Source organism: Hevea brasiliensis, chromosome 2 (genome assembly GCF_030052815.1).
Source record: "Hevea brasiliensis isolate MT/VB/25A 57/8 chromosome 2, ASM3005281v1, whole genome shotgun sequence".
Taxonomy (NCBI): Eukaryota; Viridiplantae; Streptophyta; class Magnoliopsida; order Malpighiales; family Euphorbiaceae; genus Hevea; species Hevea brasiliensis.
In genome coordinates, this window is record NC_079494.1 from 105,322,488 (window position 1) to 105,394,576 (window position 72,089).

At 33.0% G+C, this 72,089-nt stretch overlaps 4 protein-coding genes across 8 annotated transcripts in view; 2 read left to right on the forward strand and 2 right to left on the reverse strand.

Moving 5' to 3' along the window:
* Positions 1–14,651: 14,651 nt before the first annotated feature.
* On the reverse strand, positions 14,652–15,943 carry LOC110643413 (ethylene-responsive transcription factor ERN1-like). Its single transcript, XM_021795784.2, has one exon. It carries the CDS (start codon positions 15,843–15,845, stop codon positions 14,652–14,654), a length of 1,194 nt encoding a protein of 397 aa, XP_021651476.2. The 5' UTR covers positions 15,846–15,943.
* Positions 15,944–21,960: 6,017 nt separating this feature from the next.
* On the reverse strand, positions 21,961–34,967 carry LOC110643404 (CSC1-like protein At1g69450). Of its 5 annotated transcripts, none has more exons than XM_058137357.1 (12): positions 34,589–34,958; positions 31,113–31,148; positions 30,810–30,957; positions 29,432–29,587; positions 28,576–28,639; positions 28,089–28,298; positions 27,291–27,470; positions 26,340–26,638; positions 25,406–25,682; positions 23,317–23,586; positions 22,494–22,727; positions 21,961–22,378 (listed from the first exon to the last, which is right to left on the reverse strand). In XM_058137357.1, exons 3-12 carry the CDS (start codon positions 30,827–30,829, stop codon positions 22,217–22,219), a joined length of 1,872 nt encoding a protein of 623 aa, XP_057993340.1. In that variant the 5' UTR covers positions 30,830–30,957; positions 31,113–31,148; positions 34,589–34,958; the 3' UTR covers positions 21,961–22,216. The 5 variants fall into 5 exon arrangements, with proteins under 5 accessions (XP_057993340.1, XP_057993341.1, XP_021651458.1 ...); XM_058137358.1 differs by having other exon boundaries at positions 30,810–30,984; XM_021795766.2 differs by having other exon boundaries at positions 30,810–31,148; positions 34,589–34,961.
* Positions 34,968–41,094: 6,127 nt separating this feature from the next.
* LOC110640902 (uncharacterized) lies at positions 41,095–42,431 on the forward strand. The gene is made up of 2 exons (XM_058137360.1): positions 41,095–41,780; positions 42,171–42,431. Exons 1-2 carry the CDS (start codon positions 41,289–41,291, stop codon positions 42,255–42,257), a joined length of 579 nt encoding a protein of 192 aa, XP_057993343.1. The 5' UTR covers positions 41,095–41,288; the 3' UTR covers positions 42,258–42,431.
* A 23,584-nt stretch (positions 42,432–66,015) lies between these two features.
* LOC110673892 (26S proteasome non-ATPase regulatory subunit 11 homolog) overlaps positions 66,016–72,089 on the forward strand; it is a 6,962-nt gene continuing 888 nt past the window's right edge. The window contains exons 1-2 of the mRNA XM_021837122.2: positions 66,016–66,176; positions 71,560–72,089. The exon at positions 71,560–72,089 is cut by the window's right edge and continues 888 nt beyond it. Of these exons, the coding sequence (XP_021692814.1) occupies positions 71,584–72,089 (506 nt within the window). The 5' untranslated portion in view covers positions 66,016–66,176; positions 71,560–71,583. The remainder of the gene's footprint in view (positions 66,177–71,559) is intronic.

Here is a 72,089-nt window from a genome sequence, read left to right on the forward strand (position 1 = left end):
TCGTGATTTTCTCTTTTCCACTGTGTTCATAAGGGTCCTAAGGACCGCAGCGTCACTTTTTACGATTCGAAATTTGAGTTTAAAATGACTTCGATGCTCTCGAGGAAGGTCACTCATCGTGACTCTCATTGCTTAACCTCTTATGTTATGTTTTTCTTATTTATAGTTAACTAATTAAACATTACTAATTATTTGTGTTTATGGCTTCTCAAATTGTCTTAAGTGTGGCCCTAATCCCATTAATTGTCCGGACCGACACCGGTCACCGGAACAGTGAAATATACCAGGCTATACCAATAGGGGTGTTACATTAGAGCTAGGTAAAAGTGAAGTTAAATTTCTTATTGGATTTATGCTAAGTTATGGTACTGAAACGCTGTGAAATTGTGTGTTTCAGTGGAAAAGAATACCGGGACAGAACCCGAGGAGTTGAGTCAAGGCCAACAGGCGACTCGTTTGAGGTTTGTGCACAACGTATACTTTTTATAATCATCTTTTGCATACTGTTTTGAATAATGTGAAATATTGAATTATGGCATTCTTATGATGTTTGATTTAAATTGTGAAAGTTATTGTGTATATTTGAAATGACAATGTTTAGCAAATTGTTAAGATAAGTTTTGAAACCACAGTGTCATGACCATATATTTGAACACCTCACTAGCACGACTAGTGAAGGTAATTAGTTTCGAATTTTGATTCCTTCTCTGGAGAAGTGTTGAGGTGTGCCAGTAGAAGAGGATGTGAATGGATATCCATATATTTGAGCTAGCTAGCCTTGTGATGTGATTTCTCTTTAGCCTCTGGCTATTGAGATTCTATTTGTTTCGAATGGCATGATCTAACTGTGGGTTTTATAAAACGGGTTTTGATACTTCGAAATGAACTTGGTTTGCATTAAAATTTCATAATTCATGTTTTGTGTTTAATGCTTATGTTTAATCAAATTTTTGAATAAATGTGATTATATTCTGCATAAAGATTATTTTAGTATATTGTGCACCACTGAGTCCTAGTACTCAGCGATAGCTTCTATTGCTGTCGCAGATACAGAGACTAGAGGAGCAAGCAGATCGAGTCACGAGGTGTGACGAGATATCAGCTTGAAGTCACCGGGTATAATTTATACCCTAATTGTAAATATTTCTTTTGATGTATATATTGCACATAAATGTATGGACATGTAAAAATGGGTCTTGAGCAGTTTGTATAAAATTTGTATAAAGTTGTAATATATATTGTAGTTTGAAATTCTTTTAATATAAATTTTGTAATGATGTATATAAATTATTTTGTCTCTAATGAAATATGAGTACAACTATTTTATTTAATTTAAATGGAATATGTTGCTAGTATGCTGAGGATTATTGAATTTTGAACTTGAGAAATTTATTGAAATGATTGTGAAATTGAAGTAGTTGTTGAGAAAAATTTTTAGAAGTGCTTTTTACAGGTATTTGAAGAACTGTTTTCTCAAAATACAGAGGGAACTCTGTCAAAATTTTTATAAAATTTACAGAAAAATAAAATGGGCCAAAAGTTTTAACTAGTTTTTAATTTTAATCATATGTTTTAAATACCTATTAGAAAATGCTCACCACTTAACAAAAGTAAGAAAATTGTTTTAAAATCCCTTGTAGGGTACTTAGTGAATTATCGGTAGGTGAAGTTCGGTAGTTCATTAGGTATTATACGGGATCATGTTATGCCTTACAGAAGGGTAAGGTGTGACATGATTTGCCAATGGTAGCTCAAAGACTTTAAAGCTCTTGAATGAAAGCAATAAATGAAAAATCAAAGTTGGAGTTCAAATGTAAGTTTTCATCAAAATGTAAATGAAGTAAAAAAGGTGTATTTATAGTCCCAAATCATTTTAGACCATTTGAAACCTTTTTGGAACGTTATACACACTGCCCAAGACAAAATGGCCGTTATTTTGTCCTTTTGTGCGAAGTTGAGCAGCTCTGATCATTTAGCAAACTAATAAAATTTTTGGCAACAGTAGTAAAATGGTTAGTAAACTAATGTTTTAGCAAACACATTAGCAAACTAAAAATTTTAACAAGCCAGTTAGCAAACTAAGTCAACAGCTGCATGTCTCAACTTGCAATATTAAAGAAAATAATTTAGACCTTAAAAAAAATGTTCCAATAGTAGTGTCCTAGGTCATGATGAGAAAAAGTAATCAGAAAATAAAATTTCATTGAGCTCCATTTGACTAAATTCTCATCTATTTTTTTCACATAAGACCTAAGACTCAATTTCTAACTCTATGACTTTCATACCTTTTCTTTGAGTCTTGGCTTTCATAGTCTTGTTCTTTTCTCATTTTGGATTTGTATTGAAATGCCTTTGAGTATCCTTTCTCCTTAGATGCAACTTCAAAAATTCTTTATGAATAAGAGAAGGAATCTACACATCACTTTAAAGTTGGGTTAGATAGATTCTGTTTGAGTTTTTTTATCATCAAAATCAATGCTCATTTTGAGCTACACGGGGTCAACAATCCCCCATTTTTTGATGATAACAAAACTCAATTGAATCAACAATAAAAAATAAAAGTGTGTGAAAGTTTATGTGAGTATGTGAATCCAAGCAATATAGTACGCTGAAAATGCTCCCCCTAAATATATGCACATAATTTCCAAGAAATTTATTCGCTGTACAAAAACTCCCTCTGAGTTTATGCTATAAAGCATGTTCATAATATTCTCAAAAAGAATTTCCATTTGTCACAAGTATAAACACAGGTATAAACACATATCCATCAACACAAGTATCAACACATTCATATCCATCCTATAAACACATATTCACATATCCATATCTATCAACACAAGTATAAACACATATCCATATCCATCAACATAAGTATAAACACATATTCACATATCCATATCCATCTTATCCATCCTATTCTCCCCCTTTTTGTCATCAATCAAAAAGGAAACAGGAGAAAATAACCCAAAAAGAATCATGTTAGCCCAAATTTAAATGCAGTAAGGTGAACAGTAGCAAACTAAAAACCAATAGTAGCAAACAGACTAGTAAACTAAAAATGCAGATAGGAAACTAAAAATCCAGATTAGATGGGAATCATTTAAGTCTTTTGCTCTTGCGAGTGGATTTGGAAGGCACCATCTTCTTCCTGGTGGGTTTAGCAGCAGGGGGCTGAGATTCTTGGTCAGCCAATTGGTCATCCTTCTGTGGCTCATCTTCATCAGATGGTGGTTGAAGAGCAGCAGCTAGGGACTGATAGGGATTTGACACAGTCGACTTAGACCTTTTTCGACCTTTCTTGGCTGTAGGGGCAGCAGCTGCAGATAGTTGAGATGGAGCACTAGCTTAGTGATCCTTTAGAGAGGCTTCCTGCTGCTGCGTAGGGGCAGCTGCAGGTTCCAGCAGTGGTGCACTTGGAGGTTCAACAGGTGGCTCACTTTCGGGTTCTACAATCTTTTCACTGCCATGCTCAATAGGGACATCAGTTGCAGAACCAACTTCAGGTTCAATAACCTGTTCACTAGCATGGTCGACACAGGCTTCAGCTGCAGGTTCAAGTTCAGGTTCAATAACTTGGTCACTTTCATGTGCCACAGCAGCTGGAGACTCACCAACCTTATTACTTTCACCCTTAGCAGTACTAGGAGCAGAGACTTGAGTAGCAGCCTCAACTTTAGTTGGGAAACCAGTTTCTTTGGCCTGCTGAAGATCCACAATTAGCTTTTTTAATTCCTCATTTTGAGTAAGCAAGTGACTCACTTTGTAGTCAACCACATCCATAAATTTTCTCAGAAGTTCAATGGACTGATGGGTTGAACTAAATTGCTCAGAAATAGCAGTTTTTAGCCCTTGAAGCTCACCCATAAACTCATTTGTAGAATCTGAACCTACCTTAGCTGAGGAAGAACCACTTTTTTCAAACCTTTTCTTTCTTCCATCAGTGTCAGAGTGAATTTCTCTAAGCATAATCAAATTAGTCCTAGAACTTTCCATAGAGACATTTATATTCAGCTCTTTAAACACAGCAGTCAGGAGATGTGCATAAGGCAATTTTCCAATCCCATAAGCTTTGCACATGTTCTTGAAAATCAAATAAGCCAAATTCATCCTTACTTTGTTAACAATGTGCCACATGAAACACATGTCCAGGTGACTCAAATAACCATAGCTCCCAGACTTAGGACAAAAAAATATAGTTCACCATACTGTGAATGATTTTAATATGTTGAAAAGCTTTTGTGCTAGTGGACTTTTCATTTGTGGCAGTGTTGGCAGGGAAGACTTCATTTTCAAACTCAACCAAATTAAAGCCTGGCACCCTAGCTACATCTCTATGTGTGGAGATCTTATTTCCATCATTAGGCAAGTTCAAAGCCGTAGTTATCATCTCAATAGAAACAGTAAATACATTATTATTCAAAACAACCTCAAATTTGTCCTCATCATCAACTGTTCTTAAAGTTCTATAGAAATCTTGAACAAGCCTAAGGTAATATGCATTTGTACATTCACAAACAGCCATCCATTCTTGAAACTCAAAAAGTTCTTTGAATTGAAAATTTACCTGATCAAAGTACTCCCATTTGATAAATTTACAATCTAGCAGTGCCTTATCCACTGAACCCGAAGATTTGACAGCGCCCTTTTTGCGTTGGGTATCAATCCCTCGCATTTTTCGCTTCTTTTTCTTTTCTGGTGTCGATACAGTGGGTTCAACAGCCTTGGATGGGTCGGAAGACGCACTAGTTGATTTCGATTCAGGTGAGTTTTTCTTTCCTTTCAATTTCTTTCGTAATGCGGCGACAAGGATATCGTCGGAGGCTGATGAGGATGACGAAGCAGCAGCAGCAATAGGGGACTTGCGTTTAGCGTGAGCCATCGACACAAAAAATGGTGAAATCTAGCAATGGCTTTTCGGTAAGTGAAGATTGAAGAGGAAAAGGGAGACGTGAGGTTTGATGAGTTTGGGTTTGTTTTTCCGGAAAGAGAATGGGTTTATTTTGGAGGTGTAATGTCGTGAACCAATGCAGAGGAGAGAGAGGGTGACGGGTTCGTGTGGCAGAGGATTTAAGTTCTCTTGAGTCCCGCGCTTTTCTATTCCAGTGTACTTTATCTGAAACTTTTTTTTTTATTTCACATATGTTTATCTATCTTTATATGCACATATATATATTTCTATGTGTCTGACACAGCACTGAGAATGTGATATCAAATGTGAATAGGTAAGTGCATTGCTGGACACGCAGAGAATTTCAAGCACAATCACCTTTTGGTTTGAAATTTGAACAGTACATGATATAGCAAACTAATTTTAGTTACGCAACATTAGCATACAAATTAGTAAACTAATTTCTCGAGTACACAAACAAGTTAGCTAATGTTCTTTAGAGATTTCTCAGCAAACTTATATCACAGTAAATCACTCACACATTGGATAAAATGAAATTACTATGAATTAAATTTCAAGCAAGTGGTTCACACATACCAATTTCCCTTCTAATTTTACAAAAGGTTTCTTCATTAAGTGGTTTTGTAAAAATGTCAGCAAGTTGATTTTCAGAGGCAACAAATTCTATTTTGATATTTCCATTTTGAACATGATCTCTAATAAAATGATGTCTGATCTCAATATGTTTTGTTCTTGAATGTTGGACTGGATTTTTGATCAAGTTTATGGCACTTGTGTTGTCACACCTAATTGGAACAAGATTATATTTTAAACCAAAATCTTCCAATTGTTGTTTCATCCATAAAATTTAAGCAACACAACTACCAGCAGCTATATATTCTGCCTCAGCTGTAGATAAAGCTACTGAAGTTTGTTTCTTACTGTGCCAAGAAACTAGTGCAAGACCAAGAAATTGACAAGTACCTGAAGTACTTTTTCTATCCAATCTACTTCCAGCAAAATCGGAGTCACTATAACCAACAAGATTAAATGATTCACATTTTGGATATCATAAACCAATTGAGTGTGTGCCAATGAGGTATCTAAAGATCCTTTTAACTGCACTTAGATGGGATTCTTTTGGACACGATTGAAATCTTGCACACAAGCAAACACTAAAGTGTATGTCTGGTTTAGATGCAGTAAGGTACAAGAGAGAGCCAATCATACCTTTATAAAGCTTGGTATCTACTTCTTTACCTTTTTCATCATTGTCCATTTTAATTGTTGAACTCATAGGAGTTCCCATGCTCTTCAAATCTTCCATTTTAAATTTCTTCAACATATCCTTGATATACTTTGATTGATTTATGAAGATGCCATCTTTCATTTGCTTAAATTGAAGTCCAAGGAAGAATGTGAGCTCACCCATCATGCTCATTCCAAATTCATTCTGCATAATCTTAGAAAATTCCTTGCAAAGAGATTCGTTAGTAGCACCAAAAATTATATCATCAACATAAATTTGCACAATGAGCATATCATTATGATGCTTCTTAACAAAAAGTGTTTTATCCACTTTGCCTCTTTGAAAATCATTTTGTAAAAGGAATTTACTAAGCCTTTCATACCATGCTCTAGGAGCTTGCTTTAAACCATATAAAGCTTTAGTAAGTTTATAAACATGATTTGGATGCTCATGATTTTCAAAGCCTGGAGGTTGTGCAACATATACTTCCTCATCAATATAACCATTTAAAAATGCACTCTTGACATCCATTTGATAAAGCATAAAATCCTTATAACATGAAAAGGCACAACATTCTAATAGCTTCAATTCTAGCAACCGGAGCAAAGTTTCATCAAAATCAATCCCTTCTTCTTGGTTGTAGCCTTGAGCCACTAGTCTAGCTTTGTTCCTAACAACATTGCCTTTTTTATCCATTTTGTTTCTAAAAACCCATTTAGTGCCAATAATTGAATGATCTTTTGGTTTAGGCACTAAATTCCAAACTTTATTTCTCTCAAATTGATTTAGTTCTTCTTGCATTGCAAGAATCCAACTTTCATCACTTTGAGCATTTTCAAAACATTTAGGTTCAATTTGTGAAACAAAAGCAACATTACCAAAATATCTTCTCAATTGTGCTCTAGTCATCATCCTCTGAGATGGATCATCAATAATGTCTTCTTGGGGATGATTTCTATAAAATCTCCATTCTTTAGGTAAATCTTCATGTTGGAGCTCATTTACTTGTAATTCTTCCAAATTTGGCATTTCTTCATTGATTTGATCTTCATTGGCATCATGGACATCTATTGTGGTTTCTCCTTGAGTTTCTTCATCTTTGTCATCAATTTGTTCCATTTCTTAACTTGATATTATATTTTCTTTTCTAAAAACCTGCTCATTATTATCATCACAAACATTTTTCTTTCTGATAGAAGGGTTAGTCTCATCAAACAAAACATGAATAGTTTCCTCAATAACTAAAGTTCTTCTATTGAACACTCTATAGGCTTTACTCTTTGTTGAATACCCAAGAAAGATTCCTTCATCGGATTTAGCATCAAATTTCTTCAAGTTATCCTTCTTGTTATTTAAAATATAGCACTTACAACCAAATGCTTTGAAATATGAGATATTTGATTTTCTTCCTTTCCATAGTTCATAGGGGGTCTTTTTTAAAATTGGTCTAATCAAAACTCTATTCAACACATAGCAAGATGTATTAACAGCTTCAGCCCAAAAGTACTTCGGCAAATTATTTTCACTCAACATAGTTCTAGTCATTTCTTGCAAAGTCCTATTTTTCCTTTCTACTACCCCATTTTGTTGTGGTGTTCTAGGAGCTGAAAAATTATGATTGATTCCATGTTTATTACAATATCTCTCAAATAAATGATTTTCAAATTCAGTTCCATGGTCACTTCTTATAGATGAGATGCAAAAACCTTTTTCATTTTGAACCATTTTACTAAAAGAGGTGAATTTTTCCAAAGTTTCATCTTTGTGAGCAAGGAAGAATGTCCTGAAGGAACGGAAGCGTGAAAAACACAAGTTTATACCATTGAATTCAAAAATTTTCACTTAGGGTCACATGCATCATGCAAGATTTATTTTTATCTATTTTATTTCAATGATAAACAACATATTAAAACTCTTTTAATATGTTTTTGGATCTGTATTTGCCATTTAAGATTTTAAAATTAATCAGATTAATTTTAGAACCCTAGATTAAATCAAGAACGATTACACTAACCTCTTGATGCACTGCAGCGTGTCTGCGCCTTTGAGATTCGTCTTCAGGACACCAGATGTTGTCCCTCTAGCTTGTCCACACCAAGAACACCTATGGCAGCCCTTGAAGAGCTTCTAAAGCTTTTTCTATTAATTAGAAAATCAAGTTCTGCCTTTTAAGAGATTAAAGATGTAAACAGGACACTAGAAACAATTTCTAGTGTTCTTAATTCAAGAGATTGATGGCTAATCTCTTTGAATTGATGAGAGATGAAGAGGAATAGCTGGAGAGGCTCAAAGTGGCGTGACAAATGAGAGGAGAGGCTGCTGGTTATTTTTCTTTTCATAACCACACTTAAATAGCTAGGTTAACACATTAAACCCTAGCCACATGTCACCTTTTGATTAGCTCTAGATTTAAGTGACCCAATCACATTGTGCCAAGTGTCAAACCTATATTTAATCTTGATTTTAATCATCTTACATGATTAAAAAAACATTTGGCAAGCTTATGTGTAATCCCATGTGTCACCATCTCATGGTACCACGTGTCACACTGCAAAATGACCAAAATGCCCCTGTGTCTTAATTTTGAGTTCTTAACCCAAAATAATTATTTTCTTCTTCTAATTAATTTATATCAAATATAAATTAATTAATTAATCTCTATTAATTAATTTCTCATTAATTAAATTCATATTTAAACACTTTAAATATAAATTTAACTTATATTATACATCCAATAATCTAGATTTGGTTTCAAGTCATGCTAGGGACTTTGCAATCTAATTGAAAACCAAACCTATTTAATTAATCAATTTAAACTCTTTAATTAATTAATTAAATTATATTTAATTAGGTGATAACTTGTGTATGTGTGTGACTTACTAGGCTCATCACTAATTGGCAAAGAGACATGATATCAACTCTTAATATCATCAGAACTCTTTCTTACCATAAATGATTTCTCTAAATCATTTTATGAACCTCATAGACCATGGTTAACACCTAGCATAGCATGCCATGGCCACCCAATTAGTAATAAGGTTTACCTTAAATGAACCTATAATCATATGTTACCATGCACTAGAATCTCTCTGTTACAAAATCCCAACTCAAGCTGGAGTCATGGTTTATGTCAAACTCCATTTGCTATGAATATTATGTTCTCTTTTAATTCCAGTTCTTGATTAAAAAGATTTTCTCATCAGAAACTCTTTTCTGAATAAATCTATCTGTCCTGGCCAGGAACTTGAAACATCAAGAACAATTAAATGAACATAGGATTTTATCTCTATTTACTTAGAGGAACAGATTCCATCTTGATCAACACCTACCTCCATATATAACTAGTAGGAGCCAACACATGCCCATATACCCATACACAGTACAAGTATGAAAGCAGATCAAACTCAAACTACCTATATACAAGATAGTCAGTGCTATCTCGTGTCTAAAGATTATTTGCACTGATATGATTTATGACAAAACATTGACAAGAGTAAACTCCATGTGCTTGTCATAAGTGTCACTTGTTCGACCTACTTATCATTTATAAGTGCCTATCATGTTTGTTATATGGCATGAGACTCACCATTCCATCTTATTTATATCTCATATAAATAACTTGGGAACAAACATGAATACAATCTTTCTGGATAAGTCATGTCCTCATTATGAAGTATCCTCGATTGTGAACCTATTTATGATACTTCGTGCTAAAAATATTGTCACTCATATTCTTAACAACTTAAGAATAATATTTCTAACAAAATATCAATGGACCTTTTCTATTACACATAAATATATTATGTAAACGGAAAAGTGGAAATGCCTTTTATTAATAAAAATATGTACAAGATACATACTAAATGATATGCTCTAGGGCATACTACTAACATGTCCATGTATATCTTGAATAGTCATCAACAATAACTAAAGCATATGACTTCCCACCAAAACTAGTAGGAGATACGGGTCCAAATAAATCAAGATGAAGCAATTCTAATGGCCTAGTGGTAGACATAATATTTTTAGATTTAAAAGATGCTCTAGTATGCTTTCCTAGTGCACATGCTCTACATTGAAATTCATTTTCATAATTAATCTTAGGAAGACCATTAACAAGTTCTTTCTTAGACAATTTTGAGAGTGTATACATGCTTGCATGACTCAGTCTTTTATGCCACAAATAACTAGAATTATCAAAAGAAACTAGACACGTACCATGATTAGTTTCAAAATTATTCATGTCAAGCAAGTAAACATTATTAAATCTATTGGCAATGAACAATGTGTCATTTTCTAAGTTATTGATTGTACATAGAGAAGAAGTAAACTTTACCTCAAAACCTTTATCACAAAGTTGGCTTACACTTAGCAAGTTGTATTTCAATCCTTTAACGAGTGACACATCTTCAATACAAGGTTTGGTTCCAATCGTGCCATTTCCAATTATTTTTCCTTTCCCTTTGTCTCCAAATTTTACATGTCCTCCATCTTCCATTGTGATTTTTGAAAACTTGTCCTTTTCACCGGTCATGTGCTTTGAACAACCACTATCTATATACCATTTATCACTTTCCTTCATCCCTTTGAAACAAACCTGAAATTTAATCACTGAGCTTTAGGTACCCAAGCAATTTTGGGTCCTTGGGGGTTAGTGACCTTAGGCAAGGTTCCTTTAGGCACCCATACCTTCTTTACCTTAAGAAGATCCTTCCTAAGTGCACAAGAACTAATCATATGACCCCTTTTATTACAATAATAGCATGTGATATTGGGCAAAGAGGATGTAGATGCTTTAATGAAATGATTCTTGTACTTGTCATAGTTCATGAAACCATCAAAACCAATTCCATATTTTTCATTTGAAATTCTTTGGTTTCCAAGAAGTACATCTAGAGTTTCTTTTCCTTTTGTAAATTTAGCCAAATCAATTGTCAAGGATTCTACTTTAGCTTCAAGAACTTTATTTTTCTCAATGAGCATTTCACAAGTTTCTTTTGAGGTTTTCAACTCTAAGTCTAGTTCTTTAAACAAAGCAATTTGTCCTTTGTAAAATTCATTTTCTTTATGCACATTGGACATGGCAATATTTTGTGATCTCAATGATTCAATTTCTAAATTCATTTTAGTGCACTTTCTCTTGTAATTTCTATACTCATCGTATACCATAGCAAATGCAAGCTCAAGCTCTTCTACATTAGGAGATTCATAAGAGTTTACCTCATTATCACTTTTTTCTTCCTTTTGTGAACTCTCGACTTTCTCTTCAAGTGCCATCATACAAAGAAGAGTAGTTTCTTTGTCACTTGATTCATTATTTGAAGATTCTTCACTGTTGCTCCATACTACTTTCATAGCTTTCTTGCTTCTATCTTCTTTTCCTTTCTTCTTTTTGAGTAATGGACATTTGGGCTTGATATGTCCAGGTTTGTAACACTCATAACATACAACTTCTTCTTTTAAATCTCTGAAATGTTTATCCTTGGGAGTATACTTTTTCAAGAATTTCTTGTATTTGCTTCCTCCCTTCTTGAAAGCTCTTTTAAATTTTCTTGCAAGCATAGCCATTTCATCATCATCATCACTTGAAGCACTTGAGTTGTCACTAGAGTCAGCTTTGAATGCAACTCCTTTCTTCTTATCTTCATCTTTGTTTGACTTGAGAGCGATGCTTTTCTTCTTCTTTTGCTCATTTTCAACTTCATCTTTCTTATATACCATCTCATGTGCAATGAGAGATCCAATGAGTTCATCATAAGTTAATGTTTTAAAGTCCTTGGTATCTTGGATAACTGTAGTCTTCACTTCCCAAGATTTTGGAAGTGATCTAAGAATTTTTTTCACAAGTTCAGCTTCCTCAAATCTTTTACCAAGTGCTTTGAGAAGATTTACAAGATCGGTAAACCTTATACTCATATCCGCAATTGATTCTCCTGGCCTCATTTCAAACAGCTCATAATATCGAATAAGAAGGTTTGCTTTGGACTCTTTGACAACATCAGTTCCTTCATAAGTGACTTCAAGCTTATCTCAAATTTCCTTAGCAGATTGACATCCTGAAATACGATTGTATTCATTAAGGTCAAGTGACCAATGCAAAATATTAATAGCTTTAGCATTTATAGAAATTTTCTTCCAATCATTGTCATCATATTCATCTTCATGTTTTGGAACTTTTGTAGTTCCTGGACCATTCTTTTGAGGAACATATGGACCATTTTTAATAATTCTCCATGCATCAATATCTACAGATTGTATGAAATTTATCATTCTTACTTTCCAAAATGAATAATTAGTGCCATTGAAGAGTGGTGGTCTAGTAATTGAATAGCCTTCAGCAAGTGGTGCGGGTATACCGGCAGTATTGCTAGATGAACCAGCCATTATAGATCACTCTAAGGTTGTAACACCCTAAGCAAGAGAGACAAGCTCTGATACCAATTTGTTGTCCCAAAAATAGTCCAAGAGGGGGGTGAATTGGACTTTACCAATTTTTCGGCCCTTGCTTGTAGCCTAATGAAAAATTGTGGCTTTGTTCAACTAGGTGCTTCTTAATATATAATGACAATGATATGTATTTCAAGAAAGTGTCCCTAAATTGCAATTCAAGCTTTAATCAATATTTATGGCTATCACAACATGCATCACACAAAATATTCAATTAATTTCTCATCATACTTATAAATCCTCAAATATATCAACTCAATAAATTCAATCAACATTCAAGGTCATGTATAAAAATTAAATTGCACAAAATTAAAGAGATTAAGGTTAGAGAGATCAAACACAATAATTTTTATAGTGGTTTGGCTTAACTAGCCTACATCCACTCTCTCAAAGAACCCTCTTTGAGTCTTCTCTCCACTATTTGCTCTTTTAAAGGCAAGAGACCAAAAGTCCTTTACAACTTTTCAACTCCAAGCTTTTACCAAGGTAGCTTGAAACCTTCACAAGTGCTACCTCAAGCACTTACTCTCTTAAGCTTCAATAGGTGCTTGTACAAGCTCTCTTAAATGCAATTTAATGTTTTAACACTCACTCTTACTCAATACAAATCAAACTATAAAGAAGAGATGAGTTGATTTGCCAATGGTAGCTCAAAGACTTTAAAGCTCTTGAATGAAAGCAATAAATGAAAAATCAAAGTTGGAGTTCAAATGTAAGCTTTCATCAAAATGTAAATGAAGTAAAGAAGGTGTATTTATAGTCTCAAATCATTTTAGACCGTTTGAAACCTTTTTGGAACGTTATACACACTGCCCAAGATAAAATGGCTGTTATTTTGTCCTTTTGTGCGAGGTTGAGCAGCTCTTATCATTTAGCAAACTAATAAAATTTTTGGCAACAGTAGTAAACTGGTTAGTAAACTAATGTTTTAGCAAACACATTAGCAAACTAAAAATTTTAGCAAACCAGTTAGCAAACTAAGTCAACAGCTGCATGTCTCAACTTGCAATATTAAAAAAAATAATTTAGACCTTAAAAAAAATATTCCAATAGTAGTGTCCAAGGTAATGATGAGAAAAAGTAATCAAAAAATAAAATTTCATTTTTGAACTCCATTTGACTAAATTCTCATCTATTCTTTTCACATAAGACCTAAGACTCAATCTCTAACTCTATGATTTTCATACCTTTTCTTTGAGTCTTGGCTTTCATAGTCTTGTTCTTTTCTCATTTTGGATTTGTCTTGAAATGCCTTTGAGTATCCTTTCTCCTTAGATGCAACTTCAAAAATTCTTTATGAATAAGAGAAGGAATCTACACATCACTTTAAAGTTGGGTTAGATAGATTCTGTTTGAGTTTTGTTATCATCAAAATCAATACTCATTTGGAGCTACACGGGGTCAACAAATATTATAAGTCTTGGGTAGATTAATGAATAAAGTGAGATAGTTTAGAGTTTAGAATTATATTTTTAAAATTGTGAAGATTTAAATTTAAATTTTAATTAAAATAAAATAAAATAATTAAGTTAAAACCACTTCTTTGAAATAGTTTATCAATTCCACATCCCTTTACAGTCATCTGTTAAAAGAAAAAGAAAATTAAGTGGTTTGATCACAGCACATAACCTTAGTTTGGTATAAGTAGTAAAATATAAATATGTTAAATTTATATATTTAATAAGTGAGTTTTATCATATATTTTATATATTAAATTTATGATAGATCGAATTTATATAAAAAAAATCTTAAAATTAATAATCTCTCCAGAAAAATTTAAATAATAAGAGCTACTCTTATACATGTATTCCACTCTTTGAACAAGATACGTGGTGGTGGTAGTGAAGCTTTATTATGAAAGAAAAAAGTAAAAAATAAAAATAAAAAGAAAATTTTCTATTTGGATTTATTTCATTATTGATCTCTCATTTTGTTACCATGATCCTTTTACTATATATTGATTAATGAATATAAAAAATCTTGATTAATTAGTTGCTGTTAAAAAAATCTTACCAGGCTAGCTGATATAGTTTTAGTTTATGACCAATAATTAATAGAGATTATCTATTAAACAATGAAGCAGATAGGAGGAAGATCAAGAGAGCTCCAAAGAGACAATTCACATCCTTCCGCGGTGGAAGTTTCAGACCCCATTACTTCTGTTGGCGTTTGTGCTGGAATAATCCCAACTTCTTCGACCTCCTCCTTACCATCCTTTTCTTTATTATTATTATTATTATTATTATTATTATCCTCCTCCTCCCAGTCGTTGTTATTCTTAATGTTAATAATTCCAAGATTTGATGGTAATTGATCACACCCATGTTTACTCTTTGCCATTCCTGCTGATCCGAGCGTTAGCCTTAAACACTCTGATACCCCATTATAAGCATAAAGGGAAGCTGAGAACTTGCGTTCATAGTTGAGTGTCTCCATGATACCTCTCAGCATTGATTGGCCATCCTCATAATAGTGCTCCTGCTTCTCCATTGGTCCCATAGCCATCATCTCCTGTGCTATGTCAAATGGAGAACAGTAAGTAGTAGATGATGATCCCCCTGCAACATCCTCCACTGGAAAATCTGTCAGCCATGGCTCCATGATATCTTCTGCTTCGTCTTCCTGTTTCTCCCTTCCTTCTTGATCAGCATTACTCCAATCAAACTCTTCTGTTTTAGAGAAATTTGATTCAAAACAACCACTCATGTAATCACCGCTAGTTGTAGCACTATTAGCACTCTTAGCAGTATCACTATTAGTGTTTTCACAGATACCGCAATCCCCTGCAGGCAGATCAAAGAAATTATCAAACTGGGTTTCTTCTAGTTTGCTTGTTTCTTGCTTCTGTAGGCTAACAGGCAGCGACGTCGAAAGATTGTTATTTCTGTCTTTGAGTCTCTGCAAAAGAAGATTAGTGATCTTCGAGGGAAGGGTTGGCTTGCAATGACAAGGAGGGCAAGGCCAGAAATTAGTTCGAGTGTTAGCTCCACGAAGCAAGCAAGCAGCTTCATCATAAGCTCTTGCAGCTTCCTCAGCAGTATCATATGTGCCCAACCATACTCTAATCTTTTGTATAGTGTCTTTTATCTCAGCCACCCATCGTCCTGAAGGCCGCTGGCGGACACCAACATATCGTTTTCGAGTTCTCCAGGCTCCACCAAGAGCTGCAGCCTCCGCCATCACCTGGTCCCAAGCCATGCCTTCCTTCTGTGCATGTTCTTCGCCCTCATGAAGATGACTTGCCTTTCTCTGCTTGGTCATTGTCTAGCAGTGTATAGGTATGCTTAATTTGCTTCTTCTCTTATTGTATATAAGAAAGGATAGAAATTGGCTAGCAAAAGGAATATTTTGCAAGAAAGTCTACTACTGCTTGTAGTTACCCGTTTGCTGGGTACTTGGTTCGGCTTTTTATATAAAATTAAGGGCAAATTGTCTTTAAATCAGTGAAGGGGGAGAATTCAAGAATTGAAGAATATAAATTAATTAGACCAAGTCAGCCAGCCCTATGATCCATTAGCTATCCGAAAATCTATGTGCTGATTTCTTTATCATCTTGAAGGAATGTGACATTTCCATATAATTTAGTAGTAAGCAATTTTCCTTCTAATTTCTATTGCATCCTTACGCAAAAGATAGTGATATTATTATTTAATTAATGAATCCTCAAGTACTCTCCGGCGTCGTAAAAACCAATCTAGTTATAGTGACTCATATAATATTGTATGTGCAATTTAAGGATGTGGTCAGATTTACTTGCGTTTGGATGGAGAATTAAAATATGAAATTTAAATTTAACAAAATTATTAGACTCATAAATGGGAAAAATATCTTATCTGAATATAAATTTAAAATAATTTATGAAATAATGTCATTTAAATTTCACTTTAAAAAATTCTCAATAAATAAAATGAGTTTATGTGAAATTTCACAATTTATTAATAATTTATATTAAAATTAAAGTCAAATTTTTATTAGAGAATTTTACTATTTAGTTTCTAGATTTTGATTGATATTACAATTTGATTTTGATATTTTAGAAATTAAACGAGTTAGTTTTTTACTTATACTTTTGTTAAAATCAGAAATCATTTTGTTAAATATTATCGTTAGTTTAAATACAAAGATAAATATATCCTTATTCAATTAAAAAAAATCTGCTATTTGGCCTCTGATGTTTGACTGATAATACGATTTAATTTCTATATTTTAAAAATTAAATGATTTAGTCTCTCATTATATTTCCTTTTCATTAATATTAATTATTATTAAATAAATTAATTCTTTTCATTTTATAAAACAAATTCAAGAAAAAAATTAATAAGAATTAAGTTAATAAAAAAAATAAATTCTAATAATTTCAGTAATTATTAAATATAGAGACCAAATCGTTTAATTTTCAAAATATAATTAAATTTTAACATCGATCAAAATTTTGGAACTAAATAGTAAATTTTCGTTATGTAACACCTTAGGCAAATCCCACATCGGCAAAACACGGGAGAGATGCTGGGTTTATAAGTTAGTGGTTCGTAACACCTAGTGACACATTTTAAAACCGTGAGGATTTCGGTTCAGAGAGGACAATATCACTACTGAGCTGTGCCATTACATTTTTTGTATCAGAGCTGCTCCGCGTGAAACCTTGGGCGATGGTGGGGGTGGATTGTAACACCCTAGGCAAATCCCACATCGGCAAAATACGGGAGAGATGCTGGGTTTATAAGTTGACGGTTCGTAACCTTTAGTGACGCGTTTTAAAACTGTGAGGGCTTCGTAACCCTTAGGGCCGGGCCATTACAAACCGCCAACTTATAAACCTAGCATCTCTCCTGTGTTTTGCTTATGTGGAATTTGCTTAGGGTGTTACAATTCACCCTCCTTATGGGACTCAGCGTCTTCGTTAAGGTTTGCCCCACCATCGCCCAAGGTTGCACGCAAAGCGGCTCTGATACCACAAATGTAATAGCCCGACCCACTAGTGATATTGTCCGCTCTGAGCCGAAGCCCTCACGATTTTAAAACGCGTCACTAGGGTTACGAACCACCAACTTATAAACTCAGCATCTCTCCCGTGTTTTGCCGAGTGAGATTTGCCTATGGTGTTACAATTATATTTATAGAATTAAAGGGTACATATTTTTTGAAACTACATAATTTATTTGTGAAATTTCTCATTCATTAGCTCAAAATCTGTGAATTAATCTTTAAAAATATATTTTCGAAAACCAGAAATAGCCTTAAGTTTTTTAACTTTCATGTAATTGATGACGTTATTTTCAACATCTTGCCGACAAAACCATCAACTTCAGAATAGGAGAGCAATCATTGTTGATATTAAGATAATTGAACCCAGTACGTTCCATTTTTGTTTATTTTTTTTCCCTTCTTCTTCAGCAATGAAATTGTCTTAGTTTTACTTTTACAAATTCATAAATAATAAAATGCATCTTTAAAATAAATTATTATTTTTATGTTATTTAAATTTTATGTAATTTAAATTTTAAATATATTTTTATAGACATAAATTATAATTCAATCTGAAAATTTTATGTTATAATTTAATTAAAATAAAAAATATAAAATATTTAAAAAATACACTAAATTAGAATTTGAGAGTTCTGAATGATTATATTTTACTTTTTTATCGCACTAAAACTTTTTTTTTATCTTATTCGTAGATATAAATCCTGCGATCGAATCATATTAAATTTTATGTTATTATTATTTTTTTATATTGTGTAATTATGTGATTTGTATATGTCTTAAATTTACGTATTTACCATTACATATATAAAAATTAACGTAAAATAATGAAACACCTAATAAAACTTATATGATCTAATACCAATGGATTTGGTCAAGCCATTTCTCTGGTTTTGATTGGAGTCAACAAATGGATGTGAATCTGATTAAACTATTGGCTGGATTAAGTACATTTTAATTAAATATCTTCTACTTTAATTGGTGGTAAATGCACTCATTTAATTTGGAAAAAATTTCAAAATCTAGTCTTTTTTATATTAAAAAAAATCTAAATAAAATTATTAAAATCTCACAACCCCTTTATTTTTCTTTCTCGAAAATTAAAACTTCATTCAAGAACATTAAAGAATTTTATTAAATATAATAATTCACTACGATGGAGTAAATTACAAAATTTTTGCATATTTTATGTATTGATCGTTTTTATCGTGACATTGTTTATCGTACGCATTTTGAAAATTTGAATGGCAAAATTAAAGCAGGGAAACTGTTGGCCATGCAAAAGCCAAAGCCATAGACGAAGCATCCAATGCTCCGATTGATGTTCCTCCAACGCGTTTTTCGTATATATTTATTTAATTTCACTCCCCAGACATTACCACCCATGAACCATGGTTAAAGTAACCACATTCAAGGCTCAACCCTCTTGGTCTTGGCCATGGTTAAGATTAAGGTTACCACCCATAAACCATGGTTAAGGTAAACAATAAACAGCCCTAGAGCATTTCTGATGCTTGTATCATTGTCAGAATCAAATATATGAAGCTTCCCAAATGCAGGCAAAAACGTTCACAATCCCTAACAAACGAAATAGTGAAAAGTGAATTTTGTCGTATAAAATATATTATAAATTTATGATAATCAGATCTTGCATCATGAATTTTGCATATGCTCATTTGTTGGGTTAGGCACAAAATAAGAAGAGAGCTCCAGTGCTCCACTTGTATGAACAGCTCCAACTTAATGCATATAAATTGACATATCAAATGTTGACCACTTATCTTGCCCCCTTGTGCCTGCTGAAATACAAAGGCCAAGAAATATTAATTACATTCATCATTCTCATTATTACATCACCATGTTTTATCATTGCGATTATATTAGGTAGCACTACACCTTCACAACATTCCACAATCACCATTATCACTAATGGACAGCAGCATTTGGAAATTCAAATTGCCACTCTCCATTAGTACCGTCATCATCATTATGCCATTATTACTCTCGCCTAAATTATTATTATTTAATTGACTTTATTGAAATTTAAACTTGAGATTTTAGAGTTCCGGATATGACTCTAGTGCCACCTGAACTTTAACAATGTTGGTACCACACAAATCAATCACCCTTTGAAGCGCATCTAGGAAACAAAGCTTCGACTAGCAACCCTCCCATTACCCATCCATTGTTCAATCCATCCAAAGTCTAGCAAACCTTCGAAATAAACTGTATAGTGAATTTGATCATCATTCATGTTCATTATATTGGTATTATGCAGCTGGACTCCTTTGCCAGATAACTATTTTTCTGAGACTATAGCCACCAAGAAAATCAGAGCGTCAGCATTTTAAGGGGATTCGAGATGACATGGGCCAGTCTTTGTTTTCTTATGCGGGCAGTAGCTATGCAAAAGGAGAAAGAAGGAAATAAGAAAAAAAAATGACGCAGCCTTTGGGCTTCCTTGATTTTCTTTTAGACTTTTTATGGGCTATGGCCTTATGGGCTCTTAATTTAAAGGGTTATGGCTTCATGGGAATTTATTTTTTTTTTTCTCTCTATTTTAATGGATTAGGTGGCATTGAAATCTGATCTTGAAAATTATGCATAAATATTTTTAATTAATTTTCTAATAGAAAGATGATAACTTTTAGAAGTTATAAATATTATTAATTTTAATTTTTTAATTATTTTTCTCAAAATAATTATATTTATAATTATTTAAAAAATATCATTTTATTAAATTTTAAATAGTATGTATATTTTGTTAAAAAATTATCATATTAACTTTCAATTTTTCATAAACATTATATTAAATAAAATTAAAAATAAATTATGCCATATAAAATATACTGAATAAATATAATTAGAATCAAATGAATACATTGCTTACCCCTATGTATCTTATAATTCATTAAGTAGCATACCACGAATCAAATATTACGATCCAAGAGTATCATGTATTAGATAACTAAGATTCTGAGTCCATCTTATTAACCCTCACAAATAAATTTGAGTAAAAGTTTTATTTGATTTGAACTCGTTGGCAGAGTTTGAATTTGAGGGAGTTGATATTAGAATTAGCTCCCATAAAGGGATGCATTTATAATTTCAAATTATCTATTTGTGTAAATATTAGATGATAATGGTTCATCATTGCTATATGTGCATATTCATCTTAGAATTACATTAATTGCAGACTGTTATAAAAATTATACTTATAATCAATATTATATCTATAAGTCCATCGATCATTTTTGTTTAATTATTTATTTCAAGGGATAATAAATTTTATTAAAGAAGACTTCGCAACGAATTTTTTTTGCATTTCTTTTTTGTACTAAATCAATTATTTTAAATTTTTAGTTAGCTCCACAATGTTGCGTTAGAGTTTGCATAGTTATAATGAACGCGTTAGTATAATAATTATCCATATGTATATGTATGGGTGCCATTGGTTAGTATGATTACCTGTGTCGAGTAAAGCTCCCTACTAGTGTTTTGAGATGACACGGGTGGAGGACTATGTTGACTGAGACTTGAGAGTTGAAGTGCACCCCTCTATAGGTATATGGTTTTATTATTTTTTGAGGGATTGGCTGAGTTGAGTTATTGTCACCAGCATTATAATAGAACAATTGAATAATTATTTATGTTCTGTCTATATATATGCATATTATGTGATACCGTATTGAGCTACGCTTCCTATTGATTCCATTGACGTTATGCCGGTCCAAGCCTTAGAGCCTCGTGACAAATATAATGGGGCTAGAAATGCAGCTTTTGACTCAGACCAGAATGTACTCCTATAATAGATGGACTAAAGAACCAAGCACAACCAAAACTTTAAAAATAAGCATGTATCTTGTACTGCCAAGCAGCCCTGCTTTTGAACATTCACCTGACTTTTGTAGTTAATCTACTAGCAGCAATTAGGACATGTAAAAGAATGGGAGAGTGGACTTAAAGAAGTTAATACACAGATGGAAATCAACTGACTGGAGTAAGTTTCTAAGATGCCTTGCAAAATTTTCAAGGAAAAGGACTGGAAAATAATTCAATCCAAAAGTGCATGATTTTTATTGCAGTGAAAGAATATTTAACCAGCAATTCAGATAGAGAAAAGATTTTGAAAATTTTTGCCAAACGAAAAATTCCTGAGCTTGCTTTCTGTGGAAAATAGGTCAGAATTCAATCAATGCTTTGCATTCAAGACACTAAACTCAAGTCAGAAGATTGCCCCGTGATAGTGCCATTTTAATTGCACTATGAATTGTGGGCCCCACGTGTTCCCTACTAATCGAGATATCTTAATGGCAGCAGTACAACAGCATCGTTCCGAGTGTTTATTCATGACAGGGATACAAGAAGATCAGTTCATGCGTCAAATAACACGTGAAAAAAAATGGAGTTGATCACATGCTTGCATTTACCACTATCTCAGGGCTAATTTACACTCCAATGTAAAAAATAAAAATTAAAGAACAATCACGAATGGACATACATTTACATCCAGGCATGTACTCGTGATAAATGCTTTTCGTTGGAATATTAACTCATGGCAGGAAAAGGTCATTACCCATCAAAATGGCAGTAGACAATAGAAACTGCCATTTCACAGTCAATACAATATACATACTAATACCTTATATTCAAACATCAGCGGATGATATAAGGGGACTGTTAAGACTGTCAGCGTTTGCAGAGTATTGAATTGGCATTAGAGTCGGGTCTTGATAGGCAGTGACCAATTTATCAAAAAATTCAGCCATTGCAGGGTCATTTGCCTCTTCCCTGTCTTTTTTTATTAAAACCTGAAAGAATAAACCCAAACGGGTCAACAATTGGTTGGAACACAAAAGCCAGCACAGTGAAGAAAACTATTATCCACTTGGGCATAGTGTGGAAAAGCAGGGGATATGAACATACCTCAGCAGAGTAAGCAATAAAAATGGGTAGAAAGCGTTTCCGGCAGTACTCATTGAAGAGCAGTGTGAGGACTGGAAGAGGAAAAACTAAGGTTGATGCCATAGATAGCTTCTTCAGTGTAAAGATTCCAATTGCAATCGCATGCATGAGTACCAGAGAGAATATCATTGAATTGTGCACAATAGGCCAAAACTTCCCCGCAGTCTCATACTTGGGCATGTATACGTTCATGAACTGTGTGATACAATTGCAGAGCATCAAATCCATAAAAATCTTGTGAGGGTCTAGTACTAACATAAAAATCTTCAGAACTAAAGTTCTGCAGAGCAGTGATAAAGTACTGATCTTTTTAGGGATTTAAAAGTTAGTGATCTGCAAAAATGTCCGTTATGCAAATTGAAAGAGGAAAATCTTACTACCAGTAACTAATATAAGAACATGTTTGCACGCATGCATGCACATTCAGTAGAACATTAACCACTTTCCAACGTCTTTTACAAGTGGGAATGAACTAAGACCACTGCACATTCTTACTTGTGGATTCCACCAAAGTAAACTTCCATGATTGTATATACCTTTACCAATATAAAAAGTAAAACTGATTGCAATATCAATATAAATATTGCATTTAGGAGATAGATAAAACTGTGCGCTTAACACATTTTTACCCATTCTAAATAACTAACTTTTCCAATTGGTACTTAACATTGTCTTACACAATGATATATAACCTGACTTCAGACTTCGGATCAAAAGTATAACATAACATGTGAAACTATAAATAGTGGCCCAAAAAAAGGGACAACATTGTGAAGATCCTAACCTGATTACGGAAGATGACATATGCAAGACAGAGGTACACCAAGAGGAAGGGCAAAATTAGTGGAGCTAGGAAGAAATATGTGACGCCGAGAAGTCCAAAGAAAAGAATTCTTGGAATGTCCCTGTGGTAAGGAATAGATGGAACTTCAAGTTCATCTGTACTTTTACAGCATCTTGTTACTAGAGAGCAAATAAAAGGGATTATGCGAAAAAGTTCTGAAGAAGTGCTTGTCCATCCTGATGTTACAACATAAGCGATGAAAAATGATGCCTACAGGCAGACAACAATGTGTTATAGAATAAATATGATAAATCTGATTTCATGATAAGCTGTAGCACTCTTCCCCTCCTCCCCACCACCAAAAGAAAGAAAATTTGAAAAAGAAAAACACCAAACGGAAACACATTCAAAGCTGGCACTTTGAAATTAAGGAGAAAATTTCCATTTAAATATAGACCTTTTTCATGCAAGCCACATCAGATAGCTAAGCACGAATTGTGATACATCCAGGATTTCTGTGAGGTTTCAAAAACTCGATTGCTACCTGGCTGTGTAAATGCAAACTAAGAAAATAATGAAATCTCAGGAGACAACCATTTTCATTTTTTTATTTTCTTTAATTTTTTTAAAAAGATTATCTTGGCTTCATAAGACACAGGTATTTGTGAATTAGCATAGAGATGGAGATAACTTCAATAACAAGTCAAATGGGTCTTCAACATCTTGCAATTTAGGTCAAGCAACAAGAGCAAAATGCTTGTCAAGTGAATTTCATCCACACACATGGTGAAAAAATGGAAGTAAACCAAAGTATTGTTACAGAACTTTGAGAATTTACCATAACCACTTTATTCTTCCTTAGGATAATTACAAATTAAAGGTTATAGTATAGGGCCAACTTCAATTAAGGTCCTAACATCTATAAAATTACAATTTGAACTCTCACAATTTCAGAGTTTCAATTCAAATCTTAGTAGAATTTTTCATTTTTCACTCATTGACTAATTTGAAGAAAGCCTCATTTTTCTTCATGAAATCTTGCAAATATCCTGTTTAAAGAAAAGCCAATCTAGTAAAACCAGATTATAATTTCAATTTTTATAAATAAATATTGCTGTGTGAACTACACATAAAACTACGTCAAATCTAAAAGTTCTCCAAATAATTCTAACATGGTATTCAATTATTTCACACAATATGTATATTAAATTAAAATTCATTGGATATGTAATTAAGATCTCAAACTAATTTTATCAAACAAGAGACGAAATTAGAGAAATTATAAATAGAAAAATTGAAATTCTTAAATTTTTCAGCATTAAGATCTTAATTGGAATTGACCCCAAACTCCAGGATTTTCTTTTCATCTACGTTTAAAGGGTTCACTTGTGCCTAATAGAGTTGAATGGCGAAAAATGATTCATATAGTCAATCTCAAGTAATTTGGGATTAAGGCTTTAGTTGTTGTGGTCTGTTCAAGGGGTTCAAATTTAGACTTACAACCTACATGAAATGAAGGCAAATTTAGGAATGTGCTTGTTTATGGATGATTTCATTAGAGAGAGAGAGAGAGAGAGAGGAGTGGATAATCATGACAGCCATATTTATTGCAATCATTAAATTTCAAATTTTTAGATCCAAAATGATTCTGTAACAACCAATTGAACCCCATAGTTCATATTACCAAATATGTTTTATACAAACTACAGCCATGTTGGTATTGAATTATTTTCTAATAATTTTGAGAAAGCTAACAACTGATTTGAGCTTGAATTTTCCATTTCTTTATTTGTAAGTTCAAATATTAACTCATACAGATTTATTTAGTTCCCACATATTTTACATATTCAGTAATTTTGAGATATTTGAAGGTTCAAGGTTTAAAATCCTGGATATATGCCAAACAAATCACATATCCTCCATCCAAAAATAAACAATTACTTCGAATATCTAAGAGGGATTTTTTTTAACTAAAGGGCACCAAGCAGGTACCAACCTAATACCACAATTAAGTCTCGGTTGCAATTCAAAACCTCCATTCTCATTGAAAATTTTCAAATTAATTTTCTGTGCAGTTATATATTCTTACCTGTGCAGGAACAGCAACAGCCAGCTTTGCAGGAATATTCTTGGGTTCAAGAAAGATGGAAACCTGGTATAACACTGACCCAGAAAACACAGTTGCGAAAAAAATGTTCCATATTGTGAACCAAAGTACTTTGTTACATGCACTCTTCTCTATATCACTGTGAGAAATGTATCCTTGAATGGAGGAAAGGAACTCCATGATTGGAGGCACGATCTTAAGAAACAACAGAAGAATTAGACTGGGAAGGTATCCTGTGATTACTTGACTAACAAATGTGCTGCAAGAAATACACATAAACTTTAGTATTCCTCACGATTACAAATAGAAAAATAGATAATGAAGATCCAAAACATTTATTTGATTGTTAACAAGCTAACATGCTGTTGTTATTTTTTTGCCACATGATAGATACTACTGAGAAATTATATTCTGAATAACCTCAATGACAAATTTAACTCAAAATCGTTCAGAGTGGAAAAAGCGAATCCATGTAGCCGACCCCAAATTTTTGGGATAAAGGCTTAGTTGAGTTGAGTTGAGTTGAGTAATACTCTCCTAAGTCAAGGTAAGAAAAAAGGTTAAAAAGAAAAAATCTCCACACTGTTCCTATACATTTTCAAACTATGCATCATGTGATAGTGATAATCTGGTTAGAGGATTTCATGATGGCTTCCTACCTTGAATAATACAATACAATGATTATTGAGAGATGCACATTGAATGATATAAAACAAAGAACCTATTAAAGTTAATAAGAGTTGAACTCAAGGTACCACATGGCACCATTGTCACATTAGCTGATCAAAGAGTGCAGCATGTGAAAAACTAAGAGTTCACTAAATGGCAACTTTAATTCCTGTCGGATAAAAAGTACAGTGCACAATGTTGAAGATAATAAAGAAAATGAAACTAATGAATTAAGATCCTTACTCACATGGTTAGAATGCTTTTCAAGAATGGAAACCAAATCTCCAACTGACTCAGGTTAGTAAGACCTTGCACAACTACAACAGGGACGAGGAATAAAATTGTTAGAAGAATACATGCAACTACAACCACAAGCTTAGAAATCCATCTTCGCATGAATGATGAAGAAAAAAATGGCCAATAAACATCATCAGGTTCAGGGGCTTCCTCTGTAACCCACTGCGTGGGGTTGATTGATTGTTGCAAGTGGAAAGCAACAGCAGCACCATATCGAGATTTGAAGGACACAAAGGCAGCTCGAGTTTCCTTGCGCACAGAGAAGCAATTTAGTCTAATCCAATGCACCATATAACATTTCAAAAGGTGGGAAACCTAAAGAACTTAATCAAAATGACAAATAATCAAACAACCCAAGCAAAGCAAAAAAGAAAAATATATATTATGGACATCACCATGTCTATTATATTGTCATCCTATTTCGCAAGATAAATAGGCTAGGCAAAAACCTTTTCATTGACTGCACAATGGTAACTACCATAAGAATAGATATAATGTAAACTGAATTATAAAACTGTAATGCTAATAAATCCCAAATAATAACTCCCAAAAGGTCACAAGCATGCACTTGACACACTCATGTATGATTTTGAGTCTAGTAGAAAAAAGGTAGGCCACTGACACACATGTATGAGTTTCCTTCTATCATAGAGAGTGCGAACATGTTGAAGCATCAATAGTACAATTACCTAAGATGGATATCAATGCATTGCTGAACCTGCTGAATGTTAGATGTTAATAAATTTGATGAATGTAATGCATATAAAAGCTATAAAGGATCCAACACCTTCATGAATGTCTCTTTGAATTGTCAAACAAGATGTAAAAATAAAGATTACATAACATAAAAGGAAAAAGGAAAGATTATTGAAAGGAGTGAAGTGAAAACAGCAGCACATACATCTGCCAATGACAAATCAGATTGCTCCAATCTCACATTCTGTTCTATGTCTTCCAACCTCTTTCCATAATGATCCACAAGATCAACCTTTTCTCCAAATAATCCAACACGTCTATACTTCTGCTGAGGGGGTTCCAATTGCAAGTGAAGAAGCCTTTTATACAATGTCTTTGCTTCATTCTACACAAAAGAAAAAGGGAGGAAAGGGAGACTGAGAAGCAATCTAAAGAAAGCTGTGTTTCCAGGTTACCACATGTACAGATTTTGGGATTCTAGTAAAGTTTATCAAAAGGTATTAGTGTTTTCTTTTCTTTTCTTTTCTTTTTTTTTTTTTTGTTTTTTGTGGCATGTTTCATGTTTCCTACAAAGAAAATGGTGAGCTATCAAGTTCAAATGCCAACTCTTATTGCTAGATGCCAGTTCAAAGGCATTATTATTATATTTTGAACTAGGTAACTTAAGGCCTGCATTTCTACCAACATGGAAGAATAATGTAATCGTTGACAAACCTTAAATTTGCATGATAACCCATTTTCACATTCACAATTCGATAGTTAAAAAGCTAAACTATATTTCTGCAAATCCTAAGCACCCTTAAAACAAATTAACAAGCAAGCCACAACCATTCCCTTGCAAGACAGCTCAAGCTGTCCTGAAATACAAACATAACCATGCATTGACTGAAAGAACCACATGATCTTTCCCAATAGCTCAAATATATAAAACAAGTCCAGAGGAAAAACAGAACTCGTGCAAAACAACCTTGGAAACAGGACAAAGAAAGACAAATGGACATACTATGAGACTCCGAAGTTTGCTAGTTCGATGAACAACCATATGCGACAGATAAGTGGTAGGGTGAAACTCTGTAAAGAAGCTCTCAACACTTTCACTGACACTGCTGCCAACTGAAACAGGGATACCACGAACTAAGATGGTGAACTGATGTGGCTGAGGTTTGGATGAATAAAAATAAGCAATCCTTTTCAAAGATATATATCTATATTCCTGCAGAATAAAATATCATTCAGCAATATTTCATATATCAAGCAATGGCTTTATCTATACATTTACTACTAAATTTAAAAGAAAATATCAGTTAGCTCCTCCAGCATACAGATTCCTTTCCACAATAACTATGATAGATCTATCAGCAAAACATAAATCAATTTATGACCCAATCATAGAAAAGGTAAACTTGCAATCCTATTAATACAGTTGAAGGTAGTCAATATCTGATAAAAAGAATGCATAGTGAGTTATAACTGCATAGAATTTTACTTACATAATAAAGTAGACAACATACGAAAATAGTGACGACATACACAGCAGAGAAGTGAATCCACAACCTGCCAAAATGACCAAAACCCATGAGTTTTTCTTCATATTAACTCCAGCCATCCACTTAGATTTTCTTTGCACTTGCAGAGTTTATCATCTTAGTTTTTTTAAATGAATTTTTATATAGTTCAAAAGACATTTTCCATAACTAATATGCCTCATTCAAAAATAATGATAATGATAGTAAATAACTAATCTGCCTAAAATCCCATTTGAGTGGCAGAAACAAAGGTTAAAACCCATAAACTCCTTTTGGGACAGAAAAATAGTGGTAACTTCTGACACAATTGACCAAAAAAGGGTTACAGATGAGTAGTGGCACGATAAAAAGATAATGTGAGCTATAAGAATTAAATGGATCCATGGAAATCAAAAGATCCAAAGCTAAAATCCATAGCAAGAGGTTCAAATTAGCATTTTCACCACCAAAGCCTTCATAAAACACTTAGAAGTGTACAAAACATGTATTGAACACATTACTGCATCATGTAGTAATGTATAACAAAGATGAGATGGTGCCACTACTCAGAGGTGTAATGGAGGACAGCTATTGACATTAAGTTTCAGACCAGGGTTGCAACAATATATGAGGCGTGAAGCTTAAATTTTGCTTTTACAAAATTATCGCTGGGGACTAAAATAAAGGTGGATAGTTAGTGAGGTTCACAGAATATAAATGAGCAACAGATCAAGCAAACATACTTGCTAGGTTCTATAGCAACAAAGATATTCTTATGAATGAGGAGTAACCTTAGAACAATTGCTGTTCAGAAACAAATTGACTTGGAGGTCGAAATTACCATTTTGAGCCACTATTTACATTTGAAATGGTAAATACATCCAATGAATTATTTGACAAATCTGCAAAGTCAATTTCATGAAGCTGAGTTCCCTTGCAGTTCACTGGAAGAAGAACAAAGACTCCTATTATCCCAGCAAATGAAAATACTCTCAAACTGCAGTATTAAGATAAAAACAACATGAATTTGAGTTCAGATGAAATAAGAAAACAAATACCAGAAGAACAAAATTAACATGATAGCAACAAGGAGCCTATAACATTGTGCGCACATGTATCCGCATCAAAAGAAAACAAAACATATATATAGCAGACAGGGATGATATTGCACAACAGAAAAATAGTAACTGTAGCCTGTAGCTGCCTAGCTAGTCAGTAGCACCAGAACAATGAGGATTCTGGATTGTGCACATGACTAACAAAGTGAAAAGTTAAAGTGGAGAGGTGCTTGCCTGGATTCCTATGCACACAAACATGCAGGTGAACCCAATAATTGTACAACCACAATACAGTTGCCTTTGAATGTTTTTGTTGTTAGTTTCACAAATTTATCGACAATCATTCGTGGCGTATAATATTCTTCATTAAGAACTGGTGATATATGAAATGGAAGAGACATAGACAAAAAGGTAAGAAACAGAGGTGTGACAGACCATATCAAGCCCCACCTTAGTCAGTCTGCTTATGCTCCTTACACTTTTTTTGCATTATCCAACCATCATCTCTGTTATCTTCACCTTACAGTTCTTCAGTACTCACCATCTCTCTCAACTAAAAACCTTATTATTTTCTGTATAATGCTCACTCTAAATGCATCATGTCGGAATAAACACAGAAATCCTGAAGAATATCTGAGTAACAGGCAATGCCACAATTTCACTTTGATGTTTGCACTGTGTTTATATCAAGAGAATTCGTTTCAAGCACTTAGGATTTTTATAGACGGTAGAAAATTTTTTTAAAAAATATTCTACCCAAAACAAATAGCTTTTAGAAGATAGCTGGGTTTGTATTTCCCAAGTCTGACACTCACAGATGCCTATCGACCAAAAGGGAAGTTCAAAATATGTTCATGTCATAGATGTTCCTTGCATAATTACCTCCATCAGTTCATGTCTCACAAAGACAAAAATTAGATTAAGACAAGGTGAATGCAACCAATACTAGCTCTAACTCATTACGGAAATGAATTCCTTGCCTAATCGCAGCAAAAGTACAAAAAGAATCCAAACATCTTATAACCAAAATTCGAATATTTACAGTAGTTAGTCATATTTTCCTCCTTAACCTAAGGAAAGAAAAAGGTAAAAATATCAATCCAGAATGTAGCCTTTGTTTGTTGGCAAAGGAAATTCTTCATCACAAAGGAACCAAAATACCTGAAGGTAATAACTCGCATAAAAACCACAGCGTCTAAGCCTGAGGATGACAAAATGTCTTCTTCAGATAGTTTCCATGCTCTAGTAATCCAACCAGTAGAAGGTATTAGCCTTTCTAGGTTGAAATGACTTCTTCGTTTAGAATTCCCTTCAGCCAGCAAGCGTGGTACATAAACTTCATAATTAATTGGTTGCTTCCTCAGTATGGAGTACAGTATGAAGAATAGAACACATAGACCGGAATTTATTCCCAAGGAGGTTAGAAGAGCAGAGACAAGCATTTTGTGAAATCAGTCTCAATACCTTATGAAAGATGACCGATCAACCCCTAAACTGCACCTGAGCACAAGGAAAATACTCGATGATTTGCAGCTAAAGATAGTGAATTAACTAAAAAAATGTAAGAGATATAACAAGGATTAAAGAGTACAACACCCTGCAAAACCTTAAACAATACAAGCATATTGACGTGTGTAGGGTGTTACAACTGGTACCATAATCCAATAGAAAATATTGGGAAAAAAAAATGAAACATAGATGCTTTTTGTAATGAATGAATCCATTAAAATTTTATGGAGTTCATTTACAAATTCACACTTAAATATGTTTGGATACTCAAAATTTATTCTGAATTATATATCTTCAATTCCATGAAATTACTTATACTTGAGCCAAATCTTTACATTAATAGAATTTTTTTAATAAATTCAGAAAAAAAAAAGTAATAGTGATGCAGTTAAGGAAGTCAAGGAATATTCAATTTAGGAATTATTTTATTATATTTTTCATTATAAAATTAGGACCTTTAGGTTTTTATTAATAAGAAAGTTTATATTATTTAGGATTTTATTGTCATTTAAGGAGTAGGGTTTTATTTTATTTAGGAAGTTGAGTTTGTTTAATATTCTTAATTTGCTTCAGTTTTTATATTCCTAAATTGTGACTAACAGGACTAGCATATAAACTATAAAAGCCTATATTTAGGTATTTTATTAGGAGAGTTCTATATGATATTATTATTGAGAATTAATAAAATATGAGAATTTGTTCTCTTCATTTTAGATAATTTGTTGCTCTAGAGAATATTTTGTTTATCAATTGTAAATTTGTTTCCCTATCCTTTGAGAATTTATTTATCACCCCTTTGTTCTCCAAAATTCTATTAGTTCTACATCAATTTGGTATCAGAGCAAGGTATCTAATTGTCTGTGATCTATGTGTTTTCTTTTTTTTTCCCCCTCTCATTTTTCATTCTTTTTGTCTCTGTAGTCCCATGCAAAAACAAAGATGAGCCACCGTCACCCAAGCCCACCGTCCTTTGCATATCAACGTGCCACAAGACCATAGCCAAAGGATCATTTTACCCCATACGACCTCCCCTATGTAACTTCCACATTAAAAAAAAAAAAATATTAAAAAAAGAATCTACATAAACAGAGCCATTGTGAAAACAAACCCATCCAAAAATGCCCTCATAAATAACTACTCTCCTTGCACCAAATAGAAGTGCCTCCTCCACCAACCATCTTACCAAAGGCAGGCGACCAACCACCATAATTTGAATGGAAGCCAAGATTTGATAGGGTCAAACTTGGACCCAAACCCAAACCCCAAAAAAACTTGACCTTTTTTGACATTTAACTTTCGCCCATGACTCGTCATCTCCTAGCAACTTTTCTTCCATTGTTGGAACTTCCATCCAAAGCCCTAAAAAGTCAAAACTAATAGGTCGGGTCAAAGAGTCAAGCTCATCCAACAACTGTCAGTGTGAAGCACCTAAGTTGACTCTATTCTTGCCAACATCAACACCACATCGCGCTAACGTCATTTACTCATCACCTACCACATCAACAGCCACCTCACTGCCACGTTGGCACCACATCAACAAAAATTTGACATAACCCTCCATGCTAATTTCAACACATTGATTTCAATTTTGACATCTATTTTGGACAAAAATGACTCTTATAGGTTTATTAACACTTTGAATTGTTGGGTAGAAATGACTCTTATAGGTTGATTAACACTTTCAACTGTGTTTTTGTTGAGACTTTATTTTGCGGACTAGCAATGAAAAATTGCAAGATGCAGGGTACAAGGCACATTTAGTATATATATATATATATATATATATATATATATATATATATATATATATATATATATATATATATATATGTCATTGGAAGATAAAAATGGTGGTGATCATGACTTGCATTATTACTTACATTATAAATATCAAGATATAACACTAATTTTACAAATTAGGGAGAGAGAACTTGAAGCATGTAAGGAGGAATATTTTTTTCAACTAAAAGCAAAGTTTGAAGCAATATCAAGCATTGTTAAATTAAAATTAGATCCTGATGAGATATCATGAGTTGTTAAAAATATAAGACAAGAACTTAAAGACGAACAAAAAAAGCAACTTGAAGCTAAAATTGAAGAACAAGAAGAGTAGCTTGAAGAATCCAAAACTTAGATTATTCAGTCTTCCTATGTTGAGAAAGAGCATTATAAGCTTGAGGAATCTATCCTAGCATTACAAATTTAAACAAGATTTTTTAAATTGTCTTGTTCCTACTGAATTGAAGAGTCTTTTAGTTGTAGTTGTGACTAATTTTCTATGTTCAAATGTTTCCAAAGATACAAAGGAAAGCATGAAGTTATTTTTTTCTTTTTTTTTTTCAATCTTATTGCTACTATTGAATAAGATAGAATTGTGTGTTCTTCAAATGCAATTCTTGATTTTACCGCTCCATAAGACTCGAGGATGAGTTTTCTACAACCAAGAGAAAATGATGCAGTTAAGGAAGTCAAGTTATATTCAATTTAGGAGTTATTTTAATTTTATTTTTCATCATAAAATTAGGAACTTTTGGTTTCTAATAATTATGAAGTTTATATTATCTTGGATTTTTTTATTATTATTGTTATTTATGAAGTAGTATTTAATTTAATTTTATTTTATTTTATTTAGGAAGTTTGAGTTGGTTAGTGCTCCTAATTTGTTTTGGTTTAGTATTCCTAATTAGTTACTAATAGCATTAGTTGATAAGCTATAAATACCTGTGTATAGGTATTTTATTAGAAGAGTTTCATATGATATTATCATTGAGAATTTGTTTCTCTTCCTTTTAGAGAATATGTTTCTCTAGATAATGTATTTCTCTCTCCACTGAGAATTTATTTCTATACCCTTTAAAAATTTGTTTTTCACACTTTTGTTCCCCATAAATATATTGGTTCTACATCAAGTTGCATTCAACAATGAGAATTCAGACTAGTTGAATATCATGTCTATCATTGTTAAATCTATTTTCACCTAAACTCAAATGCAGGTTACAATACTATTAGCATGAATAAATCCAAAATAAAATCCATTACCAAAATCAAACGAAAATATAATATACTAACATTACAATGAAACTAAAACAGGAGTGCAATTTGATCAAATACTTGAAACAAACAAGCCAAAGATACACTCAACATCACGATTCCAAATAATAACTAAATGTGACTATGGAGGCTGCTCCTACTCCCAACAGTAATTACAAAAAAACTAAAATAATAATAATAATAATAATAATAATAATTTCAAAGGATAGCTTATGTTACTCCCTCTTTTTCCTCTTACCATAAGCTCAAAAAAAGCAAATGGATAGAGAAGGAAACCCTAGGAAAGCAACAAATGAAAAAAACCAGAAAATCAAGAACAAGAAATTCAGCAAATGTTAGATATGCAGATAGAGAAAGAGCCAGGAATCGAAGAAATCAACCTCGTGTCGTTTCGATTCTGTTGTCGACGAGCAGCGAAAGCTTTAGAAAACAAATCAAAGAGTTTCGGTGTATAATTAGGTAGCAGAAAGCCAGAAACAGGTTTTGGCACTTGGCGCTGTATATTGAAAGTGCAGTACTCGAGAACTTGCTTCTAACAGTTGCTTGCTTGTGGATTTGCATAATTACCAGAAATACCCCTAACATGTTCGTTCCTTTGCTCTTTCAAATACGGGAATCTATAGTATGGAGCGCGGAGCGGGACACAGAACGATCATTTGGCGGGTTTCTATTGCAAGGAGATTTTGGGGAATTTGCGAGAACGAGAACGGCAGTTACAGGTCAATGGTTTAAGCTTGATCCGCTCGCTAACTACTAGTCAAGGCTTAAAGACAGTCATCTTCACCTGCAAGGTTTCCCCTTCATTTTTTTTTTTCCCCAATTTAACAAATTCGATTTTTTTAAGGAAATGAGATCATGAACCTTATTTTTTTAAAAAAATCTAATATAACTCTCCTAAAATTAAAATATCGAAGAAATTCTAACGAAAGAATTTCACATAGTTTTTTAAGAGATTTATCTTATTTTTTAAAATTATATCATAATTTTTTATATTACTATTATTAATTATATATGTTATATAACTATTGCCAGTTAAATTTTTAAAAAATAACTAATGTGGCTATTTAATAATAATAATAATAATAATAATAATAATAATAATAATAATAATAATGATGATATTTAGACCTTTGATTAGAGGGATCAATTAATAAAATAATATAATTTTACAAACTATTTATCGTAATAATATGAAAATTAAACCATTTATAAAAATAATGTGTTGCAATGAAAATTATCAATTGAATAAATAGTTTTATATTTAAAATATCAAAAAAAAGGTCAAAAATATTCATAAAATCGTTAGTTTAAATAATATTTCAATAAGTTATCATATCGTTTAATATGAAATGAAATATTAAAAATGCTATTTGAATTTATGATTTCAAAAATATTTTTAGTTAATTTGTGACATCGTCTTATTGAAACTATAAATTTACACTAAAAATGCCATTTGAGTTAGCGATTCCTAGAGTAGCACATAAAACTGCATTGCAGCATTTAAAAGAAAAAAGCCAAAAATAATTTTCTTTAAAATTAAAGAGTTTCCTTCCATTTAGCAAGGTTCTCTTTTCTTCTCCTCCTCTTCTTTTTTTGTTTTCTTTTTTTTGTTTTTCCTTTTGTTACCTTTATATCTAACATATATTTTTTTTCTTCTTTGTATGCAACTTGATTTGTTTTTTCTTATACTATATATAGAGTTTTCAAGTTAAATTGTTATTTGAATTTTTTATATTAAGAAGTAAAAATATTGTAATTAAGGTATATTTTAAATTTTAATATAAATTGTTTATTTTGATTAATATTATAATATTTTATTTAATATTTTAATTTTGATAATCTTTTAATATATATGTCAAATTATACGATAAATTTAGTTAAAATTTAAATTAATATATGAAATATTTTGATTTTAATATTATGCTGTTTAAGTTTGTGATGATGGAAGAGTACTTAAGAGTATATTTTAATAATATATGTCATGCAATAATTATTAACTTTCACGCAAAAATTTCTAATATTATTTCTTTGTTTACTCACTTAATCAAACATCTTTAAAATTTTTATGCTTCTATTTCAAAAAATTTCATGTTTAATATTAATTTATTATTTAATTTCTTAATCTTAATTTTTATTAATTTACTTTTATTAAATCTTAAAAAAATTTAATAAAAAAAAATTACACTCGTAATAAAAATATATAAAAAAAAAGAGTTGCATTACTTCTAAAAAACTTATATACATTAATTATTGTTCATGTGATGACCATACCAATTTTTTTTAAAGAAAAAAAAAAGAAAATAGAAAAAAAAAACATTATATGAAAGTGTCACGACCCAACCTATGGGCCGGACCGGCACATAGGTTGGGTCGTGACAAAGTTGGTATCAGAGCTTAGGCTCTAGATTCATGGGAAAGAATATACTTGGGAGTGTAAAAGGAGTCTTGTTAGGATGTTACATGCGGAGTATAGGATTCTGTTTCGTCTTTTTCTGTAATTCTTTGTTTCTAGATTCTGCGTTATACCTCGGGAAATATAAAAGTTCCTCATTTAGCGTCTTGATTTTCGTGGAGTACATAGAAATGTGAAATAGAGTTAGTAGACATGTGAGGTCTATCATGAGGATACGTACTCCAAGAAATGCTATGTTTCTGTCTGTATGGCTTTAAATAGTGTGCCCATTTCGTGCAAGGCACGAGTACATAAAAGTAAGTCCCTAGATAAGGATGAGGATACCCAATCATCGGTAGATGACCCAATCGAATAAGTTTTTGATAATAGAAGATTCAAGAGAGATAAGAAATTGGGAGACCTAGTATCGTAGTAACTATACAATGTTCTCGATATCATGGGATTATTGTGTAGAGCTACGTACTTCCCTGTAGTGCTTATGATGAGGATGTTGCAGGCAGTCTCTGTTTTGGTACAGTAATACCAAAACAGAGTTCTATATCTGCAGAGGAGTTGGAAACTCTTGATTAGGGGTCTAGAGTTAGAATATTGAAAGGTCACAGTTAGGTGATAACTAGAGTCGATGACATGAGCTAGAGTTACAAAGTTGCCATCGACTGCAGGTTTCGGACTAGTTGCAAAGTAAAGGTGACACCTATAGAGTGAGACCGTCTAGTCTTCGGTATGGAATTTTGGATGGTTGTTGCAGAACGATAGACGTTTTGCTTAGAACTTAGTGAGAATAGTATACCTTGTGTGTATTAGTATGGAATAAAGTACAACCCTACTACTTAGAGAAGGTCGAAACTATGAATTGATGATTTATAGAGCTATGATATGATGAGAGAGACATTAATTTGACATGGTTTGGGCAAGGTGGTAAATGTAGTACCTTTGTTGCAGCAAGTTAGGATATAGTCCTATCTTTTCAGAATGGATCAAAGGTTATTATTGATAATGATGACTTATGGAATAGTGTCCCAGATGGGACTGTAGAGTGTGGTAGAGAGTAGTTGGCTCGGGTATCCTGGAGAGGATACAAGTTCCATTATAGGAATCATATATAATCAGATCATGATGGATGTAAATCCTTTAAATTGGATGACAAGTTTGGGTGCCCGGAATCTTAAGTTTTGGCTAGTTGAGTAAACATGGAAAAAAATAATAATAATAATAATAATAATAATAAAATTACTGCAAAATTAGTTCTCGAGGTAGTAAGGGTATTATGTAAGCTAAAAGATAAGAATAGAGATCATACAATAAAAGTATGACTGTAATTTGCTGAGTTCCTTTCTAATTTCAAATTATTCAAAACAATAGTATAATCTAATTATAATAGTGTTAAGAGTAATAAATTAGTGAAGATAAATCACAGAAGGCCAATGGATAAAGAAAGTGCAGAATGAAAGTTTGGACAATTGATTGCAGATGTAATATAATCTAAATGCCAGTGGGAATACCAGCTAGAGTGGTCAAAGGACCAAATATGAGTAGCACAGATATGTGATAATGTGATAGAGACTCTGAAAGAAATAGTTAGCAGGTACAGCTGTCATGTTAGGAAGAAGAATGGAACCAGGGATAGAATAGTCAAGTTCTATTTGGGGTAAGACAAAGGAAATAAACGGAAGGACAGCGTGAATGAGGTAACAGGGTTGAGCTGGGCTCCCCTGATTTTTGTTTCTGATAATTTCTGGGCTAAGTTGGCCCGAAATATAATTATAACAGTTTAAATTAAATTATTTTATTTACATATTGGGCCTAAATTGTGGGTCTGGTTATGGATTTGAGGAATAGTTAGGCTTACTACGGCTTTATCCTAGTCATAGGTTGGGTCGTGACAGAAAGCATGCCAAAACTCTAAAAATTTCACAATCTGGTCTTTATATTTTTAAGATACGCTTTTCTGTATTTCACGTGTTTTAATGGTCTGACACATTTAAAACATGCTCAAAAAAATATCATTTTAAATGACACTTTTTTAAATAATTTAACACATCATAAAAATACAATTTCAATTGGTAATTTTTTAAGCACCGACACATTTACATACACTTACAAGACACACTAATAAATTGTTATTGAAAGTACATCTTTTTAATTAGTGGTTTTGTGATTACTTTTCAAATTTTGAAAATTCCTTTTTTTATTGAAAATTTTCAAGTAAATATTACTTTTATAAATAATTTTAAATTTACATTAAAATAGTAAATAATTTTTTAAAAAAATATTATTTAAATAATTAATCATAATTAGAGTGACTATATTTTATTTTTCATTATTCAATTGAGGATTGCAAACCCCGGAGAAAAGCACAATTCAGTTAAATTGGTAAATTTTATTTTTTTGATTTTTTTATTTTATTTTGATTAATATTTTATAATATTTTTAATTATTGATTTAGTTAATGAAAAATTGCAATTAAAATAATATATTTTATTAATTATATAAATCATTGTTTGTTAATAAAAAACGAAATAAAATTTTAGTAGTAATTGAATAAACAAATTAAGATATATCAATGTTGTTAGATTCATTCAATTATTTAAATAATTAAATTTAATTTAGTTTGTATTTTAATTTATGTTTTTTTAGTAAGACATTGAAACAATAAGAATTTAAATTTGACTTGAGAGATATATCTTTAGTTATATCTTTAGTTATCAAATAATATCAAATAAGCATATTTTAATTTATGTTTAATTAACTGAATTTTTAGCTATATTCTAACCTCCCACACAGGACAATTAAGAGTTTGTTTGGTTTAACTGTTGAATACAACTGATAGTTGTTACTATTAGCTGATAGTTGGCAGCTGATAATAGCTGATTTATGTTAAGTATTTGGTAAAATTATATTTAGCTGTTGCTGTTAATATGTGAAATAATTAATAAAGGTTTATATTATATAATTTATTTTATTATTGAAATAAATATAAAATTATAAATTTATTATATTATATTATTTATTTATTAAATTAAATTAAATATACAATTATTAAATAATATATTATATAATTTATTATATTATTAAAATAAATATAAAATCATTAATATATTATATTATATAATTTATTTTATTATTAAAATAAGAAAATAATTAAATTTTTATAAAAATAATTAAATAACTTTAAAAATATGAATAAAATAATAAATTAATTATTACTGCTGATAAAAAAAACTTATAATTAATTTTAAGTTTTTATATATAAATAAATATTTTATATTTTATGTTATTAATAAAAAATATTTTAACAAAGTTGAAATGCGTTAATTAAAATGTTAAAATTATAAATAAAAAATATAAAAGTATTAATAATATTAATTTTTGAGTTAAATAAAAAAAGATAATATGGTCAAAATAAAAAATAAAATCAAATTAGTCATCAGCTGATAAGAAACAGCTCTAAAAATAGAACCAATACAACTGCAGCTGATGGATACCATATTAGCTACCCATCAGCCATCAGTTTTATTTTTTTAAACTTAACAAATACTCTAGTTTACCTATTTGAGTGTCTATCAGCTATCAACTGCATTCAACGAGTAAATCAAACACTCCCTAAGTGTTGGATAATTTATGGAGAGGAACGTAAATAACATAGGAAAAAATATTTTTATTTTCTCTTTTTTATTTTCTTTTTTGTATTTAGATAAAAGGAAAATAAATTTATTTTTTCTTATTTGAAAAGAGAAAAAGTGAAAGAAAAAATAGTTAATATTACTATTTTACCTTTACTTTATAAATTGTATTTACCATTTTACTTAATAAGGACATCAATAAAAAATTAAATAAATATATCTAATTGCATAAATTTCAATTCACTATTCTTCTATTTTTATTATTTTCTCTCTAAATTATATAGAAAATAAATAGGATAAAATAATTATTATTTTCCTTTTTCTTCCTATTTTCTCTTTTCTTTCCAAATGAAGGAAAGTGAGAATTCTCCCTTATTTTTCACAACTTATTTTCCTTCCCTACCACTTTTCCCATATCCAAACATGGGGTTACCCACAAAAATTATGAGTAATCTCTTACATCTTCAACATTGATTTGCAAAATTTAATGAGTAGAAATAATTTTACAAAATATGAACATTTGATGATATATTGCTATAATTATAATGGAATACAAATTTTTTTATCCAAACATGATAAAAATTTCCGTATTTAATATTCTTTAAAATTTTTCAAAATTATAAAAAAATTAAATAAAGGATAATGGGCATTTGAGGGGTAGTTTCATATGCATCCATGCAGTTGAGTCAACTTCAGGCATTTTCCCATCAATCCCTTGATATTTGTACTACTGAATAAAAGAAATAATAATAAAAATAAAAGTTTTAAGATATTACAAAACCAGAAGATGTGATTCCCTCCTAAGATCTTCACCTATAAAGCCATGAACTTATTATCATCCTGACCATCAGATCCTTGAACTTCCATTAATTTCTTTTTTTATTGAGAATACCAACCACTGACTCTTGGCTTCAGCTAAACTTGTGAATATTGGGATACATCTGATAATTCTTCAACGGAAAAATCAGTTATCCAGTTTCCAGAGCAAGTCCCGCTGAGGAGTCTAAACTGAGGACTAGTTTCTACAGACTTCAAATTCCAATCATGAAAATGGAAGGTGCAGAGTCTTTGGACGAATGGGAGCAAGTCCAGTTGGAAATTGTTGCTGCTAGAAACAACAACCATCTTCCAGACGACCTCTCTATTTTCCCTCCAAGCTACCACGAGGGCCTTCAACTCCCACAACCGTCACCAACACCTCTGCCAGATTCTCCAACTCTTAGCCGGGCGAGTTCAGTTGCTGTGTGTAGTACGGAAGCTGGAGAAGGATTGTCGTTGCCGTCCAATTCAATTTCTAAACCAAGCGCGGGAAATGAGATTGGGAAGCGTTTGAGGTTGCGCTTTGAGATTTTGAGGTCTGGGATTTTTAGGATTGCAAGCAGAGCTCGTGGAAGAGGTGGGTTTTGGTCATTTGCGTCCATGAGTGTAGTAGTGGCCACGGCGGTGCTGCTGTACTCAAGGGTGCAGAGATGGCGTCAATGGATCCGGAAAGAGAGCGAGAATCGTCTGATCCACCTTATCAAAGAGAAGGACCAGGTTCATTGCTCATTCAACACTTTGTGATGTTAATTTGTGTGCCCTTCTTTGGATAAGCATTGGATTGCTTGTTAAATTTAGGTGTTTGAATAAATGCCAAAACCAATTTCCAAATATGTTCAACATAACAGGTTCTTAATTGGTTCTGGAAATATAGGTTGGATTAATTTTTTGCATCATTTGTCTGACTTTGCAAATGTGTATATTTGTATGATTTTGTAAGTTTACACAAAATTACAAAAGACCAATTCATTCAGAATTCAGATTTTGCGATTTGCATGGCTTCTTATTTTCAACAGATGGGTAAATGTGTAACATAAACAAGTCCTCTTCTCTTTTTTTCATTTGTGTCCGTTTGTCTCAATTCAACATTTTGGTATGCTTATGCAGAAGATTAGCCAGCTCTTGGTTCAGATTGCACAAATGAATGAGATGATATCTGCACGCAAGAAGATTCCTGTTACCAGAGTTGGTTGATTAATCAGGAGTTCTGTTTGCAGGTGCTACCAGGTTCCCAACATCTTCCATTTTTATTCACAGAGAGAAAGAAAGACATGTATATGTAGCTTTGTATTTAGACGCTTGTCTGTTAAATTGGCGACTGCACCAGTTTTCATTTGCTCATCTCAATTTACTTTTTTCACATACACACACATAGGCCTTTCATAACCCCTTTTTAAGGATTAGGATTTCACTTATGAACCAAACCCTTTGTGGCTTTGTGTTCACCAAACCCTTTGTGGCTTTGTGTTCCGGATGAGATTTTCGTATACTGTTGGCAACTTTCTTTCAATTGTTTTTGGCCACCTCCCAATAATCTGGGTTTATTTGATCAGCATAATAGCATAAAATAAAATAAATAAAAGCCTTTATTACAAAAATAATTTAGATCTTTGCGCGTTTTGATGGTCTAATTTAAAACTTTTTTTCCTTAATATGTTAGGTCAGATTTTTAAATTTCGTAGAATTTTTATTCAAATTTTGAAGGAAAGTGTCTATCAACTTTAGACCGGTTTAGTATTACTATTAAAATTGTTGTTGAAAAAATAATTTTTTAAATATACTAATTAAAAAATATTAAAAAATAATTTAAAATTAAATTTGATAAATTTTAGTCATAAGAATATTAAAATAATAAAATAATTTTTTGTAATAATATCTAAAATAATGCTTTTCTTTTAAAAATACAATTTGGACTTACCAAACTCAATGCTAAACAGACGCGTTACATGTTACATGTTGGCTAACTTATTTATTATAAATCGGTGGAATCCACAAGTTGCGTTAAAAAAAAATAGTTTTTATCTTTGGCAAATTATAAAATACAACTAGGTATACGCATAAAAACAATCAAAACTTAAATTTATGGATATGAGACCAATATTTTGTTAAGGGAAGGTACACATGCAGGAGGTCCATCCAATAATTTCCTTTTTATCTTTACTCTTGATTAATTCATTAATACAATATAAAATAATTAGTTATAACCTCACCTCTCCTTAACATCCCATTAAAAAAAATTGTGAAATTATGGCCATCAAAATTTGACTTGGACTTTCATTGGGACATACAAACATTTAATGACTTATAGTAACAATGAATCAAGACTTTTATAAAAGGCTCTCCTAACTCCTTTTGCAAAGAAATACAATATCACGACTTGATCCCACGAGTCATATTGGCACTAAAATTTGAGTCAACATAAGGCTCTCAAAACTCGTAGTAAGCCTAACTATTTATTAGCCCAAACTTGAAACCCATATACAAGCCCATTTTTAAAAAATCAACTGGACAAAGTCCGATCATAAACTGAACCATCAAACGGAAAGTTTTTAGCTCACTCGACCTATGATCATAATATACATATATATGGGGAGCTCAGCTCTCCCTCACAATCATCAACAAATCAATATGTGTCACACCTTACCCCTCTATAAGGCATGACATGTTCCCGTAGACTACTTAATGAACTACCGAACTTCACCTACCGATAACTCATTAAGTACCCTACAAGGGATTTTGAAATAATTTTCTTACATTTGGAAGTGGTGAGCATTTTTGTAAAAATTAAAATTATTTATTCAAAACTTAAATACTAGTAAAAATTTTTGTCCATTTTAATTTTGTTGCAAATTTTATAAAAATTTTGACAGAGTTTCGTCTGTATTTTGAGAAAACAGTTCTTCAAATACCTGAGAAAAACACTTCCAATAAATTTTTCACAACTCCCAACCTCCAAATAATCTCAAGTCAACTCAATTCAATCCACTTCAAAATAATTCCACAATCCAATTAAAGTTTATCATCTCAAAATATTTCATAACTTCACTCACAGTGCATAAAGTATGAAATTTACAATTACAAATCTTAATTTACAAAAAGAAGTTCTAAAAATAATATTATTACAATTTATTATACAACTGCTCAACTTTACATTGATACATAAAACATTACAATATTTACATCAAAATTAACTACAAGGGTATAAAATAATACCCGTACAAAAAGATCAGTGTGGTCCTCAATTCAATAGCAGCTCACTCTGCTGCCTTCTCCTTGCTCTTATCTGCGACAGCAAAATAAGCTATCGCTAAGTATAAAAATACTCAGTGGTGCACAATAAAAATTTTAAATACAATACACAAACCATTCATTAACAAAACACAATTTAAATATTTCTCAATCACATTTCACAAATTATCAAAACTCATAATACATTTCACAAATTATCAAAACTCATAATAACACAATTTAGTCAAATAACTTAATAAACACAGTGTTGCCAAGTCATACGCAACTTAAGCCATGACATAAAATTTCCGATCAATGCCGTGTTGTACACCACAACAAAACAATCTACAACCCCACTAATCGAAATCAATGAGGGAGGTGGCTAGCTAGCTAATGAGTACTCATCCGATCTACAACCTCAACTTGTAAACCAGAGAGGGAGGAAAAATAATCGATCTCAACCCTATAACTGGAGGAGGAATAATAAGGCACTGTCATGCTAAGTGTGAATTAGAAATCCATTTCAAACATTTGATTCAATTATTACATACAAAAATCAAATCAATTTCCAAAGTTATAATTTCATCACAAAGTGGCAACACAAAAGTTCTTAAACTCATAATGCGTACTAAATCAATTTTTCAAGGATAAAATGCTGAAATAGAGTTTATTGTGCACAAACCTGACGTGATTCGCCTTTATGCCTTGACTCAGTCTCTCAGACCTTCCAAGTCTTTTTCAGCTGAAACACACAGTTTCATAGTGTTTCAGTACCATAACTTAGCATAAATCCAAAAATAAATTTAACTTCACTTTTACCTAACTCTAATGTGCTAAACTCGACGTTCTTGAAATTTTTGTGTTTCGGGTTACTATTCAATACACTATTCAAGTCAAATTGTTGACTTTCTAAGGCTTAATAGGTATGGAAATTCCAACTTCACCCACATACCACATTTTGGTCACCAATCTTATTGGTTTTGGTCATTTTTTCAAAACTTAAGTCCTTTAGGCAAAATTGCAAATTTTCAGTTTTGGTGTCTAAGGTTACACTGTTCCATTGGTCATTTTACTGTTGGAATTTGATAAAACTTTCTTCATAGAAAATGTTCCCTATTGTCTTAAGTTTATTCTCCTTTTTGAATCACTCCAATTGGAGTTTTGTAGCTCAAGTTATAGCTATTTGAACCATGGCTGCCGAATTGGACACAACTCAGAATTCTGGGCAATTTTTGGTGCTAGCAGTTTTGGGTCACCAACTTGGGGTGGCCAAATGACTTGGTTGCTGGCAGAATTTGGGTTTGTGTTCTTTATGAAAGTTTTAGGTCTATATCTCATCTAACCACTAGTAAAATTTCAGGTCATTAAGACCTGCCTAGCTCAAGTTATGACCAAATGAATAAACACTATTCATTTGGTCAGTTTATACAAGGCAGCCTACAATTTTCTAACTTTGGTCAATTTGTTCACTAGATTTTGGTCACTTTTTGGGCATGCTTCCTAAATGAAAATTGTGTCATTTAGTGTCTATTTTCATTCCCAATTTGTCCCATACCAATTAGACTTATAAAATTTCATTTTTGGTCCTTCAAAGATAACCTGGTCATGCTGCCAGTAGCATGACCACACTCAATCCGAATTTGGCTTTTATTCAAACACTTCTAACACACTTAATTATGTCACAAATGACTATTTCTCACTTCAATCTAGATCAAATACATCATATTGCTCATTCTCAAAATTTTCTCCTCAAACCCTAGGTGCCAAGAACCCTAAATTTTCAACTTCTCAATTCTAAGCAATTCAAGGTAACCTCAACCTATACATCATATAAGCATCACTAATCAAGCTAGAAGGCATGTTTAATTAAATCAAAACACATCAATTCCATAAACTTCCATGGCTTCCAAAAATTCATTATTTCCATGCAAGCATCAATTCTACCATTACATATGAAATTTCAACTCAACTTCACTTAATTAACCTAAAGAAAAAGATTAAATTAACTTACCTCTCTTGTGAGATTTTGCAAGCTAACCCACACTTCACTTTCTTCCCTTCTTCTTGGTCCCAAACTCTTATTTGAGATCTATAATAAAATTTATGTGTTGGAAACTTGAGAGTTTATGATACGAATGTTTGAAAATTTAAGCTTAAAAACTAAAAAATGGAGGATGGCTTGGGTGGAGAATGGTTCGGCATATAAGTGGCGGAAGAAGAAGAATATTTTGAGTTTTTACTTTTCTTTTATCTTTTTATGTCTTAGGAAAACCCAAAAATCCATTTAATCAAATTATTAATTATGGGATTTATGGCATCATGCATGATGTCATGCATGATGTCATCTCCCTATACCTTTTTCATTTTCTCTTTTTTTTTATTAGTTCTTTAATTTAATTCTCGATTTCGAAATTTTCTTTTCTCCGATTTTTTTTGACAGTTAGGTCAGGAGTCAGCTCTCGGGGTCGATTGACCAAATTGCCCCTCGCCGGTTCAATCCGGTTTGCAATTAATTCAATATTTCTTCCGACTCCCTGACCTAATTATTTGACTAGCTTAACAGTTCTTTTTCGTGATTTTCTCTTTTCCACTGTGTTTATAATGGTCCTAAGGACGACGGCGTCACATTTTACGGTTTGAAATTTGAGTTTAAATCGACTTCGCAGTCATTCCCGAGAAGGTCACCCATCGCTGTGTCTCTCGGCTCGTTTAACTTCTTATATTCTGTTCTTCTTATTTATACTTAACCAATTGGCAATTACTAATTATTTGTGTTTATGGCTTCTCTAGTTGTCTTAAGTGTGATTCTAATCTCCTTAATTGTCCAGGCCGACTCCAGTCACCGGAACAGTGAAATATACCAAGCTATACAAATGGGGGTGTTACAATATGAAATCAAATGGGAGTCTAACTCCCTCATTCAATAAGCTATCCATCCACACATTTACACATATATAGATTAATAAGTTTACAACCCCAAAATAATTAATCTTATAGTCCTAAGCTAAATAAAATGGTTCTACACATGCAGAGATCTACAATTTAAATTTAACAAAACGAAATATGGAAATAACAGCTAGTAGACCTGCGAGGTAGGAAGTAGGTTAAACACAAGAATAAACTCTCCTCTAATATAGAAAAATGGTAAACAGGAGTGAACGTTTAACTCATAGAGTAAGATTTTGATTATACATATAATTTCTATAACTATTTAGTACTAATGCATCATTAAGGATGAAATGCAATATAGATTAGCAATTTCAACAATACTCGCACAAAGAATAATTTGGAGCACTCACACCAGTGTGTCACATCAATATAAATACAATATGGGAGCTGATCCCCTATACAGCTCTCTTAATCCAAGGCTTGCCAGCGAGATCAATTCAAGCAGAACTTTCTCTTACAATCCAAGTGCAGGGGTCAGCGAGATCAACTCAAAGCCATACTCACCCCGACTTATCACAAAAGGACCAGGCCCTAAGCTAGACTAGCTCAAGCCAATTTGCCTATCCTACTCATATCCACCACCAATACACCATACGCACGCCGACACACGCACACAGCTCCAAATTACCCTAGGTGACACCCATATCAAACCATTAAGTAAAGATGTGACACAAAGCATGTCTATAGTAGCTAATACATATATCTATAAGTGATGCATGGACATACTGTGACATATAATAACAATAGTATTAAAATTATAAATAAAATCAATATCTACTCACAGTACTTCATAAGTTACTGCGATGGCTGGGCAGAGGAGGAAGGCTAGCCCGGCTCACCTAAATAATTATATTACCAACTGATCAATATTTACTTAAAACAAAAATTTGAAAGAATCAAAGATAACCAAGGTTTTGTCGAAAATTCGATAGAGTTTCTCCTGTACCTAAGACCTACCTAACCTGTAAAAAGACTCAAATAATACTTCTAAATCTTACACTTCAATCCATATCCCATTAACATCATATGATCCCTCCTGAGCCCTCCAAACCAGGCAATAATCACAAAATTGAAAAATTATATTTTAGCTCCTAAAACTAACATTCTATAAATATCATTCAAACTATTTTTAAAAATTCTGAAATTTTGCCTCGCGATCCTTAACAAGGGTTATAAGACTATTGCAAAAAGAATTATAATTTTCTAATCACCCTTAAAATTTTTATAAATTTTTATTCTAAATCTGATATTAGGTAATTAAGGAAACTTAGAGTTCAAGTTGTTACATTTTTTTCCCCTTTAGAAAAATTCATCCCTGAATTTTTAAACAAATAAGGGATATTAAAAAGAAGGATATTAAAATACCTTATTCTTCAAACTCTTCGTATGTTACAGTTTACATTCTACTGCTCTCTGGCTCTGCTGTAGTGTCCTAGCTACTATTATCATTTCAAAGCGAAACTAGTACCTCAAACCACTCATCAATCTTTTTCTGACATCTTTGGTACTCACTATACCTCCACCGTGCTTGACTTGATATCTCATAACTTTAATCAACTTTAGCGCTTACCCCTCTTCCATTGCGCCCTAACATGTCTCTTAGTGACTTCAGTCTCCATTCCTTTATTTCAACAACCTCTGCTCCCCAAATACATGACTTATAGTCCTTATCCTATGAGATGCTTTCCTGTAGCCCCTGTCATAGGCATCTCATTCGAAATTTCTACTTGTCCTATGACCTCAATGGTCAATACCTATACAGCTTCTTACTCCCATGATATTTCAAATTTCCAATCTCCTTTGTGTTATTACTAAGGTTCTTAGACTAACTCTTGTCCATCTTATGCAACTAGTAATGTAGAGTTTCATCCAAATGCCAAGTGTACCCTATACCAACTATGCTTCCTCTGCACTCTGATATGGTATCCTACAACACTAGCCTTTGTTCCCTTTTATTACTAATCTCTGTGGTGCAGGGATGTGACTCATATTGTTTGTTTTACAATGTCTCATGAAACATGCTTCTGAAATACTTTTGTATGCACCTTACCCAAGATCATTGCTAATTCTGTTAGCCATTGAAGCTTTAGCTAGATCCTCTAATATTAAAAACATTTTTACCTTCCTAATTCCATGATACTGTAATCTTCTAACTTACTTTGTGTCGCCAAAGAGTTCCTTGTAACAATTTCTACCTATCTTAGGTAATTAGTTGTGTAGAGTTTCATGATGGGGCAAATCCGCAAGTATACGGGTCGTATCAAGTAATAGAGTGATAAGTAAAGTATCGTTCCCACGAGGAATTGTGTTTGAGTACTAGACTATGGTTATTTCAATTATTTAGACTAATGATAATTTGTAAGAACTAATTTTACTAAATGCAGCAATTTAAGTAGAAAACAAAGAAAATAGGTAATGGGTAATGTAAATAAAGTGTTAATCTAAGCAAAAATTAACTAAATTAATAATGGGTAAGCAAAAATAAAGACTAATTAATAGTAAAATTGATTCCAAAGTTGGGGTTTATGAATTAAGTCTATTGGGATTTGTCTTTGGTCATCCAATTTTAAAAGAAAATAGAGTTTGAAGGTGATTGATTCTAAAATCCTTTGATATCTTTTTCAAGCAAACCAAAGAGTATTTTAAGAAAACCAAACCTACTTTCGTACGATATTTGATTAACTTAAAACCCATTAAGTTTTGTAATCAATCAATGAATCCTCTTAAAACCCTAGTTTATTTCTAAATCTAGGGGATTTCAAGTTCTAATCCTTGATTATCTATCAATGATTTTCACCTTTCGGTCCTTCAATCAAAGATTAAAAACTAGACCCAATGGGATCCAACATTAGGTAAGTCATAAAGCACACAAAGAAAAGAATCAAAACTCATATTTATATAAATCTAGATAAAACCCAATCCAAATCCATAAATAGATTCAAAATAGTGCGACCCAACTCTGAAATCTTAGAAAAACTATTCTATCATGATAAAATTTACAAGAGAAAATGATAAAACTAGCAAAAGAAACATAAAAATAGACTAAGAAATAGAAAAACCCAGGGGAAGGAGAGCCCAAAACTCAAAAGCTGCAGTGGATCAAGTGACTCTCCAGTGAGAAATGGCGTGCTCCTTCTCCTTCTTATTCTTTCTTGCGTGTTTTTTTTTTCTTTTCTTTGTTTCTTCCCGTTTCCCCTTTTTTTTTTCCCCACTTGCAAAAGCTAGGAAATGATGAATTTATATGGTCCCAAAAAGTTGCCCTAAAAGTAAATAAGAGCCAAGGAGTGGATAGGAAATGAGGTGTAAAATTATCCAAGTCAGCAGCACTATTCACGTTCTGGGCAATCTGCTTAGGGTTCGGCTTAACCCTAAGCAGCTTCTTAGCAAATTTTAGCCTCTGGTCACACTGTCTGCTTAAGGTTGCGGACCTTCAAAGAAATCTCGGCAGACTTAGAGTAAAATAGACTTTTCTGCTCATGCTTGACCTGTGCTGCACCTTAAGCACTGCCGCTTTACCCTGAGCAGGATCTTAAGCAAAGTGTCAAGCAAATTTCGGCTAACTTGCTCTTTCAAAGCTTGATATCTTCAACTTTCCTCCATGCTTAAAGAATCCCAAATTTCTTCAAATCACTTCCTAATGCACTCATTGATCTTCGATTTGCCACAAAATCCTATCAAAAACAACAAAATTACAATAATCAAATATAAAGTATCTAGAATTAACAAATAAGCTAAAATAAAGCTAAAAACATAAAATATACTAAAATATAAGGGCAAAATGGATACAAAACTACCCTAAAATGCCTATATGAAATGAGTGTAACAAATTCCCCCAAACTCAAACATTTGCTTGTCCTCAAGCAAATTAAAACAATTAATACAATTTGGGGTACCTTACCTTAAATTTATGAAAATTACTTATCCAAACTCTCAAGCTTACTTTTAGCCACCAACAAACCATATACCCACTTTCAAAGTACAAAGAATTCAATCCTTACCAAAGTTATCACCGCTTAGCCTTGGGTCAATTATCTATATCATCAAGCCCAAACCGATCAATCACAAAGAATAATCATGCCTAAATAGACTATAGGGTAATCCATAAACTAAAGTGTCTCAAATAATGATGGAAGTAAATGAATGTATTAGTGATATCACAATCCCATAGGCAATTCTCCTATTCCAATCTCCACTAATGTAACAAAACACCATCAAAAGATCAAAAGGACTTTCAAGGGTTGTAATGGGGCTAAGGGGGTGATAATGTGGCTAACAAGAAAAGGATAAAGGTAATAAAATATGATAATAATCAAATTATTAAAAGATCAAGATACACAATATATATATATATATATTTTTAAATTAATTGGGAGAAGGAACTTTACAACTTTTCACCAATGCTAGCATATAATTTTGAAGCTTTTAGAGGGACTATATAAATAACATTGACTTGAATTATAATTGTCCCTTTCAATTCACCCCCAAACTCATTTCTTTGTGTACTTGGGTGGTGAATTACTTTACATACCATAATTGAATTTGCTAGCTTTCTTTTTTTTTTTTTTTTTTTTGAATCACTTCTCCCAACTAATTATTATTATTATTTTTTTAAGTGTATCTATCATTCAAAGAATTATTCTCATGGAGGGTAGGTAAGTGTTTGGGTTTATGGCTAGGCATTAATGTGGGTTCCAAAGAAATAAGAGGGATAAATGTAGGCTCAAATTGGTTTCAAAGGAAATTTTGAAGTGAGGTTGGCTAAGGCTAAAATATGGGTTTAAAATTCAAAGAATGCCTAGATCATTTCTTTTTCAAGTGCATGCTATGATTTCGCCTTGAAAGGTTTAGAAAGATTGTTCTAGGATTGGTGAGACATCAATTAGCTACTTCTCACCCTAGAGTTTTCTCTAAGCACTCAAAGTCAATGCAATTGATTGGGTGGCCCTTGGCTAAGAAGATATAAACTAAAGCAAGAATCTAATAACTTTGCACCTATCTAGAACTTTCAATCCATCAAACCCTTCTAAAAGTAAGCTCAATTGCTCTTCAAAGCAATTCTCAATCCTCCAAGGACAAGGTAAAAAAAAATTATTTTATATGATATGCATGATCCTAAAATGAATGCACAAATCAAATTAAAACTAAGTGTAATCTATATGAAAACTATATGCAAATGTATGTGTATGAGTATAGACATGTGTGTGGTTTATGTATAAGTGTATGAATTATCTATATATGGATGAATGAAATGCAATAAATGAATGAATGAATGGAAATTTTAAAGAAAAATTTAAAAATTTTGCAAAAATTTTGCCCTCACCCCCAAACTCAAATGAAACATTGTCCTCAATGTTTAAAATAAATGCAAAGATGGGCAAAATTGTGTGAATTACTCAATTATTGAAATTTATACAATTGGGGATTAAATCAATATAAGCTCAAGAATTCCAAAATTAGCTCAAAATGATATTAACAATGAAGCTTTAGAGAGAAAAATGTGAAAAAGTATCTCAAATATATGAATTTACACTGCTTAAGATGTTGCTTAACCTGTTGCGTAGGGTAAAGCAAAAGCATAAGTATTGGCAACATACCATAGGCATAAATAGTAAAAGGGTAAGCTGTTACCTCCAAATGATGTGAAACAGATGCGGCTCAAAGAAAATTGTGTAACTCATCAATGTCAACAAAATTAGGATTGAAGAAAAAGATAAAGTGCAAAAATAATGTGCAAGAAGATGAAAAAGTGTAAAGAAATAAGATCTAACAGTTAAATAAAGGATTAAACCAAAAAGCATTCACAGAATAACTATGTCCATAGCAGAAAATAAAATAAAAGTTTGAAGATTAAAATAAATAGATTACAAAATAAAATTAGTACTGTTACTGCTATTGCAACTGCACTAAAACTAATACTAAATTGCTACTACTGTTCAAGCTCTGCTGTCAAGGCTTTGTTGCTGCATCAGGGTCTGCTTCAGGTTCTACAGTAGGTTCATTGTGGTCCAAGCTTGAAGCGCTTTCTAAATTTTCTGTGAGGTCTTTCATTTCTTGAAGCATGTCTTGGCCCCAATGATATAAATTGTTATAAGATTGGGCCAATTTGTTGTGGGCGAGGGTTTTATAAAAATGGCAGAAGTTTTGGGCTTTTTAACATGTGGGGCAGACATCTGGTAATTTGGGCCATGCTTGGGGTTAAGCATAAGGTTCAGCAGAATTTGCTTAAGACTTTGCTTAACGAGCAACATCATCAGCAAGTTTTGGCAGGTTTTGGGAAAAATTGTAGTTTTACTTACCAAAAGTAGTCCAAATGCTATGGAATGCTATCATGACCCTCAGCAATTACCAAATACACACAAACACCATAAAATTGAGAAATTTAAGCTTATCATCTCTTAGAACTCATCAAACACTATATATGTTCATTTAGCTTATGCAAGCATTTTTTTTTAATTGAGGCACCAATTGTGACTACCTTTTTGCACACTTAATGAAATGGTCTCCTTTCTAAACTTATACCAAAAGCACATTTTCAGCAGCATTTGAGACAAGTTCCAAACATTCAAAAATTACAGAAAAGACATAGAAATTGACTTTTTAAGCAAAGATGAACAGAGCATGAACAAGAATAAAATCTGCAGACTGCAAAAACTAGCAGCAATTCAAACAAAAACATGTAAATTCCTAACAAACTACAAAATTATATATACACTAAAAGGTAAAACTTAACAAATACTATTTTTGCACTTCAATAAAGCTCACATCAGTCCTAAATATCAAAATTGATCCTCATTCAAGTTGCATTCCACAGGATTTACACAAGATATAAAATTAAATATGTGCTATCAAGTAGATTGCAATATCAGCAATTTAGCACAAGTTTAAAGGTGTTACTGTTCACAGGTACTGCATAAAGTGCAGAATTTTGCTTTATACTTGTTCCTTCTCAATTCTTCATTTCTTTGCTGCAAGTCTCAGTTTGCCCAATCTTCATGAATGATCTATAAAAGATAAACAAATATCACTTTTGAGTTTTATGAGGGTAAAAACTAAAATGAAATGAAATGGAAATTAATAAACTATAAAAGGATACGCTTGGGTTGCCTCCCAAGAAGCGCTCATTTAAGGTCATTAGCTTGACCCCTTCAAATATGCTAATCAAAAAGCGACTTCCTTCCATAATAATTATCATATAATATGACATATGGGTCTTGATGTAAAGTGCCCTCAAGATTGGCCAAATTTGAAGCAAATTTGCATGTAGCATGAACAACACTTGGAGTTGAATCACATGCTTGGGTTGAAGAAAGCTTTAGCTCATGGGGGATATAAAATGATGAAGGAGGTATCCATGAGAGATAAGGGTCTTCTGATGGTGTATGTGAAAGATCCATCAATGAGCTCAAGTTGATGGTTTTATCAATTTCCTCAACCACCAACTTCTTTTCTGACTCATTTCCATATAAGCCCTCTTCCAATGACTCTCCAAGGATAAAAAAATTGTTTTCTTCAACTTTAAGTTCTATTTCTTCTTCAAGTAACTCATTTTCTTGTGGAAACTCTATTGGTAACTCATCTTCAAGGGATTTTTCTTTTTTTGATTGAGGCTCTACTTCTTCTGCAGATTCAAATTCCCATGAAGCATTGTCATAGCTTAACCCATTGTCCCCACCTTGAGTATTTTGTTCCTCCTCATAAACTCCATTCATCATCTTAATTGATAGCTCATTTTTTTTCATTGATGTTTCAAGATCATCCAATTTAGCTACCATCTCTTTAAGTTTCATTCCTTTGTCTTCTTGAATCTTCAATAATTGGTTAAAGAGATTTTCAAATTTATCTTCTGTCTCTTCATGTCCCACTCCTTTCTCCTCTTCAAACTCAAATGATTGGTCTGAAATATTGGGTTGTTTGTGGTATGGGGGATATTGGTGACTCCAACCCTGCAGTGAAGGGTCCCAATGCCAATGGTAATCAAAATCCGCCATGTCATTCAACAAGTGAATGACATCCTCATGACCTCTTTGAAGAACATGATCACCAGTTGCCCAAGCTCCATAATCTACTCAATTTCTTGTCGCTTCATCCAAATCATCATAGAAACAAAGAATTAGAGACTGATTTGAAAGGTTGTGGTTGGAAAATCTCTCTACCATATCATTAAATCTTCCCCAAGCAGCATAAAAGGGCTCCAAGTGCAGTTGAGCAAAACTTGTGAAGACTTGTACATGAAACATTTTGAAATACCTCACAAGATAAGCAAATGGAAACAAAATTAGAAATATAAAAGAAAATTTTAAAAAGAAAAACACAAAGTAAAGTAATAATAAAAGAAAATTAAAAAGAAAATGTCTAAATTAACTAAACAACCAAATCATCTAATATCAAACAACAATTCCCCAGCAACGGCGCCAAAAACTTGATGGGGCGAATCCGCAAGTATACGGGTCGTATCAAGTAATAGAGTGATAAGTAAAGTATCGTTCCCACGAGGAATTGTGTTTGAGTACTAGACTATGGTTATTTCGATTATTTAGACTAATGATAATTTGTAAGAACTAATTTTACTAAATGCAGCAATTTAAGTAGAAAACAAAGAAAATAGGTAATGGGTAATATAAATAAAGTGTTAATCTAAGCAAAAATTAACTAAATTAATAATGGGTAAGCAAAAATAAAGACTAATTAATAGTAAAATTGATTCCAAAGTTGGGGTTTATGAATTAAGTCTATTGGGATTTGTCTTGGGTCATCCAATTTTAAAAGAAAATAGAGTTTGAAGGTGATTGATTCTAAAATCCTTTGATATCTTTTTCAAGCAAATCAAAGAGTATTTTAAGAAAACCAAACCTACTTTCGTACGATATTTGATTAACTTAAAACCCATTAAGTTTTGTAATCAATCAATGAATCCTCTTAAAACCCTAGTTTATTTCTAAATCTAGGGGATTTCAAGTTCTAATCCTTGATTATCTATCAATGATTTTCACCTTTCGGTCCTTCAATCAAAGATTAAAAACTAGACCCAATGGGATCCAACATTAGGTAAGTCATAAAGCACACAAAGAAAAGAATCAAAACTCATATTTATATAAATCTAGATAAAACCCAATCCAAATCCACAAATAGATTCAAAATAGTGCGACCCAACTCTGAAATCTTAGAAAAACTATTCTATCATGATAAAATTTACAAGAGGAAATGATAAAACTAGCAAAACAAACATAAAAATAGACTAAGAAATAGAAACCCAGGGAAGGAGAGCCCAAAACTCAAAAAGCTCAGTGGATGGCAAGCACTCTCCACAGAAATGGCGTGCTCCTTTTCCTTCTTATTCTTTCTTGCGTGTTTTTTTCTTTTCTTTGTTTCTTCCCTCCTTCCTTTTTTCCCCCACTTGCAAAAGCTAGGAAATGATGAATTTATATGGTCCCAAAAAGTTGCCCTAAAAGTAAATAAGAGCCAAGGAGTGGATAGGAAATGAGGTGTAAAATTATCCAAGTCAGCAGCACTATTCACGTTCTGGGCAGTTTGCTTAGGGTTCGGCTTAACCCTAAGCAGCTTCTTAGCAAATTTCAGCCTCTGGTCACACTGTCTACTTAAGGTTAAGCAGACCTTCAGCAAATCTTGGCAGACTTAGAGTAAAATAGACTTTTCTGCTCATGCTTGACCTGTGCTGCATCTTAAGTACTGCCGCTTTACCCTGAGCAGGATCTTAAGCAAAGTGTCAAGCAAATTTCGGCTAACTTGCTCTTTCAAAGCTTGATATCTTCAACTTTCCTCCATGCTTAAAGAATCCCAAATTTCTTCAAATCACTTCCTAATGCACTCATTGATCTTCGATTTGCCACAAAATCCTATCAAAAACAACAAAATTACAATAATCAAATATAAAGTATCTAGAATTAACAAATAAGCTAAAATAAAGCTAAAAACATAAAATATACTAAAATATAAGGGCAAAATGGATGCAAAACTACCCTAAAATGCTTATATGAAATGAGTGTAACATTTCACCCAGTCAACACTACTTATCATAGCTTACTCCTTTCCTGAAAAGAGAGTTCCTTGACTTCTGCTTGAAACTTCTTACTATCTGACATGCTTTCGGACACATTGGTACTTAAATCAAGGCTCCATTATTCCTTTAGTCTATCATCTCATCATAACTTATTTTCAATATCTCTTAGTGTGTCCCTAGCATACTCATTCCTTTTTATTCTCATCATTGTAACTAACTCTACCAAGCTTTTTTCCTGTCCTTTAGATCTTATCCACTTCATTTTCCTGTTTCTGCTATTGTTGATAACTTTCCAACCTACTATACTTATTCTTTAACCTTTGTCCTTTCTCACCCTATACCTTTTTCCTTCAAGGTTGTCCATCTCATCATCAACTTTAACTTCTTTTTATTTCTTAGTCCTATCTCGATTACTAGTCCCATTACTTTTGGAATTCTAACCTTACGATTGGCTCCTACCAGCACATCTTTCACATTATGTAACACTTGTAATTAACCATAGAAAATTCTTCTTGTATCTCCTTTCCCAACTTGACCATCAGAACATTATCATTCCCTACTACCCTTTATAGGAAATTGCTTATCATAGTTAGATAAGAGCCCTTGAAACTATAAGCTCCACCTGAACTAACATGGCTGTGGAAAAAGTGTACTATGCTATAATTTCAGACAAGATATTTCATGTTCATTCTCCTTATTATAACCACATATACTGCCCATGGCTCTCCAAACCATAGTTACCAGGAATGTGATACTCCCGAGTTGTGATACGAGTGCGTGGTACGCGATACCCCACTAAACGAAATATAGGATTCGTAAGAGGTAGTTTTAATTGGTACGTTAATTCGATTCGTAATTCGTTTAGTTTGTACGTCAATTCGATTTAAGATATACTACTTATATTTATTTAATAAATAACTTATTTTTTAATTTTATTTAACATATTATATTTATAAATTAAAATATCAATTTAATATGATAATTTTTTAATATAATATACATTTTTATAAAATTCAAAGTTATTTATTTATTTTTTTTAAGAAAAGTTATTTAATTGTTATTAAAATAAAATAGTATGATTTTAAATAATTAATATAATAAATAGTTAATAATGATTATTTATCTAAATAATTTTAATTTTTCTCAATAAACTATTCATTTGCACTCCAAATATCAAGAATATACTGCCACCTAACATACCCAACCCACTAACACGTCTTCCACTTACAAAATTTAGTCTTTCAAAACGTATCTCCTTTTTCCATCTTCTTCTTCTTCTTCTTCTTCTTCTTCTTCTTCTTTTTCTTGTGCCTATTACTTACACATGTGCATAACTTTTGATTTTTCTTCTTTCTTTCTCTCTTCCTTCCTTTATTCTTTTTATTCTCATTGGAACCTCCATTTTGGAGAACCAGATCGCATCCCCTAGTGTTTTGGAATGCATATGACTCGTGATTCGAAACTCACGAACCAAATCGCGTTTCCCAAGGGGTTTGAGCAAATCTGGTAACTATGTTCCAAAGTTCAGCCTCAAATTTACCCATCAGCAATAATTTCATCCATTGAAACTCATCCACAAATAGTACTTTCTTCTGCTTATAGTTCAAGAGGGTTGGAAGCCCTAGTAACTGACTCGATTTAATTTCTGTCATTGCTCTGATCGTCCTTTCTTGCTTAACATTAGACACACATTTATCGTCATTTTCTTTTAAGAAGAATGAGTGTAGACTGGTGCCTACCAATTTCTTAAATACTGGGTCACCTCAATGCCATTTCCCTTACTCACATAGTCTTCTAGAGCCAAAAGCATGAGCTAAACTTGAAGAGAAAGAGAGATCTCCTCCTACAATTATCAACACATTATTGTCTATAGAATAATATTCAACACATTTCTCTTATTCTTTTTCTTGAAATTTCATCATCTCTTTCTATAAGCTATCAGCTGCAATAATCCTTCTGTTGCACCATCGATTGGCCTAATATATAATCTTAAGATTTACTATCCTTACTTATATTCCATTTTTACCTTTTATGCCTACCCTCACTTTATTGCATCCCTATATCTTACTATATTTTAGAAGACACCTCTCACTAACAGACTTTTTTAGAATTGATTCCAATCATGCTTACTACTATAATTCTTATCGTTGTACTTTTCAGTGACTTGTGACTACCACTCATACATATCTCTTCCTGCTCTATCTCCTACTATCGTTCTATCACTTATTTTCATTCATGTTTCTTTATAAAGTGACCCTATTGGTCATGTTGAAAATGCGTACCTAACCCTTGATCGCAGATCCCATAACTGCTATCTCACCATTTTTAATTATGACCTAAGCCTATGTGCTATTTTCCACTGTCCTTTTTGTTCGTCATGCCTATTTGAACCATTATGTTTACTTTTATTTAACTTATTACCTATTAATTCACTCCCTTGCCTGATCATACAGTTCAAGGCACCATTGCATATCCTATAACTTTTGCTTGCTCTAGTTGTATTCCTTAACTAACTTTCCTTATCTATTAGAAGTTTAAATGGATCTTTTCCCATTGCTACCTACTCCATCTTGAGAACAGTAATAGACAGAGTTTGATCCATATCTTGCAAATCTGAACTCCGTGTTCTAGCTCCTGACACTACCTAAATTATGACCTGTACTAAGTTCTACACTCTTGGATTCTATATCTTGACAACTATCCTCACTCATGTACTCTCGTTCTAAGTTTTCTAATATTGCCTTTTAGTTCATCCTATTTACCTTGCTCAGGATGACACTTTATATACCTTATATCTCACTTTGATCTTCCTAATCTTGTCCTATTCTTAGCTATTTTGTTTGCTTTTTAATTCATCTCTTTTATCTTACCCAAAATAGAATCTTGATTACTTTATTCCCTAGCTCCATTTTTCTTTTTAACCTGACAGCTATGCTAAATAACTATACTTTTCAGTGTCTCTGCTAGGTCATCTTCACTTTTGTACTACTCATAATTGGTCTTTCGATCACTCTGATTCGCACTTCCACTACTATTCGAATTTGTCTCCTATTACATCTGAAACCAACTATCCAAATTTTTATTTCCATATTTTCTTTTATCTACTGATATTCTATGACTTATTTTTGCTGACTTGCAGTCATTGTCCTTTCCTCTACTTAACTATAAACTACCCCCTAATACTTCAAGAAGGAAATCTACAAGGATTCTATTTTCTTATATCCACTCAATTAGTCAAAACTTATGGTACTGGGTACCATAACCCATCATTCAATTCACTAGCTTTTCATCCATCACGAGCCAATCACTTATAGTTCCTATAATGAAACGTATATCCTTTTTAGGATATTTGAGCCAACTACTCTCTACTACACTCTACAGTCCCATCTAGGACACTATTCTTTAGGTCACCATTGCTAGTAGTAATCTTTTGTCTTTCTTGAAAGTATAAGATCATACCCTACATCATAACTGACTGCAACAGGGGTATTGCATCTGCCGCCTTACCAAAACCATGTCAGATCATGTACTCTCTTATTATACCGTAACTCTTTAAATTATCATTTCATAGGCTATGAACTTTATTCCCAGTCTCTGGTTTTCTTTAGGTAATAAGGTTGTACTTGGCATCTTGCTGACACACAAGGGGTATGCTATTCTTACTAAGCTTTAAGCAAAATGTCTCTTATAATGCCAAAATTGTCCAAGGCCCCATATCAAAGACCAGATGATCCCACTAAGTAGGTGTTTATCATTACACTGCAACCATACTAAAAACCTCTAGTTTTGTGCTAATTATTCTATAACTCTGTGCTCAAGTTAAGATAACTGAGTCACTGACTTTAGTTATTACCCAACTACGATATTTGATATTCTATCTCTAAGGTCTTAAACTGCTAACTAGGAGTCTCAAACTTTTCTGTAGAAATAGAACTTTGTTATGGCATAACTATACTAAAACAGAGGTTATCTGCAAACACCCTCATCATGGTACACCACGGAGAAGCACGTAACTCTACACAATAATCTCATATCGGTACTGTAATCTATAGCTTATAGCACAAACATCGAGAATATAGCATAGTTACTATGGTACATCCCAACAGACAAGTTTTCTCTATCTCTTATCTCTCTCGAATCCACTGATATCATAAACTTACTCTAACTGGGTTATCCACTGATGACTGCCAATAGTGATATCTAGGGTAGCTATACCGTCATAATTCACCTTTAAGTACTAGTGCGTTGCACTAGATAGGCATGCTAGTTAACCCTATACTGATAAAAACACAACAGTCTTTGGAGTACGTATTCCCATAGTAGATCTCAACATGTCTGCTAACTCTATTTCATATCTCTATCACTCTATGTACTCCATGAAAATTAAGACACTAACTGAAGCACTCTTATATTATCCGAGGTATAATGCAGAAGCTAAAATAAGGAGTTACAGAATAAGACGAAATAGGATCTTATACTCCGTATGTGACCTCCTAACAAGACCCTTTTTACACTCCCAATTATACTCTTTCCCATGAATCTAGAGCCTAAGCTCTGATACCATTATTGTTAAGACCCGATCCCACGGGCTGGACTGACACTACGACTTGGGTTAGCATAAGGCCCCCAAAGCCTATAGTAAGCCTAATTATTCATTAGCCTAAACTTGAAGCCCATGTACAAGCCCATTTTTAAGAAATCAACTGGATAAAGTCCGGCCATAAACTGGACCATCCAATGGGAAGTTTTTAGCTCACCTAACCTGTAATCACAATATACATATATACGGGGAGCTCAGCTCTCCCTCACAATCATCAACAAATCAATATGAAATCAAATGGGAGTCCAACTCTCTCATGCAACAAGCCATCCATCCACATATTTACACATACATAGATTAATAAGTTTACAATCCCAAAATAATTAATCTTATAGTCCCAAGCTAAATAAAATGGTTCTACACATGCGAAGATCTAGAATTCAAATTTAATAATATGAAATACAGAAATAACAACTAGTAGACCTGCGAGGTAGGAAGCAGGTTAAACACAAGAATAAATTATTATGTAACCTGAAAAAATTGGTGAACAGGAGTGAGCGTTTGACTCATAGTGTAAGATATTGATTTTACATACAATTTCTATAAATATCTAGTACTAATACATCCTTAAGGATGAAATGCAGCATAGATCAGCAATTTCAAGCAATTTCAATAATACTCGCACAAAGAATAATTTAGAGCACTCACACACCCGTATGTCACATCAATATAAATACAATATGGGAGTTAATCCCCTATACAGCTCTCTTAATCCAAGGCCTGTTAGCGAGATCAACTTGAGCCGGACTTTCTCTTACAATCCAAGTGCGGGGGTCAGCGAGATTAACTTAAAGTCGTACTCACCCTAACTTATCACAAAAGGACCAGGCCCCAAGCGAGACTAGCTCAAGCCGATTTGCCTGTCCTACCCATATCCACCACCAATACACCACACGCACGCCGACACACACACATGGCTCTAAATTACCCTAGGCGATACCCACATCAAACCATTAAGTAAAGATGCGACACAAAGCGTTCCTATAGTAGCTAATACATATATGTATAAGTGATACATGAGTATGCTATGACATATAATAACAATAGTACTAAAATTGTAAATAAAATCAATATCTACTCACAGTACTTCATAAGTCACTGCGACGGCTGGGCAAAGGAGGAAGGCTGGCCCGGCTCATCTAAACAATTACATCACAAATTGATCAATATTTACTAAATAAAACTTTAAAAGAGTCAAAGACAACCTAGATTTTACTGAAAATTCAGCAGAGTTTCCTCTGTACCTAGGACCTACCCAACCTGCAAAATGGCTCAAATAACACTTATAAATCATACACCTCAATCCATATCCATCAATATCATACGATCCCTCCTGGGTCCTCCAAACCAGGCAATAATCACAAAATTAAAAAATTATATTTTAGCCCCTAAAACTAACATTTCTGCAACTATCATTCAAACTAGCTCTAAAAATTCTAAAATTTTATCCCGCGGTCCTTAACAAGGTTATAAGATTATTACAAAAAGAAATATAATTTATAATCATCCCTAAATATTTTAGAAATTTTTATTCTAAACCTAATACTAGGTACTTAAGGAAACTTAGAGTTCGGGTTGTTACATACAAGGCACAAGAATCATTGCCTACTTGCCTAAAAAGTAAATCGCCTTCTAGATGTAAATACATGCATATTCACTGATATTTTATCCATTTGCATTGACAAAATTGGATGTGAAAGAAACTGTCTTTACAAGCTATATAAATATAGCCTCTCCAAGGGGCAAAGGTAAGAAGAAAACTTACTTTCAATAGTTCTTTGAATTATCTCTCTACTATACTACTCCAACTTGACTATCAGAGCACCAAACAAGTTTACTGCTTGGTTCTCTACCCTTTGGTTTTGCAAGTCTCTCACAGCTAAGACAATAATGGGCCACCCATCTCATAAACTATAATTTTTGGATTTATCACTCATCATTTCTTTAAATTCTCTCCCTCCCTCCATTTATTCATATATGCCAACTTTATGGAAAAACAGCTCAAAGTAGAAGCTTCCTAGTAGACCTCTGCATTGCATTGAGAAAATGGGAGGGATAAAGTTGCTATAGAGAACAAAGTAGCTTCAAAGAGGAATACCTAAAAGAGAGCCTAATGCTAATAACCTTTAGTATAGACAAATGTAACTACATTAGAGTGAAGGAATTGAGGAGGCAACTATTTTGTAATCCTATGAATAAGATCTTCTTCTTCTCTATGAATCCAAAAATCCAACCAAAACTTAATAGATAGTTCATCCTCACTGATCAACTCAACCTATTTTGAATAAATTCCCAATCACTACAAATCCCTCTCCAAACTAAAGAGCACATACCATTGCCAATAAAAGTAAATGCCATCTCGCCACTAAACTTGTATTTAGATCAAAGAACTTAAACTCAAAGCATGTGATCATCTGTAACTAAACTCTAACCCAATTTCATAAGGACAAACACGGTTAAGCTTACATCACCATAAATCACCATAATCCCTAAATACCCTAAATCACCATAATCCCTTAACTGAATAATATCGCACCATAGAATTAAAGTAATATTCCTTTTATCACCCATATCATCCCAAATAAGCCTCTTACAAAATTTCTCAATTCCATTGCATATATGTAGAGTAAGTTTCGTCATTTGTATAGTATAGATAGGGCATGCATGGTGTACAAATTTGATTAGAACTAAAATTGAAACTGAAGTTTTATTTATTTATTTTCTTATTTTTAAGGAGAAAAGAAGTGTTAGGAAACAAGAGTCCCACATCAGTGGGAACAAAAGGAAAAAGGGCGATATAAAGAATCCAGCAAAAAGTGAATGACGACCAACCCACTTTTTGACAAATTTAAGTTGGAATTCAATAATGCCAAGGCCCATTACACTCAAAGCCAGTTCACACACTCTCCAAGGCTCACAATAACTCTCATAAGGCTGTACGGTGAAAAACCAATAATGGTACCAGAGCCCAAATAGCTTAACAATCCAAGAAGATCCTGAGTCCCTATTACAATCTTTGAGGTCCAAGAAGGAAAGGCCCAAGAAGATGATCATGGGTCTAAAAAAAACTCTTCGAAGCCCAAAAAAAGAGGGCCCGTACAGCTTAGGTTCAAGGAGAAGAAACCCAGGTGAATGATGGAGGACTTATCCTAAAGGATAAAAAGCCATAAGGGAGGAAGTTACCTAGACTAAAAATGTCCAATAAAGCTAGAGTTGGGAGGGAGGTTTCTGAACTGAAAAGCCCATAGAACATGTTGCAAGTGACAAGTCCAATTCAAAGAAGACTAATAATGGACTTAGACTTACACTTGAGGGGAAGTTTTGGAAAACAAGAGTCCCACATCGGTGGAAGACGAAAGAAAAAAAAAAAAAAGGCTATTTAAAGAATCCAGCAAAAAATAAAAAATGAGTACGCCACTTTTTAGCAAATTGAGCTGGAATTCAAAAATGTTAAGGCTCATTACAGTCAAAGCTAGCCTACACCATCCAAGACTCACAATGACCCTCACAAAGCCCACACTAAAAAAACCAACAAAAGGTCACTAGAAACTGAAGCTTGACTTTTGAGTGAAGGAGATTGTTTTGGGCTGGAGTCTTAGTAGAAGGTGAGGATACAAAAATGGTGCGAACTGTCTGCTAGTTTTTCTCTCTATAGGCTTTTTGTCCAGAAGAACTGAAGGAATATATATTTTTTTTCCCTTTATTTTCTTCACCGTCGGCTGTTGTCAATAATTAACGGTTCATGCCATGTAAAAATTAACAAAGTTAACGAATGGGCCTAATTGCTAAAATTTAAAGAGCTTAATGAGCCAATTAACTAATAAAAGTATGAAATATTAATTGATTTTCAGACCAAAATTTAGGTCCAATTTAAACATTTGCCTTGAGAAAAAAAAACTTTTTTAAAAAATAATTTTTTTTTAAAATATAAACTTAATAACTTATTCACCCTATATTTTTCTTAAATACGACAATGTATCAATATTATGTGATTATAGTTATTATTTTTATATTTACGCAGATAACGTCAAAAAAAAAAAATAAACATAATAAAATTTTAAAAAAAGTATCAATATTTATTTTTAAAATAATTAAATCACGGACTCGGCAGTGCGGAAAATGACCTTCTTAATATTGGGCTCTTTGGAAACTGCATGGGGTTTAAGGCCATCAATGCTTAGCCCAAGGCTTTAATAGTCGCTCGCAAAGACGCTTAAAAACTCGTCTTTTATCATTCTGCCATTTTTCCAACTAAAGAAGCAAACAAAAGCAGACGGTTCGATCTACTCCATCAACTGCTCGATCTTCTGCGGCTCAGGCATGTTTCAATTTCTTTTTCCCTTTTGATATTTTTCTCTCCTATCGACTCATTCCATCGCATGATTCACTTCCTTCTTTTTTTTTTTTAATAATGAATTTGATTCCCATCAAATTGAATCTTGTAAAACCCTAGCGTTGAATGTTTTCTTTGTGAATTATTGTTTCTTTTGGTCTTGTGTAACTCTTAACTAATTAGTGAGCATGTGAGTTGAGCATGCTAGGGATTAGCCTTTTGGAGCTGCATCGCAAATTACTATTATTATTGTTTGAGCACATTATGTATTTTTTCTGTATTGGATTTTGCTTTTTTTTTTTCTTTTTTTTTTTTAATATTTTCAAGCACTTAGCTTGTTTCCTGTGTTTGTCCGTACTGAAAGAGGTGTGAAGTAACTGAGCAGTGCTCATCGCTTATGGCTGTGCATCTTGTTGTGATCTACTTAGTCTTTATAGGCTTTGTCATGTTGTTGGAAGCAAGGATTTATGACAAGAAATATTTGTGGTATATCTTATATTAATAGGCGGTTATGAGTTTTTCATTTGTTGACTGTGGTAGTTTATTGGTATGTAGATTGGAAATCAATTATCCAACAAACAAATAAGGGGTTTGTTTTACATTAGTAGTTGTGTTAACTCAGCTTGTTTATACCAAGCTAATGAATCTCGTGCTCAACATGCAAGGTGCCAGCCAAGTTGTAGCCTCCTTGAGGCCATTTGGTTATTGATGATTCTTCCAGGAGATTGATACCCCTTTGCAATGGATTTAATTGGGCACTTGGTGCAATGATAACTTTTCACAGCTTTAGCCTTGGCCTCCTATGTTGCCAAGAAATTGGGGTTTGATTAACTGCAAGTGGGAATTTGTTATGTAATTTTCTAACCACAGAAACACAAGAACAGAAAGAACAAAGAATAGAGAGAGAATCAATAGAATTCATAGAGAGAAGCACTTCTTCATTGATCTATTATCCAAGATACATCATACAAATATTCTTTTATTATTTATACAACTGGTATTCAAATGATATAAACGTTGGGACGTCCTCTACTTACGACGCTCTACATCGGAGCCCGGATGTAGTGAGAAATATGCAAGGTTGTAGGTCATTCACCGCAAGCGACGCGCCATGCCGGCACTAGGGTGTGGTGTTAAGTGAGCAAGGGTTCCCACGTTATGGACGGGTGTGGATAAAGAAGTTAGTCCATAGGACAGATAGTAGAACAGATAGTGGAACATAACATAAGATAGATATAGAAAATAATAGAAGATATCATAGAAGGAGACCAATTAGGAAGGAACAGGATAGGAAGGAACAGGATAGGAAGAGAATCATGATTAGTACTTGGAATGTTGGATCACTTACAGGAAAATTAATGGAGCTTGTGGATGCCTTGGAAAGGAGAAGAGTGAATATTGCTTTCATTCAGGAGACTAAATGGGTAGGAGAGAGAAGTAAGGAAATGGGTAATTCATGGTACAAACTGTGGTTTATCGGAAAGGAGAGAAATAAGAACGGAGTGGGCATAATTATAGATAAGACATTGAAAGACGCAGTAATAACTGTGAAAAGAGTAGGAGATAGAATTATACTAGTAAAGCTAGTACTAGAAGTAGAAACAATAAATATAATTAGTGCTTATGCCCTACAAATAGGACTAGACAGTGAGAGTAAACAAAGGTTTTGGGAAGATATGAATGATTTAATGCAAAGCATACCGAATGAAGAGAATGTTTTTATTGGTGGAGATTTGAATGGACATGTAGGAAGTAATAGACAAGGTTATGAGAATGCTCATGGAGGTTTTGGTTTTGACAGTCGAAATGAGGATGGAAAAAGTATCCTGGATTTTGCTATGGCATACGAACTAATACTAGCAAATACCTACTTTATAAAAAGAGAGTCACATTTAGTGACTTTTAAAAGTGGGCAACATAGAAGTCCAATTGACTTCCTCTTAACCAGGAAGACAAATAGAGCTCTATGCAAGGATTGCAAGGTCATTCTAGGAGAGGCTTTAACAAGTCAATATTGGTTGGTGGTCTTGAATGTCAAGTTTAGAAACAATTCAAATAAGGTCAGAAGAAATAGTGTAGCTTGAACAAAGTGGTGGGAGTTCAAAGGAGTAAAGCAAGTGAAGTTCAAAAATGAGCTTCTTGAGTCTGAAGTATAGAAGCTGGATATGGAGGCCAATGATATGTGGATATAGATGGCATCAAAGATTAGAGAAGTAGCTAGAAAAGTACTTGGAGAGTCTAAAGGACATGGACCACCCTTAAAAAAGAGATGGTGGTGGAATGAGGAAGTACAAAAGGCAGTGAAGAGAAAAAGGGAATGGTATAAGAAATTACCTAAATGTGATAATAGAAATTACCTAAATGTGATAATAATGAGGTATATGAACAGTACAAGATAGCAAAGAAAGAGGCAAAAAAGCAGTTAGTCAAGCAACAGCACATGCCTTTGAAAAGTTATATGAGAAATTTGGAACTAAAGAAGGGGAGAAAGATATTTATAGATTAGCAAGGAGGAGAGAAAGGAAATGTCAATATCTCAATCAAATTAGGTGTGTTAAGGATAAAGAAGGAAAAATGTTGGTGAAAGATGAGGACGTTAAAGAAAGATGGCGAATTTTAATGATCTATTTAATAATAGTCAAAATGGTAATAGCGTGAATATAGATTATAGAACAATAGAAAAGAATGTAAATTATACTAGAAGGATTAGATCTTTAGAAGTAAAGGAAGCACTTAAGAGAATGAAAGTGGGTAAAGCCTGTGGACCTGATGAAATACCAATTGAAGTGTGGAAGTGTTTGGGAGATATGAGAGTGGTATGGTTAAGTAAATTATTTAATAAGATTCTAAACTCAAAGAAAATGCCTGATGAATGGAGGAGGAGTATTTTAGTACCTATTTTTAAAAATAAGGGAGACATACAAAGTTGCTCAAATTATAAGGGAATTAAACTCAGGAGTCATACTATGAAATTGTGGGAGAGAGTCGTGGAGCATCGACTACGTCATGATACTTTTATCTCTCTCAATCAATTTGGTTTCATGCCCGGTCGTTCAACTACGAAAGCGATCTTTCTCATTAGAAGCTTGATGGAGAAATATAGAGATGTGAAGAAAGATCTACACATGGTTTTTATTGATTTGGAGAAGGCTTATGATAGTGTTCCAAGAGATGTTTTATGAAATGTGTTAGAACAAAAGAGGGTATCTATTAGGTACATACAAGTGTTGAAAGATATGTATGAATGAGCAACTGCTATTGTGCGCACAGTGGGAGGGGACACACGAGATTTTTCGATCTCAATTGGATTACACCAAGGATCAGTCATAAGCCCTTACCTTTTTACATTAGTTTTAGATGAATTGACGAAACATATACAAGAGAGTATTCCTTGGTGCATGATGTTTGCGGATGATATTGTTCTGATAGATGAGATACGAGAAGGAGTCAATAGAAAGTTAGATCTTTGGAGAAGTACTCTAGAGTCAAAGGGTTTTAAGTTAAGTAGAACGAAGACAGAATAAATGCATTGCAAGTTCAGTGAAGGCCAAACTGGTGATAGGAAAGGAGTTAGTTTGAATGGAGTGGTACTGTCCCAAAGTAATCACTTTAAATATCTAGGCTCAGTCCTTCAAGTAGATGGGGGATGTGAGGAGGATGTTAGTCATAGGATTAAAGCCGGATGGTTAAAGTGGAGACGTGCCACGGGAGTTTTATGTGATCGTGAGATTCCCAATGAGTTGAAAGGAAAATTTTACCGTACAGCCATACGACCGGCTATGTTATATGGTAGTGAGTGTTGGGCACTGAAAGAGTCGTATGCGTCTAAGATAAGAGTTACAGAGATGAAAATGTTAAGGTGGATGAGTAACCATACTATATTAGATAAAGTCCGTAATGAGAGTATTAGAGAAAAGGTAGGAGTGGTGCCAATTAAAGATAAGTTGAGAGAAGGGAGATTGAGGTGGTTTGGTCATGTGAAGCGTAGACATATGGAGGCTCCAGTTAGACAAGTAGAGTACATTAGGTTAGAGGATAAAAAGAAAAAAATGATAGACCTAAATTGACTTGGAGGAGAGTAGTACAACATGACCTAAAAGCATTACACATTTCTGAGGATTTAACCCAAAATCGTTTAGAATGGAGAAAGCGAATCCATATAGCTAACCCTAAATTTTTGGGATAAAAGCTTAGTTGAGTTGAGTTGAGTTGAGTATTTATACAACTGGTAGCTAAAGAAGAACGATGAATGCTTCTTCTTCTTCCCATATTCTGTGCTATAGCTGCCATGCGTCTTCTTCTCATTAGCGAATCATATAAAAGCTCTAACAATCTTCAACAACCATTCTAACAATCCCAACGGCTTCTTCCCCTTCACCATTACACATTGTTTCACTTACTCCAGTACTCACCATTTTATTAGCAGCATATTCTTGTATCAGAATTTCAAATTGGCAGTTCAGCAAGTCATTATTTGTCACCCTCTTCGGTTCAATAAAGGTTTCATTGAAACCCAGCATTAATATTTTATTTTCAAAGATCTGTCTCCTTTCAATATGATCAATGTAAAAATGGAGTGGAGTGGAGAATGGAGGAAGAGGAGATAGAAAAACTAGAGGGACTGACTACATATCTCTTTTGCTTTGTTCCATGTCAACTTTCATAGAATATGGTATACTTGGCAGATATATGCCATATATCATGTAAAGTTATGCCAATTCTTGTAGTAATCTTTTACTCATTTCTCTAGGTGCAATACCAGGAGAATGGTTAACTTACCCTTACCTTGGTATGCTGTTGTGTGGGATATTGATAACCTTATTGGATATGGGTTCTTCCTTGGTGATACTTGCAATGGGCTTAGTTACCAAGCTATTTTTGCTATTGATCATTTTTTGGTAGCTGAAATGAGCAGAAAATAGAACACAATTTGTGTTAATCTTCTTCTTCTCCTTCTTCTCTCTCCTTTTGTCATTCTATCTTTTATTCTTTCCTCTTTTTTCCCCCTTTTCTTTTGGGGATAGATAAGCTTTTAGGAGTTGCTTTGATAGACAGTGGTTCACCGAGTGTTCTGAATATCTATACAAGATGAGCCCCTATTATTTAAAAATGTTAGTTTATTGATTTTTGGGGATGATTTGTTTTCCTGAGTGCTCCTTAAAGGCGGTGCTTTACTGAAGACTTAATATTTAGATTTTATAGGCTGGGGTGGCAAAGGGTTTTAGTTGCAGCATTTAATTCAAATTATGTTGTCTAGACAGGTTGCAAATGCTGAGGGCATCCTTTTATTTTTCTACTTTATTATTGTTATCTTATTTTAGCGCTTGATGGACCTTATGAAATATCAATTTAATTATTCATTTTGCAGGACTTGCATTTAAAATCATTGACAATGTCTACATCATATCTCCCTGCGACTACTGATTCAATTGCTCAGGCTTTAGAAGCAAAAACTCCATCTGAATCCATTTCTATCTATTATCGCATACTAGAGAATCCATCTTCTTCTCCTGATTCTCTAAGGATTAAAGAACAGGCTATCACAAATCTCTCAGATCTCCTTAGACAAGAGAACCAAGCAGAGGAACTTCGAAGCCTTCTGACCCAGTTAAGGCCTTTTTTTGCCTTGATTCCAAAGGCAAAAACTGCTAAAATTGTTCGAGGGATAATTGATGCAGTAGCTAAAATACCAGGCACATCTGATCTTCAAATTTCTCTTTGCAAAGAAATGGTGCAGTGGACCCGCGCTGAGAAAAGAACTTTTCTCCGGCAGAGAGTTGAAGCAAGGCTTGCAGCTCTTTTGATGGAAAACAAGGAGTATTCTGAGGCATTAAACCTCCTTTCTGGGCTAATCAAGGAGGTGAGACGACTGGATGATAAGCTTCTTCTCGTGGACAT

Bases quoted from the DNA above. Each gene is read 5' to 3' on its own strand.
- LOC110643413 (XM_021795784.2), bottom strand. From the start codon at position 15,845: ATGACCAAGCAGAGAAAGGCAAGTCATCTTCATGAGGGCGAAGAACAT.
- LOC110643404 (XM_021795766.2), bottom strand. From the start codon at position 31,090: ATGCTTGTCTCTGCTCTTCTAACCTCCTTGGGAATAAATTCCGGTCTA. The intron at 27,471-28,088 runs GTATGTCCATTT...TCTTTTGTGTAG, and splicing joins GCAAACTTCGGAGTCTCATA to AATGAAGCAAAGACATTGTA. The intron at 23,587-25,405 runs GTAAGAATATAT...GTCTGCCTGTAG, and splicing joins CTGTTGCTGTTCCTGCACAG to GCATCATTTTTCATCGCTTA.
- LOC110640902 (XM_058137360.1), top strand. From the start codon at position 41,289: ATGAAAATGGAAGGTGCAGAGTCTTTGGACGAATGGGAGCAAGTCCAG. The intron at 41,781-42,170 runs GTTCATTGCTCA...ATGCTTATGCAG, and splicing joins TTATCAAAGAGAAGGACCAG to AAGATTAGCCAGCTCTTGGT.